The 72,089-nt window shown below is 41.0% G+C and overlaps 1 protein-coding gene and 3 pseudogenes across 2 annotated transcripts; 3 read left to right on the plus strand and 1 right to left on the minus strand.

Annotated features, from left to right (window-relative positions):
- Positions 1 to 12,260: 12,260 nt before the first annotated feature.
- LOC147443186 (uncharacterized) lies at positions 12,261 to 26,254 on the minus strand. The gene is made up of 9 exons (XM_086529803.1): positions 25,640 to 26,254; positions 25,016 to 25,268; positions 24,811 to 24,921; positions 24,483 to 24,722; positions 24,276 to 24,404; positions 13,049 to 13,157; positions 12,866 to 12,946; positions 12,674 to 12,778; positions 12,261 to 12,592 (listed from the first exon to the last, which is right to left on the minus strand). The coding sequence occupies exons 2-9, from the start codon at positions 25,261 to 25,263 to the stop codon at positions 12,362 to 12,364; spliced, it is 1,254 nt and encodes a 417-aa protein (XP_086385929.1). The 5' UTR covers positions 25,264 to 25,268; positions 25,640 to 26,254; the 3' UTR covers positions 12,261 to 12,361.
- On the plus strand, positions 17,892 to 18,423 carry LOC147443187 (uncharacterized; annotated as a pseudogene).
- LOC147443188 (uncharacterized) lies at positions 25,386 to 35,549 on the plus strand (annotated as a pseudogene).
- Positions 35,550 to 60,088: 24,539 nt separating this feature from the next.
- On the plus strand, positions 60,089 to 62,215 carry LOC147443189 (UDP-glucose:p-hydroxymandelonitrile O-glucosyltransferase-like; annotated as a pseudogene). The gene is made up of 2 exons (XR_015190238.1): positions 60,089 to 60,763; positions 61,084 to 62,215. The product of XR_015190238.1 is annotated as a UDP-glucose:p-hydroxymandelonitrile O-glucosyltransferase-like (transcript).
- Positions 62,216 to 72,089: the final 9,874 nt, after the last annotated feature.

Here is a 72,089-nt window from a genome sequence, read left to right on the forward strand (position 1 = left end):
CATGCAACTAAGAATCTTTGTAGTCTTGTAGCCAAGGTGTATGTCTCTTTCATACTTTGAATAGAATCCACTTTGACAAGGATTGGTCTTCTACCAGATGGTTCACATAAGTGTCTCACAATTAAAACTTCTCTTACCCCAAACATAGACCTTTGGCCTGAGAGTGTAAGGTCTGAAAGCCTAAATAATACCCTATAATAGTCAATAATATGGTTAGCCACAAAATGCCTGCACCTCCTCCTGTCTTTGGCCTCATCTTTTTCACCATCTTCACACCCTTTTGTTGACACATCCTCAATAAAAGGCATGGTAATCTAAGGAATAAAATCTCACAACACTTTGTTCATTCCATTCATCATGTGAGGAACTAAATTAGTTGCCCCTATGGTAATGTGCACATTCTTACCAATCCCAATGGTGTACACATGGTTGTCAAGTCCCTAATTTTCGTAGCCAATTGAAATTGATCATAGCAAGTATACAAGTGTCCCATGGAAAAGATAGATCTAGGCTGCAAAAGCTTCAAAAAACTCATCAACCATTGGGATTTTCCATTCATTTTTTATGGTTACCTTGTTCACTGGCTATATATCCTATATAAACCTCAATGTGCCATTTTTATTTAGAACCATAAACCACCTGTTAGAATAGGGGGCACAAGACGGTTTCAAATATCCCATCATAATATTTTCATTAAGCATATCAACCAACTTAGGAAGATGAGCTTTTGGAATAGGGATACTCCATAAATTCCAAGGCAACTGTGGAACAATGAATATCACCATTGGAGCTACCATACTAGGATCCACACACCCAATCTCACCTAGCTAGAAAGCAAAATCTTTTCCATGTTTCTTCAACATTCCAAAAAAAATCTATTTCTTCTTGATTTAGGAAATTTGCAGAACCTACCTTCAATTCTTGTAGATTTTCTTCAATAGATGAATGCCCAATTTTATCTGGATCTTGGAGAGTAGGCTATCAAGAAGCCTACTCTCTTTTGGCAATTGAATAGTGACATGTCTGATTTTCTTGGCCACTATTTTGTATTTAGTTTTCAACCTATACTTCTTTTGCATATACTCCTTCTTTGAATTACAAAAGAAAATCATAAGTGTCAAGACAATTTACCTTAATCAACCTGAACTCAATCATTGGATTGTATAGCTACATCCAATTCCCCCATCGTGTCTACAAATGCATATTCTTCAAAAACATCTGAAACTACTTCACTTGGATCTAATACTTCACATTCTTGAAACATACCTTGGGCATTGCAAACATATTGCTTCACCCATTTGCACAAATCCTTAAATTTTCTATAAAGACCAAACCCTCTGAAGTAAAGCCTAACAATCCTAAAGAAAAAGTATCTCTGTAAACATCCACTAGCAGAGAGAGCTTCTCCTCCAAAGCATCATCATAGTTTTTCTTTACATTGGCACTTGGAAAAAATTCAAGAAAACCCTGTACTCTAAATTCTTCTATCAACTTTGTCAATGGATGATCTCTTAGGGTGTCTCTGTTCGTGGTATGATCAGCATAAACAGTAAAAAATGAACCACTTTCTTATCATCATAGCTTAGGGATGTTTGGGACAAGCAAGAATCAAGCGTGTAAGAGCACATTTGACACAATACCCAAATATCTCACATGTTTTGCCCGATGAGGACAATCCCTTGGCCAATGGTTGCCTTCACACTTGTAGCAGCATGGTCCTATTTGTTGCGTAGCTGGTGGTGCACTCGATGGTTGTTCCTTCTTGGTGAGAATGGTCTTTCTTGATTGGCTATGAACATCAAAGTGTTCTTGTCCATGGAATAATGATTTTGTGTGTTGTTGCACATATGCTGCTAGTTGAGTGTGGTTGACTACCACTCTACCATCATTCAAAATAGGTGGTTGCTACCCTAGCTCCCACCACAAGTGAATCCACAACAAAACGGAGTTTTTAGGATCCAATTTTGATCAAATAATCAAAGAAGTGATCAAGAGGATGAAATAAATCTATCAACAGACCCAGAACTTATAACAACCTGTAGCATCAACAAATGTACCACATCTATTTAAGTGGTGCGTGATTAAGCAAAAGTATACCAATCACAAGATGAATGAGTGTTTTTACAAGAGGAATTACGTAAGGAAAAGACCATATGGACCATTGGAGGTGCAACTTTTGCCACCACCGCCGAGGTACCAAACAGGCCCAAATAACACCCACAAGTGGGAGACAAGTCTCAACTAGTGTTGGGACAACAACCTCATTTACCCCACAAGAAACAAGCCATTGTTTAATACATGTAGCCTGTAGAAACACTTGCAAGTCAAAAATTTGATGCCACCAACTTCTTATTATGAGAAATCAGTGAGGCTTACAAAAGAGAACTTGAGAGTATTGCGTATGTCGATGAAGGTTATCATTCTTGGGTAAGTACAGAAGATCAAGATGCAGAGCCATCATAAATTGTGCAACAACAAAGAATCATTACATGATGAATAAAAAAACACTCATGTCATTAGGAGATTTCGGAGGTCTTTTGGAGGGCCTTTTGGAAGAGAGAGGAAAATAAGCTCCTCCAATGAGAGAAGAGCCTACGTTACGTAGAAAAATAGATTGATATTAACAAAAATATAAAAAGTGTCCCTCTCCTCATTTAATAATCTAGTGGTCCTTGAAGACGATCACTCTCTTTCATTTAATGCGAGCACCTTTTTCAGAAGGTAGATGCGGTGCATTTGATACGGCTTACGTCATCACTAGAATTCAAAAAGTTACAAAACTATCAACTAGTGGAAGATTTTGAAACTTTTGATACTGTCAATGCGTCCGGAACGTCCCAATATCCTAGAAATGAATGTCCAATTGCCTAGCTCCGACATCCAAAGAGGCAAAGAATGTCAAAAACCCCTAAAAGAACATTTTACTAACAGCGCGCGAGGGGGCATTCCAAAGTTTTGGAATGCCTCATCGCGCGCCGTTAGTAAAAAGGCCCTTTTTTCTTCTTTTAGAGAGCTTTTTGAGAGGAAAATGTCAAAAAATCTCTAAAAAGGCCTCCATCTATCACATAGGTTTTTTCTTCATCATCTTAGCCTTAGAGATCATAATTTCGGGTCTATAAGAGTGAGCACGCACACCCATTATTCTACAAAGTGCATTTTGATCACACACACACACACACACACAGACAAATATAACATACACACAAACACACAGAGACACACACAGACAGACAGACACACACACTCACAAACACACAGACACACAAATATAACATACACACACACACACACACACACAAAGAGCCTCTCTCTCTCTCTCTCTCTCTCTCTCTCTCTCTCTCTCTCTCTCTCTCTCTCTCTCTCTCTATACTATAGGCGCGCGTAGAGAGGCACAACCGGTGTGCATGTCTCTATGCATGCCTTTAGTACTGTGCATCCACCAGTGTATGTGTTTATGTGTGTATGTGTGAGTGTTATAGAGAGAGGAGGTAAGGCGGGGGAAAGAGAGAGAGAGAGAGAGAGAGTCTTTCTGTTACCTTATACTAACGGCGCGAGGAGGTGTTTTTTGAGGTCAAAACATAATCCACGCGCGCCGTTAGTAATGGGAGTCTCTCACTCTCTCTCTCTCTTTAAATATGCTAAGCTATAGAAAGGAGAGAGAGAGAGAGAGAGAGAGAGAGAGAGAGAGAGAGAGAGAGCATGGTGCAAAAGTGCAATAGAGAAACATAGGTAGGCTTTCTTGAAAGATAATTGTCCAAAAATCACTAAAAGGAGCTTTGTACTAACGGCGCGCAGAGGGGCATTCTAGCATTTTAGAATGCCTCCTCTCGCGCCTTAAGTAAAAAGCCCATTTTTTGGGGTTTTTTGACATTTTTTGCCTCTCCAGATGTCGAAATGAGACAAGTAGACATTCGTTTTTAGGGTTTTTTGGCGTTTCGGACACATTGGTGGTGTCAAAAGCCTCAAAATCTATCACTATTTGAAAGTTTGTGACTTTTTAACTTTCAGTGATGACGTAAGCTGCCTTGAATGCACCGCACCTGCCTCCTGAAAAAGACGCTCACATTAAAAAAAAAAGTGACCGTTTTCACGGACGATTGGGAATATAAATCTACTTTTTAAAGTGTCTGGCTGTCCTTTTGGATGTACTCACAAGGTGCAAGTACATTTTAAAAAAAGTTTTTAGAGAGAGAAATACAATTTCTTACAAGGCCCTCCAAATGACCTCCGAAATTTTCTAATGTCATAGAAAATCAGGATTATAAACTTAGAGGATATCCTCCTAGTACAAGACAATCACAAGAAAATATGAAAAACCTGCTTCAACAAAGAAAAACTCTAAGAAGCAAAGCAAGGTAAGAACTAAGGACACAACTAAAATGTCACTGTAGCATGACCAAAATTGAGGACAAGTAAGAATATCAAAAATTGAAGCAAACCTTGAAAGAGATTTGGAAGACTGAAATGAAGAGTGAAGATGGCTCGGACAAGAGCAATTTCAATACACCCTCTCGCTACAAAAAATACAAGATCCAAGATAGAAAGATCGTGGTTCAACAACCAGCGCAAGAACTTAAAAGAACCAGGGATATCTTACGATGGACCTGGGAAGACCAAGCGCATAGACTTATTTGAATCAAGTGTTACCGAGGCCAACATATATTGCCACCAACCTCACGAAAGAGGAAGAGCAGCTATTGATAGCTACACTCAAGGATTATAGAGATATTTTTTCATGGTCATACAAGCAACTTAAGGGTGTAGATCCAAGCATTTGTCAACATGCAATACCACTTAAGAGTGATGCAAAGCCTCACACACAATGTCCTTGTACATATAGTGAAACTTTTTCATAAAATATCAAAGAGGAGATAGATAAGCTTAAGGAAGCTAAGTTTATCTATGATATTGAGCACACAAATTGGGTGACACCAATTGTGGTAGTTCCTAAGAAAAACAACAAATTGCGTGTATGTGTGAATCTCAAACAGGTAAACGTCGTTACTGTTAGAGACAACTATCTCCTGTCAAATATTGACCATGCGATTGAGTGAGTTGCAAGCAAGAAAGCTTGTACAGCTTTGTTGATAGCTTTTCAGGATACAACCAGCTTGCTATTAAGCCAAAGGATCAACATAAGACAACCTTTGCTAGGAAATGGTACATCTTTGCTTATTGAGTAATGCCTCTTGGCTCGACAATGCACCTACCACATTCCAAAATCTGATGAGTCTTGCATTTAAAGAGTATCTAAGACAATACTTAAAACTTTATATGGATGACTTATGCATGTATTCTCGCCTAAGAACTAAGCACATAGAGCACTTGAAGAAGATCTTTGCGAAACATAGAACCTATCACAACTGCTTGAACCCAAAGAAATGTGTCTTCATGTGAAGACAAAGTAAAATTCTAGGGCACATTGTGTCCAGGAAAAAAATTTCCAACGATCTTGAGAAGATTGAAGTGATTGTAGCTCTACTAAGACCAACTAAAGATAGGGAGATACAAGCCTTCATGGGCCATTGCACATATTATAGAAGACTCATCTATATGTATACAATCATTGCCAAGCCTCTCTGCTCTCTTATCACAAAATTTAAGTGGACTGACAAATCTGAAGAAGAATTCCAATTATTGAAGCAGAGATTGAATTTTGGTCCAATTCTGCAACTTCTAGGCTGATTTACTAATTATCCCACTTAATTTTTTACTAATTTAAGTAGAAAAGTTAAGCAATAGTAGTTAGTAAAACTAATTCTCTATGTTATATGATATATTTATCACAAGGCTCTAACACTATAATCTAGCTCTAAAAATTATCTCACAACTTTTAAGGTGATTTACTAATTATCTTACTTAATTTTATGCTAAAATTATAGAGTTTAAGCAATAGTAAATAGCAAAATAAACTATGTAGTTAATATATATTCATCCAAGTTTTAATAGAGTAATATAGCTCTAAAAATTATCTCATCAACTTCTAAGTTAATTTAGTAATTGTCTTACTTAATTTTCTACTAAAATAAAAGATTCTAACCAATAATAATTAGCAAAATACTTATTTAATTAATATATATTTATCACAAGTTTTTAATAGTATAATATTGCATTAAAAATATTTCATCAAAGTTTAAGATATATTTCTAAATTTCCCATTAGTTATAAGCTGAACAATAGATAATTTCGACTTTAATAAATACCAAAATTATGTAGAAAATATTGATATAACTTCTATAGCTTCCTAACAGTGTGTAGAATCTTTGTAAATTAATGCATATTTATCTAAGATGATTTGGTATATTTCACTTAATTAAGGTCAAAATTACACAATTTCAATCCTTATATAGGTTAACTAATTTGATTATTGTTCATAATTAGAGATTTAGTATTCAATAGTTTAATATCATATAAGGAGATAATTATCAATATATACGGCCTTCAACCCTCAATGGCATAGAGAGAACCCTATGGCCTTGGGTCACTAAAATAAAACTACACATAGAATCTTTAGAAGGGCAGACAAGGTGTGGATACAAAGGACACCCTATGGCCATAATGCCATAGGGTCTCACATCAAAATAGAGGAAATCATATGGCCCCAGGGCACAATATGGCCATAAGGCCATAGGGTGTCACTTCATACTAGAGGCCATAGGATCTCATCTCATACTAGAGGGTAACCTATGGCCCTAGGGCACCCTATGGCCATAGGGTTTCACCTCATACTAAAGAGTAACATATGTCCCTAAGTCACCCTATGACCATAAGTCCATAGGGTGGTCTCACATCGTACTATAGGGTGACCAATGTCCCATCTGGCCATAGAGTTCCAATGTACAATCTCAAGGGTCATAGGGTTCCCTGTGTTCCTATTGAAGATCCTATGGCCCTAGGGCCATAGGATCACATGGTGCTCTATGTCCAAAAGGAACAATAGGGCCACAAGATCTCTAAAAGGAACAATATGGTTTCCTAGGGCCATATGACCACAAGTTTCCCTATGTCCCATCTGGAGATCTTGTGGCCCGAGGGTCATAGGGTGGCAATGTCAAAGGGTGCGCTATGTTCCATCCAGAGACCTTGTGGCCCAAGGGTGATAGGGTAGGAATGTACAATCACAAGGGCCATAGGGTTCCCTATGTTCCTTTTGGAGATCCTATGGCATTAGATCCATAGGATCTCCAAAAGGAACATAAGGAACCTAGGGCCATAGGATCAAAGGGTGCTATATGTCCCATCTTCAGAACTTGTGGCCCAAGGGCCATAGGTTAGGATTGTACAATCTCAAGGGCCATAGGGTTCTCTATGTTACTTCTAAAGATCCTATGGCCCTAGGGCCATAAGATCTCCAAAAGGAACATATGGCCCTACTGCCATAGGATCACAGGGTTTAGAGTGTCCCATCTACAGATCTTGTGGCCCAAGGGCCATAGGGTAAGAATGTACAATTCCAAGGTCCATAGGGTTTTGTATGTTCCTTTTAGAGATCCTATGGCCCTAGGGCCATAACATCTCCAAAAGGAACATAAGGAACCTAGAGCCATAGGATCAAAGGGTGCTCCATGTCCAATATAGAGACCTTGTGGCCTAAGGGCCATAGGGTGGGAATGTACAATCTCAAGGGCCATAGGATTCCATCTGTTCCTTTTGTAGATCCTATGGCACTAGGGCCATAGGATCTCCAAAAGAAACATAAGGAACCTAGGGCCATAGGATCAAAGGGTGCCATATGTCCCATCTACAGACCTTGTGGCCCAAGGGCCATAGGGTAGGTATAGGAATGTACAATCTTAAGGGCCATAGGGTTCCATATGTTTCTTTTGAAGATCCTATGGCCCTAGGCTCATAGGATCTCCAAAAGGAACATATGGCCCTAGGCCATAGGATCACAGGGTCCCTTGTGTATCATCTAGAGAGCTTATGGCCCAAGGGCCATAGCGTGGCACTGTACAATCTCAAAGGCCATAGAATTCTCTATGTTCCTTATGGGGATCGTACGGCACTAAGGCCATAGGATCTCCAAAAGGAACATAAGGAACCTAGGGCCATAGGAGCAAAGAATGCCCTATGTCCCATCTACAGACCTTGTAGCCCAAGGGCCATAGGGTGGGTATGTACAATCTCAAGGGCCATATGGTTCCCTATGTTTCTTTTGGAGATCCAATGGCCCTAGGGCCATAGGATCACCAAAACGAACATAAGGAACCTAGGGCTCTAGGATCAAATAATGCCCTATGTCCCATCTAGAGACCTTGTGGCCCAAGGGCCATAGGGTGGGAATATACAATCTCAAGGGCCATATGGTTCCCTATGTTCCTTTTGGAGATCCAATGGCCCTAGGGCCATAGGATCTCCAAAACAAACATAAGAAATCTATGGCCATAGGATCAAAGGGTGCCTTATGTCCCATCTAGAGACCTTGTGGCCCAAGGGCCATAGGGATGTAAGGTAAAATCTAAAGGGCCATATTGGTCCCTATGTTCCTTTTCGAGATCTTATGGCCCTAGGGCCATAGGATCACAGGGTGCCTTGTGTCCCATCTAGAGAGCTTATGGCCCAAGTGCCATAGGGTGACACTGTACAATCTCAACCACCATATGGTTTTCTATGTTTCTTATGGGGATCCTATAGCCCTAGGGTGATAGGATCTCCAAAAGGAACGTAAGGAACTTAGGTCCATAAGATCAAAGAATGCCCTATGTCCCATCTATAGACCTTGTGTCCCAAGGGCCATAGGATGGGAATGTACAATCTCAAGGGACATATGGTTCCCTATGTTCCTTTTGGAGATCCAATGGCCCTAGGCCCATAGGATCTCCAAAACAAACATAAGGAACCTATGGCCAGAGGATCAAAGGGTGCCTTACGTCCCATCTAGAGACCTTGTGGCCCAAGGGCCATAGGGGGGAAAGATACAATCTCAAGGGCGATATTGTTCTCTATGTTGCTTTTCGAGATCTTCTGGACCTAGGGCCATGGGATCAGAGGGTCTCTTGTGTCCCATCTAAAGAGATTATGGCATAGGGTGACACTGTACAATCTCAAGGGCCATATGGATCTCTATGTTATTTATGGGGATCCTATGGCCCTAGGGCCATAGGATCTCCAAAAGAACCTAGGTCCATAGGATCAAAGAATGCCCTATGTCCCACCTACAGACCTTGTGTCCCAAGGACCATAGGGTGAAAATGTACAATCTCAAGGGCCATATGGTTCCCTATGTTCCTTTTGGCGATCCAATGGCCCTAGGTTCCCAAGGGCCATAGGGTGGGAATGTACAATCTCAACGGCCTCTATGTTCCTTATGGGGATCCTATGGCCCTAGGGCCCACTACTACATTTGCCCCCCTATAGCGACGGCTACAGCGACGAATATTTGTCGCATTAGTGAGGAAAAAAGGCATCGTTGTAGCCGTCGCTACTGTACGTTGCGTAAACGAGGCATTTAACGAGGGCTATAGCGACGAGTTACCGTTGCATAAGCAACAGAAATAAGACGTTTACTTTTTGTCACATAAGCGGCGCGTGGCATAAGCGACGAGTGTCAAAATGCATTGTATAAGCGGCTCGTGGCATATGCGGCGAGATGCTTAAGCGACGAGTTGTTTTTTTTTTAAAAAAAAGACCGCATCAGCGATGCTTTGAACACGCAACGACTATATGACGTGCAGAGTTTCATAAGTGATCTCTCTCCGCTCCCTCTCTCTTTCTCTCACACACACAGTACATACAACAATCTAACTCTAATGCTCTCTCTCTCTCCCTCTCTCTCTCTCTATAGCTCTTCTACACACACATACAAACTCTAGCTCTCGAGTGGAACACACACACAGACAAACTCTAGCTCTCGAGTGGAACACACACACCCACAAACTCTAACTCTCTCTCGCACACCAGTGTTCTTGCAATTGTGATTGCTCTAGTTGCTCATACATTTGTTGGCATTTCGCATAGTAGTGCGGACGTTGATTGGACCGGTGCGTACGTAAGCGATATAAATTTACAATTTCGGCTTCAAGATGAATTATGGTAAATAGCTCTCTCTCTTTCTTTTTGCTAATTTTTTAAGTTAGAACTTTAAATTAAATAAAAAATAGACGATCATGTTTGTTTATTAAAATTATATATTAAAATAAAATAGCAGGCCCTCAAGCCAATATTAAATCTCAATCCCATGATTTCTGTCATGTAGCAAACGTTTCTATAAGTTCTAAATCGGCTCCCTTTGTTCAGTTAAGAAAAACGTTCTTGATGTATAACAGAAATAATTCTTGCGAACTTCTAAAATGATCCATTGGCCAGCCGCTTCAGAATCTCATGAGCCATATAGCTTGCCAAGATGCCTCGTTGGCACGTGGACAAGCTATGTGGACTCACGAGATCTCAAACAACTCGCAAATGGGCCATTTTCAAAGTTCAAACAAGCTGTATAACTTGTTCACATGCCTCATTGGCACGTGGGCTCCATGCGTTAAAGCTCGCTGATCGACTACTTTGGATAAAATTATATATTAAAATAAAATAGCAGGCCCTCAAGCCAATATTAAATCTCAATCCCATGATTTCTGTCATGTAGCAGACGTTTCTATAAGTTCTAAATCGGCTCCCTTTGTTCAGTTAAGAAAAATGTTCTTGATGTATAACAGAAATAATTCTTGCGAACTTCTAAAATGATCCATTGGCCAGCCGCTTTAGAATCTCATGAGCCATATAGCTTTCCAAGACGCCTCGTTGGCACGTGGACAAGCTATGTGGACTCACGAGATCTCAAAAGGCTCGCAAATGGGCCATTTTCAAAGTTCAAACAAGCTGTATAACTTGTTCACATGCCTCATTGGCACGTGGGCTCCATGCGTTAAAGTCCATGATAAAAAAAACGCTTGCGGACTACTTTGGATGGCAGACTACTTTGGAAACGGCTCATTGGCGAACCATTTAAGATTCTGTGAACCCACATAGATTTTTCGCGTGCCAAAGAGGCATGTGGCCGGGCAAGCTATAGGAATCACCGAGAGCTCAAATAGCTGACCAATGTATTGTTTCTGAGCGTTTTTTGCTCGAGGACTTTGAGAATGATCCATTTATCAACGAGTTGTTTGATCTCTTAGCGAGCCGTATAGCTTTCCCATATGCCTCATTGGTACATGGACATTCCATGTGGGCTCACAAGAGCTCCAACGACTCGCCGATGGACCGTTTCTAGAGTCCACAAAAAAAAAAAAAAACTTGTCCCTATTTCATACAACTCGGGACATGTGGGTTTAACATGAAAATAAAGAAAACTTGGTACATGTCGGTACTTGGTACATGTTGATACTTGGTACTTGGTACATGTCGGTACTTGGTACTTGGTCCTTGCTTTAATTTGGTTGTAGGTTCCATAATGAAACATCGTACTTTCAATTGGTACATGGTCCATGGTATTAATTGGTCAATGTAACTTTGTGGTACTGTAATAAATTAACATGAAAACAATAAAACCTCTTTAGTGTTAGATTTGGTATAAGGTACTTGGTACTTGGTACTTGATTTGGTACAAGATATGTAGAATCTGACACTTAGCGTAAAATCTGCTACCTTTACAAAAAATATGAAAATCAAAAGCTTGTTAACACTAGAGCCTGACATAGAAACCAAGAAAACTTGTTAGTGTTAGATTTGGCAGTTGATTTAGAGTTTGGTATGAGGTTCCATAATGAAACTTGATAGTTGTCATTGGTGCAAGGTACATGGTACATGGTACGTAACTTAAAACTTGGAGCGTATGATGCTTGGTACTTTGAAACGTCATAGTTCAAATCTTCATCTTAAAAAAAACATTGGAAGCCTTTTTAACAATGTGTAAACCGATCGGGCGAAAAGCCACAGGCGGTGACCCAAACCAGGACAACAACAACTGAACAAAAAGACTAACGTCCCTAGCGATATTTCTTTTATATTATTAAAGACTTGCACAAGAGTGCTATAAGATCATAATGCCTTAATTTTGAGAAGTAGAGCAACTAACAGAAAACTTAGGACTAGGTTTCACATGCCACATCATCATTTTGTAGCACAATGACCATGATTTCAATCCATCTTTTTTTTATATATATATATAAAGACAAATAAATAACATTGAGATGGTTACTTAGGTTAATTATCTTATCGACAAATAATTAATTGTTTGACAATAGACAAATTCAATGATGCAACAAACACATGTCAGTATATATCATTAGTAAGTTTATGTACATGTGTCCAAAATGTGTGGTGATCAATCCTCACATATACAAAACAAATCTCATCATCACATACAATGTGGCAATGCACACTGAAAAATACATATATAACGATCCCAAATATGCAAAAGAAATCTCTATGCAGGATCACTATGTGATCCATCACTACTAGAAGACTCACTATCATCGGTCTCATGATCGCTAGTGCCACCACCACTGGTCCGAACCATGGGACTACGACTGTCCCCATCTCTGCGATCGTCACCATCATGGCCAGTGATTGGGCCGCTGCTCCTCTCAGCCTCTCGACGTTGCCCCTCGGCCTCCTGTCGATCCACCTCTGTCATATCAGCCTCCCCATGCTGCTCCTGTATTAGTTAGTGAAATAAAAAAAGAATATATTACAGTTACCATGAAAAAAAACTACAAAGAAAAACAAAGATACGTACAAGTGGATCTGGAGTGTCAGTAAGTGTCTGACACAAAGCACAATAGCTGCAGTATGTGGCGTACTCTATCTCCTGTGCCGTCGGTGCACGACCATAGTCTTTCTTCTCCATTAAGACACAACCAAAGACTTATTAATTTTGCATTCAATAATACTACCTTTAAAAGTTAAAATGTGAATGGTCTATACTCACAAATGTGGCCACAAATCCATCCCGTCCTATCCGCTCTAGTCTAGATGTGTGACGTAAAGCTACTCTCTTTCTTGTTGCCTCCTAAGCAAATTTGAATAAACAAAATAACATAGATTAGAGAAAGTTAGAATCAATCTAGGAAAGTTCATATTAATTCTAATATATATTACCAAAGGCACACACCTTTTGTTGGGGAAAATTAATGCGTAGGCGCCTCTCCTTGCGGAAGAATTGCCATGTCTCCATGCAAATGGTTGCCTTTCTCTTGTTTGACGGCACCATACAATAGCGCCTGTTTATTTTTTAAATTACAATAAGCATCAGAATATACCATATAACTACTAGACTTCATTGTTTTGTTACTTTTATTGAATTTTTTATTTTGGTCATTTGATAAATGTCTCATGTTTTTATGGTAATTGAAATCCAAATTCGGATCAATCAGAGGGTACACCACCACCTCCTACTAGTGGTAGCCGGGGTACACAGAGTTTCGATATTGCACATGAACCCGTTTACGATGATTTCTACTATGAGGAGCCTATTATATGCTGGTGTGCTCGTTGTTGTGGCACGTATCGCAGGCCATGACGGGAGTGCTTTTCACATCAGATGACTTATGGTACTTTTGAGCGAGCATCACCACCTGAGGAGAGACATCGACCTATGGTATATTTCTGATCTCCCTTTGTTTGATATTGGAGTTTTAAAAATCAAAGAGTAAAATATATAATGTAACTAGATTATATATGTAGGTATATTCACTTGATGGCGAGGATGACTTTACTACCAGTGGTGCACATGTCTCTCGCACACGGCACGGACAGGTCATTTGTCAGCTGCAGCTCGAGGTTTCTCTACATCCTCTACCTCCTCCATTGGAGGCTGAGATGGGTGGAGATCATCCACTGCCTACTCATTTACAGGATCTAGTACAGAGCTACGATCGTAGACGATACGGAGGCTGGCAAGGAGGACCACTTCCTTCAGATGGAGTGGTTTTTGGCTTTTGGAGAAATCGCTACATGATTGCTCCATCCACCATCAGTGGAGCGGGATGAGGCGTCTTTATTGCACAGGATGTGCTGTGCCCCCTCATTCAAAGGTCACCCTTATGTCTTTTTGTGGACCTATATATAGATGGGGTCCATGGAATCAGCTCACTCGCTACATCCAGAGCATGACTACTTATGGATTATGTCTCAATGCAGCCTCTCTTTCTGCTAGAGGGATTACACATGCAGAAGGCCAAAGACTCTATGTTGATGGAAGACCTTACTCTCAAGGAAACATAGCAGGTTTAATCAATAGTAGTCAAGGGAGAAGTGCAAGAACCAATTGCACATTTGTGGAGTGTGAGAATAGTCATGAACCAAGACACATGACTAGGGATGTACCAAGATATATAGTTGTCCATGCTATTAAATCATTACGTGTTGGTGATGAATTGTTGGTCAATTATGGATGGCGTAGACCTCCACGAGCACCCTTAACAGATGAGGGTTAAGAGCTCATTGTATACAATTCCTAATGTTATTTTGAACTCTTGTACCCTAATTCTACACTTTAATTTTCATTACGTTTCATACTGTCGCTAATTTATTTTGATATTATTTTTTGTTGTTTCCAAATGTTATTGAATTCCATGCACATCTCTCTCTCTCTCCTTTTATATATAAGCATGCTATTGATACAATCCTATTTACCTTCAAATATGCAGATTCCAGATTATGACATCGATAACGTCACAAATCAACATTCACATGACGTATCTCAAATGTCAATAGAGTGCATGAGGATCCTACGCAGGAGTGATCCTAATACGTATGCAAGACTAAAGGAACAATATTCTAAGGACTTTAATGGACGTGATGGTATCTTTTATAATGACGATGGCATGGCTGATTTTATTGAGGATTGGCATCAAAATGATAGTGCGAGCGATATTCCTAAAAACGAGAAGTATCATCGAGAAGAAGCTCTAAAGCATATCTATGAAGGAAGCCAACTGACACGGCTAAGTGCAAGCTTACTTATTCTTAATCTTCAAAAACGTTTTGGATGGAGTAATGTATCCGTTTCAGCACTATTGAAGTATGTATACATATAACATATTTGTTTTCTACACTCTAAACATTGGTGCTTGTTATTGATCATATTTTTAATCAACTTGCAGGCTAGTCTCTCAAAAGTTCTTGCCGACAAGCAATTCCCTTCCTGCATCACACGATAAGGTGAAGAAGATGATAAGTAGTCTTGGACTTGACTATTCTTCTATACATACATGTCCCAACGATTGTATTTTATATAGACATCAGTACCAGGACAATGTGACATGCCCAAAATGTCAAACGCCTCGTTATAAAGATGAGAAAGGTAAGGTCCCTAGAAAGGTATTGAGACATTTTCCCTTGGCCCCGCGTATAAAACATATGTTTCAAAGTCCTGAATTAGCTAAGCTTATGACATAGGGAGCGGAGCACAAGAGCAAAGATGGAGTAATGCGAATTCCGCAGGATAGTCCTGCATTTGAGCATATTTATTCGTTATGGCCAGATTTTGCAAAAGAATCACGCAATTTAAAGATGGGTGTAGCATTAGATGGTGTGAATCCATTTTCTATAAAATCAAGTAAATGGTCTACATGGCCGGTGGTAGTTATTAACTATAATCTACCCCCATATCTTAGTATTAAGAAAGAGCATTTAATGCTCTCACTCTTAATCCCAGGAAAGCGACAAGTTAAAGACCTGAATCTTCAAGATTTGTGGAGAGGGATTGATGTCGTGGATATGTCAAGAAGCATTGGTGAAAGGCAGTTCATTGTTCATGGGATTTTAGCATGGACTATCCACGACTTTCGAGGATATGGTTTTTGCTCAGGTAAATGGTTTAGATATATACATTTTCTCATATGTCTTTTGTATATTTATTGTGCTAATAATATTTGTTATGTTTTTCATGCAGAAATATGTACCAAGGGCTATAAAGCTTGTCCTGTGTGTGGTGATTGGTTGAGATCAACTTATAGCAAAAACCTCAACAAAAATATATATCTTCGACACAGACGATTTTTACCTGAAGAGCATCATCTACGAAATAGAAGGCAAGCCATACATTTCAACGGGAAGGTAGAAGAAGGGAAATGTCCGATACCAAACACACCAAAGGATTGGTATCTAAAGTGGACTGTTGGACCCACTATCGCTCCAGAGTCGGAGATCATAAGCGGTGATGATGATGACGCTGTGAAGGTGCGAGCTAGAGGAAAACGTTCTCTAGCTCAAAGTCCTTCGATATGGTACACTTTGGAATATTGGAAGGATTTGAAGATATGTCATCTTCTTGATCCTATGCATATATTTAAGAACGTTGGTCATTTGTTATGACAACACCTTGTTGGCTTGAAAGACACAGTGGCAGCAAGAAATGACTTAAAGGATCGAAACTCAAAGCCTAATCTATGGCCACTTTCTGATGAAACTGGACGTGACACAACCTATGAGTCTGCCCCATGGGTACTCAGCGCAAAAGAGGTACAGACTATCAACAAGAGGATTCAATTGATTTGTACGCCTGTAGGATATGGAGCATCTTGTCGAAACATGTTCACTTTAGATGACAAGAGCTTGTCCGGTTTAAAAACACATGATTGGCACAATTTTGTGAAGGTAATTTTTTATCAATCTTCGTAAGTATTTATTTTCTTGCAAGTTTTTTTGATTGGATTAATCATGTATACAGCATGTTCTATCCCTTGTTATTGATGAATGTACTATTCAAGGAGTCCGAGACGTAATATATCGCTTTGGATCGCTTTCAAGGTATTTATCGCTCATTAAATTTTAGTATAAAATTTTAGTTGATAAGTTCTTAATTCAAATATAACTTTAATTTCTTCTTTCTTTTATTGATAGATGGATTACATCTAAAGAAATTGACAAAGGGTTAATTCCACAAAAGAAGCGTGAATGTATAGAGCTTCTTTGTTTAATGGAGAAGGAACTTCCAACCTCCTTTTTTGATATCCAAGTTCATCTGCTAATCCATCTAGTGGACGAGATAGAGCTTCCTGGTGTTGTTTCTACTCGATGGATGTTTTGGGCCGAGAGATTTATGGCAGTACTGAAAGGTTATGTATGTCAAAAATCAAGACTAGAGGGTTCTATGGTGGAAGGATGGATGCTTGAAGAATGCATGTATTACGTTTGTGAATATCTTGAGCAAACCGATTTTGAAGCTCCATGCGTATGGACAAATGCGTCTTCTTCTACCATGTCAGACGAGGTATTGTCTGGTAAGGGAGTCCCTTTTCGACTTAAGATCCAAGATAGTTTGGATATTTCTACTTTCATTGTCTATAATAGCGAATGCATGCAACAATTTGTTGAGGAGTATGAGGAGAAACTTGCAAACCAACGAGTTGGCAGACGTTAAAACAGGAGATCCAGATGTCAAACCAACGTAAATAACATCGAAGACGTACCTACTTTCATGGATTGGTTATACACCCGTATGCAACGGGCGGATAGAGATCATGAGACAATCTCAAGGGAACAGAGAGAGTTTGTGATCGGATGTGAAAGAAAGGTAACTTTTGGGTTTTGAAAACTTTAAACTAAACAAGCAATATTCCTTTTTTTCTTATATCATTTATACATTGATCTAGGCTCGAATGTATACAAACATGTGGGCTTATGGTCAACATCTTCGAATAAAAGCTATTGATGACTTACATCTAACTCAAGATTCTTCCGTTGTTGCCTCTTTCAAGCAATTATTACGTGCAAGTTCAAGAGACACAAATCTTGTTGATAGTGAACTGGGTTATGTGGGAACCATAGTCGACATTTATGAAATATCGTATCGGATCTTCAAACAGGTGAATGAAATTCCTCTTCATACAACAATGACATGTAGATTTCTTGAAGTTATACATAATTCTAAAGTTTTGATTCGTGCATTTTGACAGGTGATTCTGAAGGTGGATTGGTTTCCTGCCGAGTATAAAGGCAATAGTGCCACAATGAGAAGAGAACCATCTAAATTTTGGTATGTCGACTCCTGAAAGTTAATGCGTGCAACAAGAGAGCCTTACATTCTTACAACTCATGTTGAGCAAGCATTCTTTTACAAGAACCCAGATTCTCATCCATGGTGGCAAGTTGTGCATGTCCAACCTAGAGGGCGTCAGTTGTTTGATAGCGTTGACCCTGAGGAAGCAAATCAGGATGAATTGGTAACATCTTCGAATCTAGACACATCCATATTAGAGACGTGTAGAATTTACCTTGCCGATCATGATGACATTGTAGATGATGATGAGAACGACAACTATCCGTACTCTGAAACTACAGACACCGAAGAGGAAGAAATAGTGGATGTCGAGCACATGGAGGAAATGAACGTCAACACAAATTTAACGGCAGAGGAGTTTGAAGAAGTAAACAAAGATAATGAAGATGAGATTTTATTGACGGTTAATCTCAGAGATGACGATGAGGACTATTAGCCGTGCATATCAACTCACAAATCAACCTATATTGGGTAAGATTTAATCTCACAGTAATTCATTTTGTTAAGTAATGATTTTTATTCTTTTGAAATCTTACTAATAAGGGTGGGTGGTGGGGAGTCTCGTGGTGATAGCCTCATATGGCTAGTGTCAGGGTTCGAATCCCTTCAGACTCGTTTTTCTTTTTGTAGCTATGTACAAGGTAATCAAAACACGCCGCTGCTCAAGATACGAGGACGATGCCACCGACAGCGAAGCCCATCTGAAAAGCATAGCATTTTGCATGACAGATTAGCCCTGGCATTTTTGCACTGCAGATTAGTCCCGACAGCAGCAGAAGACAGATCAGCCCTAGCATTAGCAGATTCCACAGCAAGATAGCAGATCAGCCCTAGCGTTTTTGCATCAACATAACCATCCAACATTTTGTAGATCTACCGCGACGAAACCCAGATCTAGACCAACATTTTTAGTTTTCAGCAATCAGACTCCGCCGTAGAATCATCGAACCTCGCAGACCTCACCTTCCCGCAGTAGTTCCTCACCGCATGGTTAGATCCACGAGCGTTTGCAGTTTCAACCCAAAAAACATAGATTTCAGCATCTGCGTTTTCAACGCATTGTCGTCATCGACATAGAGTCAAAATTAAGTGGATAAAGATTCACAGATTTCAGCCATAGCGTTTTTCAGATTCCTATCCGTCTCGTTGTCGTCCTGATCTTCGTCGACATTGTCGACAAGTCCATAGCATATGATTGTTTACGCTTTTCTCAAGATGACTGCTCCAAACTGTGCTCAAGGTTCCTTTTAGTTTTTATGGAAGGGAGAGCCTTCCATTCTTAATCGAAAGTGCTATGATCACAAACAAAGTGAATGGACATTGTGCGTGCAAGTGTAGAGACTGAGAGATACAGAGAGAAGAGAAATACGACACCAGAGACGTTGTAAAACCCTCCTCCGAAGGCCCCACTCTCGTCGACGAGAGTGGTCTACTATTGATTGCACAAAGTGGTACAATGCGGATGCAATGGACTGATGCAACTTGGGACTATTCCGGTGACGACGACGGTGATGACGACAGTGACTTTAGGGCTGAAATTTGTGGTCTTCTATCTGCTGAATTTCGGGACTGTTTCGGTGGCTGAAAATGACTACTTTGGCTGCGTTTTCGAGGGCTGAAAATGGAGATCTTCTCCAACCAACTAGGGCTGATTTGGGGCTGTTAAAAATGCTGATCTGCTACGTTTTTATACTGCTGAATTTGTGTTTTTCTACTGCTTGTATAGCTTCCCTTCTTGAGTGTGGCTTGTATAGCTTCCCTCCGTAAGGGTGATCACCCAAGGTAGAGACCTCTCGTCGGCCAAGGGCCCTCGAGGTCGCGTCTCACGAAGTCAACTCAGAGGACGAGTGACTGTGGAGGGTCTTGGAACCCGCCTATGCATAGAACCCGTAACACTCTCCCCGCCTACGAGAGAGCACGATGTCCTCATCAAGTATATTCGATTTGAGCAAAATTGTAGCCTTGTCCCTACTGTCTGCTTTAACCGAGCAGGCTGCCCACTCCCCTGTAGACATGGATGTCATGTACATAGCATGTAAACTATGCCATAAAGCATGAGTTGTAGTCTCCCTCAAGACCTGCCAGTAAACAGACTCAACCAGATGCAAACGAATCGTAGACATTGCTAACTCATCAAGATCCTGCCAATCATCATCACGCATAGACTTGGGCTTTGCCGATAAACCACGCAAGGGTTTATCCTGCCCCAAATCCACCAACAACAAGCATATGCTCGTTCCAAGCAACAAAATTTGCACCATCAAACTCTGTCAGACCATAACGCTGGAAGTCAAATGAAAAATCAGCCATAATGCTCGCAAAAGAGAAACCAACAATGACTAGCAAATGTCAACCAAATCAGCCCTAAACTGGCTCGAATCGCATCAACAAAAGTCTGCAAATATGGCTCAAAACCTGATGCAAAATTGCACCAATAACCGTGCAAAGCCTTGCACAAAATCACAAGTGAATATGACTCAATCGCGCATAAATATCTGACAAAATTTTGGCAGAGTCTCCTTTGTAACTGGAGCAAAGTCTCAATAGTAAACCTCAAAGAGACAATAATATATGCCACAATGGCCAATCCGGGAATAAACTCGACCGGAAACACCTTACAAAGTCATACATATGAGCATACCCACTCTTGCCAGAGTACCACTCAACGGCACCTCAAATGACATACATGTGAGTGATGATTGCTGCCAAAATACCTTCCAATCGATGACCAAATGTCTGCTAGATAACTTTAGCAACATTTCGCAAAACCTTGCAAGATCTGTCGCTATGCGCAATGCGAAATACGGCACACAAGGGCATACACAAGTGACTCCAAACTCCAACCAAATGATGGTTGAAAATCACCTATCAAGGTGGGAGTAAACTCAACCACTAAACTATCAAAGAGCAACTTGCGAATACGTAGAAGCTATGGTGAGAACCTGAATAAAATCCAACAGAGTTTCTTCTATAAATTGAGCCAAATTCAAATAATCTCAGCCATAAACAAATACACAAATCCATATATGGCATACATAAAACGCCAAGACCATGGCAACATAGCTCACTCTCACATGAGTGGCTCTCTGGACAAATGCATATCCAAAAACCTGTGTACACCTATGAATCTGCTGGTTGCTGCAGAAAATACTCCGTGTGTGTGAGATATACCAAAAACAGTGTTTTTGGGACCCGAAAGGGCACAAACAAACCTGCTGCTGTACCTGTTCTAATTCAAAGCAGAATTTCAGCAAGTAGACATCGCCATCGCTTCCGGAGAGTACCAAAACCCTGACCTAGACTCCTGGATCATGTAGATTTGATTCTCTATGACGTAGCTACGCAAAAAACTGTGTTTTAGAGCCCGAAAATGACAAAAAATGAGTTGCACATAGTCTTGAACCTGCTCCTCCTTCACTCTGTGTGATGCAATGTCCTCTCAATGCAAGCTCCAATGCAAGAGCTCTGCCACAATAGCATCCAAGCACTCGAATTTCAAGCTCTCCTCCTCCGAGCACTTCTCTATTGAGCTCCACTGAGCTCAAAGCTCCTCTCACCAAGGAAGCCGCAACCGCCTCCTCGACCAAGCTTGACCACACCAAGCTCCTAAGCTCCAAAGACAATCCGCCTCAAGATTCTCCCCATTGGAATTCCTCCCTTTGCATCACCCTTGACTGTAACCTCCATGAAGTGCCAACCGTACCAGTAGCATAACCGTCATCAGTGTGCCCCCACTACTTACTTGGGGACCCCACGCCCGTAGGCCTGCTAGTAATTTCATCCAAAATGGTCTGGCATACAGCCTGCTGCCCGGTGTCGAATAACCCCCATTCGGGCCAGTACCGGTTAAGGTATAATAGCATGTGCCTAATCACTCACACAGCACAGCTCCCCGAATGAAAGGTGGGCTGGTGCTGAGCGGAGCCCGCCCTCTTGCAATGCGTAGTCGTGTTGCATTCGCAATCAGTGGCTCGCCCGTCTCTTCGAGGGGAAACACATCGGCCATACATAACCTGCCCCAGCATTGCTGTTCTTCTCGTACCTGCATATCTCACCCTGCACCTTAGTTGTTTGTTGGCCCTCCAACTCAGCCCAATACCTCCTAGTTGTGGTACATCCCCGATTATGCGATCTAGTCCTTGGCTGCCTGGTATGATGTCGAGTCCACCTGACTCGCTCCGCATCCTCTTGCAACCTCGCTTGTCACGGTGGGATCCAACGGCCATGTGTGGCCTGCATTTGTGCCAGCACTCATCTTGCTACATTCCGTCTGTCAGAACCAGCAAACGGCTCTAACCCTTCGGGCTTAATCCCACATCGGCCAAGTATATTCCAGCGTGCTGTCAGCTCAGTACCTCCGCGCATTCGGTTCATTCCGTAAACAAATTCATCCCTGCATGGGTAACCTTCTCCCGGGTCCCATATGCATATCTTCACCTCCAGTAGGTCACTATCCACAACCCCAAGCAGCCCTGCTTGCCACACATGACTTGGGCAGTCGCATTTTTTAACACCCATCACCGAACCACACAGCGAACTGTAACCACGCGGCGATTAATCCCACTGGGTTTGCCTCATCTATCTTATGGCTCGCGTACACTAGTCTGTAAGGCCCCTTCAGGGACATTCCCAATCGGGTCTCCATGACCTCCTTCGTGACCCAATGACCTTGAACCACTGTCAATTCATAACCCTAGTCACACCTTGCTGACCACCTTTTCCGGGTAATCCCACAATCATCCTTCCGATGTGTGCTCCAAGCCAGTAGGCTTGTTGCTGACCTTCCTGTTTTCCCGACCGCCATCTGGTCCAAGCTATTCACAGCCATACTGTGAACACCATTTGCTGAGGGGTTCGGCCTCATGCACACACCCCAACTTAGCGGTATACCGTAGGTTATACGCATATCAGGAGACCCTGCCTGGCTCACATCCTTTATCTTCACTTCACAATCAAGCATCACGACCACAGTTTCACATTCCAGGTTCGCCACATCTCCTCTCAATTCTTCGCATACGAATGGCTTATTGCCATGGATTTCCACAATCCCCTTCTCGGGCAATTCGAAGGTAGCAACCTGTAGGTCGCTGCGTGTTGCATTCTCTAGCTCTCCCCTCTTGTGTGGGGGATAGGAGACCGTAGGGTTCACTTAGAGCAGAAGCTCAGCAACCATCGACAGAAGAAGCTCAGCAACCTAGCGTTTTTGGAGACCCATCACCTAGCGTTTTTGACAGTTTTTAGCATGGCGTTTTTCAGCAATGAAAGACCATCAGATTGATCCCCTAAAGAGTAGCACATTCACCCCCAGGAAACCTCATTTTTCAGCCCTAAACGTGCAGATTTTTAGCGTCAAAGACCTACAGAACAATCCCAAAATCAGCATTTTTGGACATAGTCATAGATTTCAGCCCATAGCGTTTTTGGATAGCAGATACGAGATTGCAGATTTCAGCCTTTAGGATGGTGTCGTCATCCCCTTCGTCATTGCCGACATAGCCTAGACTTGCATCAGTTCCATGCATTCAGCTTGATCCAGATGGTGCTCTCCTACGCGATTGCAGCTATGAAGTTACACCTGCCTCCATTGGGTTACTAGTGTGGGAGCTTTTGATGGACCAGAAAAACCAAGTCGATCTTGTTCTGACGGAGGTCGTGATGCCCTGTTTATTAGGCATAGGTCTATTGGGGTGAATTATGAACCATGGGGCCCTCAAGCACATTCCGGTTATCATGATGTCCTCTCATGACTCCATGAATTCCATTTTCAAATGCTTGTCAAAGGGAGCTGTGGACTTTCTTGTGAAACAAGTGAGGAAAAATGAACTGAAGAAGCACTTGCAGCATCTTTGGAGGAGGTGCCATAGTTCAAGGACGTGAGCATTGGGAAGATAAAGATTTTGATTTAAGAGGAGTGGCTGCTGCAATGAATGCACCTTTTCTAGACCTTGTGCCATCAACACACGAAAATTCTAGGATAGCTGGAAGCGTTGAGGATGCTCATTTGGCTGGACACCATGTACATTTGATTTGTCTCATATGGTCCCAAGCGGCGAGCATGATAGAAGAGAGGAAAAATCATGCACCCCAACAGTGCATGGTGCACCCTTGCGAGAGTTGCCTACAACCTGCCTCTACTATACGCTACACCTACGCAGAGAGCATCTCTGAACGATTTCCACCTTGACAGATCGAGAGTCAAGAGACGAGAGAGAGAGAGAGAGAGAGAGAGAGAGAGAGAGAGAGAGAGAGAGAGAGAGAGAGAGAGAGAGAGAGAGAGAGAGAGAGAGAGAGAGAGAGAGAGAGATGTTAAAAATATTTCTTTCTTTCTACTTACCGTGCTGCATTGCGTCGATGACCCATGAGTTTGCACATTTGCTTGACCATCCATATGAGACTCCATCCTGTCCCATACTCCGTCTCTAGTGTGTTGAGAACATATTTCTTGTCATCCTCATGCTGATCTCTACAGTGCAAAACAAAGCCGATTAGTAATTCAACTAACAAACTAAATTTTATATTTTTTATGTTAATTAATACTTACTCCCATGGTATATGAACTTGCTTTAGATAAGACGAGCAGAGGTCTTCCATCCGACGTTTGAGGGCGATGCCGGCTCCGAGCTGGAGGATAGCCCCATCAGGCAAGATGTCGCATGTGACACCCAAGATGCCAATGCACGTGCGCATTGGTGGAGGTGGAGGCACTGATGGGGGAGCTGGCGGCTGAGGCGGTGTCTCACGAGTCGATCGGCTTGGTGGCGTGCTACTCTGCCGGTGATGCCTACATGCAGAATAAACATACGACAGATTAGATGAGAGTTCTTAAAAACTACTTGATATTTAATTCATAATCACCATAATAGATATACCTCCGAGACTGACGGCCACTAGCTTGTGAATCAGGTGTCAACTGAGTACTAGGAGGTACATTAGGAGTAAGCCGCTGACTCTCATGATGTGATGTACCTGGAATAGGAGTCCTAAGCAAACAAAGACATCAAGGGAATACATATATTAAGATTTCTATATTAAAAAAAAGAATGACATTACTACTTTATCAATCGAGAAGATTACCGATGTGCTATGGTCTGGTCTGCATGAGAGGAAGTCTCCACTCCTGCATGTGGCTGGGAGGATGTACCCTCTCCAGGACGTACGGGAAAACTGAATCCCCCAAGAAACTCGATGGAGCTGTCTAAACTGGCGTCATCCATCTCCATATAATCTGACATAGCCTCCGTCAAAGCCTCTCCTGATAGTCCAGTGGTACGTAGCAAAGTCTTGATGAACGTCAACTTCACTCTATGACCCTGGTCACTCATCGTATCTATATATTTAAAACAAACCATATGTCAAACTAACACAAACATCGTATCTGCATGTAACATCAATGCAAGTAAAAATATTAATAGATCAAAAATCTACAAATGAGGTCGAAGCAGCCATGAATGGAGTGGACTACAACAAAATAGATCAAACAAAAATGCTACAGATGCTTCAAAAGGTTATGAATCAAATGCAAGAGCAGGTAGAAAAACTAAAAGAGAAACACGCTCAGTAACAAATTCAATGCAAGAGTAAGCTACATGAGAGATTTGATGGTTTGTGGTCGAATGCATCACGAGATTATAACCATATGGCAAATGTGGAAAAAATGAAGTAGACCTGGATGTATTCTTGGAAAGGACTCAACCTCACCTATATGTTGTTGTTGGCAGCGCTTTCGCTTTCGCTTTTGCTGCCTACTCTCACATGGTATCAGACGTTGAGGTTCTTCTCCCAAGCCGACGATCCCCTGCTGATTGCTTCCATAACGAAAAACTCCCTCAAAACTGAGATCGCTCCCCCTTGGTGTCTGTGTTTTCTACAAACAACAGCGTTTTCACCTCTCAGGCTGCGTTTTTTGTGCTATGGAGCCAGATCAGCCATCGCTACTCCCTTCTCTCTCAACCCTGAAGGGATTACCCCAGCCATCGCTACTCCCTTCTCTCTCACCCCTGAAGGGATTACCCTAGATCAGCCGTTGATAAAGCACTTGCAGCAACATTTTCAGCATTAGACATAGTACCAGATCAACCCCTTGAAGCATTGCAGAGAACCCCCATTTTCAGCCATAAAAACACAGCAAAACAGTCATTTTCAGCCACCCGAAACAGCCCAAAGATTTGCTGAATTTCAGTAGTTAGAAGACCACAGATTTCAGCCCTAAATTCGTCATCGTCATCACCGTCGTCGTCATCGGTAGGTCCCAGGTTGCATCAGTCCATTTCATACGCATTGTACAACTTTGTGCAATTAAAAATTAGACCACTCTCGCCGACGAGAGTGGGGCCTTCGGAGGAGGGTTTTACAACGTCTCTGGTGTCATTGACAAAGCTGTTGCCCCCGCATCTGCCGTGCTGAAAGTCTTTAATTCCATGCATGACCTCAAGCACTCTCTCTTATGTGATCCCTAGCATGATCTCATCGGCTACATTAGTCTCATCTCCCGCCTTGAGGAGGCTATCTGCTTTCTGTCTCAAATTTGTAGCTTCATGGAGGTCCACTACTATAGATGGAGGCTGTGTAGAATCTTTTACCTCTATGGATGTATTACATGAGGAGCCAGAAGCTTCATGGGACTCCCCCTTCCTGAGCTAGGTGGAACAAATCGTTCTTTCTTTGGTACCCAAACTAGCTCGGGAGCGGGTGTGTAGCATTTTTTTCTTTCCACGATCATTGATTCGTTTTGGAGCTACGGGATTGGGCTCACTTGGGTCAGGTGATAGGTAAGAGCACAATCTACGTTTTGGCACCCAGATTTGATCATTTCCTTGATAGTAGCCTTGGGCTTCCAATAGTCGTTTAGGGATCCATCGCAACATTTTCTTACTTTTCTTGGAGCGAGTGGTACGTTTCTTACAAGGCTTCTGTTTTTTAGCACTATCTATGGTCACTAAAGAAGCTTTAGGGACCCACTTGTATGTTTTCTTCGTTACATTAGGATGAGTCTTGTCGGAAGCGATATGCATTGCTTGTAGCATATTTAAGGGTACAGGCATTTCATCCCCCTCAGGTGTTACCCAGGTCGTCCCCCTATTTCCCCAAGTGTCTATGGTTGCTGCTAGGTGGACCCGAAATTTAATGATTTTTTAGATTATAATGAGGTCCTTCAAGATGCACCCATGAAAAGAATTTCATCTCATCTCAAGCTTCTGCAAGCGTGTCTGTCCAGCGGAGATTGGGCTAAGCTTGATGGAGGACTTCACTCCATGTACCTAGACAGGCTGGAGGGTGAATTTGAGAGAATCCTTTCTGTTGATAGCTTGCTAGTCCCTCCTCTTTGTACTGAAGTGTTAAGGTAATCTGATTCTAGGAGCGACAGAAAGCGTCAATCACAGAATTTGAAGAGCTTGCACCTAATCATGCAAAAGCTGGTCTCCAATGGAAGGACCCATAGAAGTATGGAAATTTTCATTGAAACTCGCGTGCGAGTTTTTAGAGAGAGTATGAAGGCTCTACCACTTAATTTTCTGCAAATTAAGTCTGGCTCAAAGGTTGATTGGAAAAGCTTAGGAATGTACATTGGCCCATGGACACAACATATGGAGGTAGTTGTTAAGTCAATCTGTGAACCAGAGTATCAGCTTTGTAGTCAGGTTTTTGAAAAGCTTGCCTTTGAAGATTGGGAAGGCAGCTTTGGCAAAATTGTCGTGTCTGGAGGTTTAGTGGAGCTTTTACATTTTGGGGAAGTAGCAGTAAACAGTCCAGATGAACCACAGAAACTCTTCAAGATTCTTGACATGTTTGAAGCCATGACTAACTTGAGACCATTGTTTGGAAGGCTCTTTGGGGGCCCAGGATGCAAGGATGTTCAACAGAGGATGAAAGGTTTACTGAAGTTGATAGTGCAAGGTGCTCATGACATTTTTTTGGAGCTAAAGCAGCAAATAGAGAATCAGAGAGGCTCAAAGGCACCCATTGATGGCAGTCTGCCAAAGGTTTTGAGCTTTGTGATAGGATATGTCAAGAACTTGGTTGGAGATTTCTATGGACCGATCATGACCAAGGTGCTTATAATATATAGAAGTTGGAAAGATAATGTTCAGGACAAGACAAGCACATAAAATCTGCTTTCTAAAGCGGTCCTAAGTGTGATGAATGCACTTGTGCTAAATGTCAATGAATGGGCAAAGTCTTTCAAGGAGGACCCAGTCTTGTATCATCTCTTCCTTTGCAATAACTTCTGGTACCTTGCTATGAATTGCCAAGCATCAGAGTTCAAGGTTCTTCTGGGTGAGTCTTGGCTTAAAGAGCAACAGCAGCAAGCTGAGATTAATATCTCTATGTATATGAAGGAGGGCTGGGCAAAGATAATTCATCATCTGAATATACCAGGGTTACGACCTTGACAGGTAGCCGGGCCGCGGCTCGAGACCTCCTCAAGACCAAGCTCAAGGCATTCAATGCAGCATTTGAGGAGCTTTATCAGATGCATGTGAAGTGGATTCTTGTGGATGCAGAGCTGCGAGAAAGTATCGGTATAAAGGTGGTGAAATTAGTAGTCCCAGCTTACAGAACTTACCTTCCCAACCCTAGGGTACATTCCCTAGGATTGTACATTCCCACCCTATGGCCCTAGGGTACAATCTCAAGGGCCTCTATGTTCCTTATGGGGATCCTATGGCCCTAGGTCCATAGGATCTCCAAAAGGGACATAAGGAACCTAGGTGCATAGGATGAAAGAATGCCCTATGTCCCATCTACAGACCTTGTGGCCCAAGGGCCATAGGGTGGGAATGTACAATCTCAAAGGACATATGGTTCCCTATGTTCCTTTTGGAGATCCAATGGCCCTAGGGCCATAGGATCTCCAAAACAAACATAAGGAACCTATGGCCAAGGGATCAAAGGCTGCATTATGTCGCGCCTAGACACCTTGTGGCCCAAGGGACATAGGGGGGAAAGGTACAAGCTCAAGGGTCATATTCTTCCCTATCTTCGTTTTCGAGATCTTATGGCCCTAGGGCCATAGGATCACAGGGTGCCTTGTGTCCCATCTAGAGAGCTTATGGCCCAAGGCCCATAGGGTGGCACTGTACAATCTCAAAGGACATAGGGTTCTCTATGTTCCTTATGGGGATCCTATGGAACTAGGGCCATAGGATCTTCAAAAGGAACATAAGAAACCTAGGGCCATAAGATCAAAGAATGCCCTATGTCGCATCTAGAGACCTTGTGGCCCAAGGGCCATAGGGTGGGAATGTACAATCTTAAAGGCCTAATGGTTCCCTATGTTACTTTTGGAGATAGAATGGCCCTAGGGCCATCGGATCTCCCAAACAAACATGAGGAACCTATGGCTAGAGGATCAAAGGGTGCCTTATGTCCCATATAGAGACCTTGTGGCCCAAGGGCCATAGGGGGGAAGGGTACAATCTCAAGGGCCATATTGTTCCCTATGTTCCTTTTCGAGATCTTATGGCCCTAACGCCATAGGATCACAGGGTTCCTTGTGTCCCATCTAGAGAGCTTATGGCCCAAGGGCCATAGCGTGGCATTGTACAATCTCATAGGCCATAGGGTTCTCTATGTTCCTTGTGGGGATCCTATGGCCCTAGGGCCATAGGATCTTGAAAAGGAACATAACGAACCTAGGGCCATAGGATCAAAGAATGCCCTATGTCCCATGTACAGACCTTGTGGCCCAAGGGGCATAGGGTGGGAATGTACAATCTCAAGGGCCATATGGTTCCCTATGTTCCTTTTGGAGATCCAATCGCCCTAGAGCCATAGGATCCCCAAAGGAACAAAAGGAACCTATGGGCATAGGATCAAAGAATGCCCTATGTCCCATCTAGAGACCTTGTGGCCCAATGTCCATAGGGTGGGAATATACAATCTCAAGGGTCATATGGTTCCCTATGTTCCTTTTGGAGATCCAATCGCCGTAGGGCCATAGGATCAAAGAATGCCCTATGTCCCATCTAGAGACCTTGTGGCCCAAGGGCCATAGGGTGGGAATGTACAATCTCAAGGGCCATATGGTTTTCTATCTTCCTTATGGGGATCCTATGGCCCTAGGGCCATAGGATCTTCAAAAGGAAAAGAAGGAACCTATGGCCATAGGATGAAAGGGTGCCTTATGTCCCACATAGGGGGGAAAGGTAAAATCTCAAGGGCCATATTTTTCCCTATGTTCCTTTTGGCGATCTTATGGCCCTAGTGCCATAGGATCACAGGGTTCCTTCTGTCCAGTCTAGAGAGCTTATCGCCCAAGGGCCATAGGGTGGCACTGTACAATCTCAAAGGCCATAGGGTTCTATATGTTCCTTATGGGGATCCTATGGCACTAGGTCCATAGGATCTCCAAAAGAAACATAAGGAACCTAGGGCCATAGGATCAAATAATGCCCTATGTCCCATCTATAGACCTTGTGGCCGAAGGGCCATATGGTTCCTTATGTTACTTTTGGAGATCCAATCGCTCGAGGGCCATAGGATCTCCAAAATAAATATAAGGAACCTATGTCCATAGGATCAAAGGGTGCCTTATGTCCCATCTAGAGACCTTGTGGCCCAAGGGCGATAGGGGGGAAATGTACAATCTCAAGCGCCATATTGTTCCCTATGTTCCTTTTCGAGATCTTTTGGCCCTAGGTCCATAGGATCACATGCTGCCTTGTGTCCCATCTAGAGAGCTTATGTCCCAAGGGCCATAGGGTGGCACTGTACAATCTCAAAGTCCTAAGGGTTATCTATGTTCCTTATGGGGATCCTATGGCACTAGGGATGTAGGATCTCCAAAAGGAACGTAAGGAACCTAGGGCCGTAGGATCAAAAAATGCCCTATGTCCCATCTAGAGACCTAGTGGCCCAATGGCATAGGGTGGGAATGTACAATCTCAAGGGCCATATGGTTCCCTATGTTCCTTTTGGAGATCCAATGGCCCTAGGGCCATAGGATATCCAAAACAAACATAAGGAACCTATGGCCAGAGGATCAAAGGGTGCCTTATGTCCCATCTACAGACCTTGTGGCCCAAGGGCCATAGGGGGGAAATGTACAATCTCAAGAGCTATATTGTTCCCTATGTTCCTTTTCGAGATCTTATGGCCCTATGGCCATAGGATCACAGGGTGCCTTGTGTCCAATATAGAGAGATTATGGCCCAAGGGCCATAGGGTGACATTGTACAATCTCAAAGGCCATAGGGTTCTCTATGTTCCTTGTGGGGATCCTATGGCCCTAGGGCCATAGGATCTCCAAAAGGAACATAAGGAACCTAGGGCCATAGGATCAAAGAATGCCCTATTTCCCATCCAGAGACCTTGTGGCCCAAGGGCCATAGGGTGGGAATGTACAATCTCAAGGGCAATATGTTTCCCTATGTTCCTTTTGGAAATCCAATGGCTCTACAGCCATAGGATCACAGGGTGCCCTATGTCCCATCTAGAGATCTTATGGGCTAAGGGCCATAGGGGGGAAATGTACAATCTCAAGAGCTATATTGTTCCCTATGTTCCTTTTCGAGATCTTATGGCCCTAGGGCCATAGGATCACAAGGTTCCTTGTGTCCAATATAGAGAGCTTATGGCCCAAGGGCCATAGGGTGGCCTTGTACAATCTCAAAGGCCATAGGGTTCTCTATGTTCCTTCTGGGATCCTATGGCCCTAGGGCCATAGGATCTTCAAAAGGAACATAAGGAAAGTAGGGCCATAGGATCAAAGCATGCCCTATTTCCCATCTAGAGACCTTGTGGCCCAAGGGCCGTAGGGTGGGAATGTACAATCTCAAGGGCCATATGTTTCCCTATGTTCCTTTTGGAAATCCAATGGCTCTACTGCCATAGGATCATAGGGTGCCCTATGTCCCATCTAGAGATCTTATGGGCTAAGGGCCATAGGGTGGAGATGTACAATCTCAAAGGCCATAGGGTTCCCTGTGTTTCTTATGGGAATCCTATGGAACTAGGGCCATAGGATATCCAAAAGGAACATAAAGAGCGTAGGGCCATAGGATCAAAGTGTGTCTTATGTCCCATCTGGAGACCTTGTGGCCCAAGGGCCATAGGGTGGGAAGGTACAATCTCAAGGGACATATTGTTCCTTATGTTCCTTTTCGAGATCCTATGGCACTAGATCCATAGGATCTCCAAAAGGAACATAAGGAACCTAGATCCATAGGATCAAAGGATACTATATGTCCCATCTTGAGACCTTGTGGCCCAAGACCATAGGTTAGGAATAAACAATATCAAGGGCCATAGGTTTCCCTATGTTCCTTCTGAAGATCCTATGGCCCTACTACCATAGGATCACAGGGTGCCCTATGTCCCATCTAGAGATCTATAGGGCCATAAAGTTCCCTATGTTCCGTTTGGAGATCCTATGGCCCTAGGGCCGTAAGGGCTGCCATGTTTCCCGTCAATGTGTACCATGGGGTTCCCTATGTTTGTTATGTCCACCCTTGGGCCCTGGGATGCCCTCAAGTATGATGTGAGACCCTATGGACTTAGGGTCACAGGGTGCCCTATGTTCCTTTTGAAGACCTTGTGGCCTTTGGAGATCCTATGGCCCTAGGGCCATAGGATCACAAGGTCATATGTCCCATCTGGAGACCTTGTGGCCTAAGGGCCATAGGGTGGCAATGTACAATGTTTAGAGATCAAGCATGGCTAGATAATGTGAGGTAGTTTTCTATTTGACCAGTAGCATTCAATATAGAGACTCTACTTGGGCACCTAGGCCATCCATGTAGCACTAGAGCCATTTATAACAAAGTAATGTTATGCTGTTAAGTTTACATAAACTTGTCTCAATCATATTCAAATCGAACATAAATACAAATAATGTTATATTGTTATGTTTTCAGAGATATGGCTCAATCCTATTCAAAGAAAAGAATGCCAAAGTCAGTTGATGCAATAGGCTTCACTCCAAGCCCATGGTATCTAGATTTTCACTTACCAAGTGGTAAATCTGATGAGAGAGTCCACTTGTTCTTTAGAGATAAAGAACAATCTCCCTTCAAAGATTGTGGAATTGTCAAGGAGATAAATAAAGATTGCTCAGATATTGACATGTCCCCATGTCTTGGTGTGAAAGTACAAAACGGTGATTGTTACTTGCTAGAGCCCATGGCCTTTGCTTGAGAGTTGATGAAAGATAGCAGTGATGGAGAGACAATGATAAAGGCATGGTGGATAGAAATCAGAGAAGATACTCCCAGCGAGAATCTCATGGACATGTTTACTGAAGGCTTCAAGAAAGTTATTTAGTATTTAGCCAGCTTGAAGGCACAGAATAGTAAGAAGTGAAAAAATGAAGGTACAAGTCAAGTTAATCAGAAGAAGACTTTAAAGGAGAGTGAGACGCCCTCAATCAGAAATAGCACCGAAAATGTGGAGCAAGAAATTATTTCACTTGTACCTCTAGAGGCTCCACGTAGGGATGAAGCTAGCTTAAGTGAACCTCTTTTAATAACTCCTTCAATAGCAGTAATTGCAGATTCAGCCTGAGTGAAGGTGCTAGCCTCAATTGTTCAGCCGGAAGAAAAAGATCTTGATAAGGATGTTAAGAAGACTTTCAAGAGTGGGCTAGATGGGTACATTGGAATAGAGCACTACTTCAAGTTTGGGGTGCAGTTTACACAACTCATCTCTGTTGACCAATGCAATCTTGCACCTGATCACTTCAAATGTAGGCCATTGTCAGGTGTGTATGTAAAGTTCCTTTTGAGACAATTTGCAAAGCATTCTAGACCAGTCTCCAATGCATCTGACCTTATGCCATATGATCCCATAAAAAAGGAGTCTCTAAAGGCTAATGAAGTACATGCAGACATGCTGGCAACATACCACTACTGGATTCTTTCTAGTCAACACTCCATAATAGTAGCTAGAGAATTTTTGCGCAACAAGAGCACAAAGTATGCTTCAAGGATAGAGTTCTACAAATACAGAACTGCAAGGATTGTTGTAGATGCCCCTAAAGAGATTGCAGTGCGAATCTCCAAAATGGAGAACATAGAGACACAGACAACAATGAAAACCCAACCTTATGTGGAGGTCTTGAAGCATGGGCGTGGACAGTGGCTAGCATATTCTTGTCCAAAAAAACCAAAGGCACGTGTTCCCCATAGTCATGAGAGTCGAAAAGATTGGGATGTAAGTTCTATTTCTTGTTTCTAATTTTCTTAATGTGCAATTGTATATAAAACCTTATTACTTTTTGTTTCTTGTAGGCCTTTGTGATTGTCGCAAACATCACATTTAACCATAGCTCATTTGCGAATAGAGAAGCCCACATGGTCATGTATCCAGAAGACATCTATGAGGAGTGGATAAACATCCTAGAGAACCATCAAGCCTCATTTGCACGTGGACGCCAACCAAGTATAACTACTTTTAGATGCTTACGAGGCTTAGAAGATAACGATGTTAAGCTATTACAACAGGAGCTCAAAGAAGAAAAGATTTGCTTGGTGAAGCAACCACATCAACCGGACATGATCGACCTCTCTGCACGTGCAACAAACATAAAACAAACGAAGGTGTTTTTGGCTGAGATGTTCAAGTTATTCAAAGAGCTTGATTGAGTAGAAGCCATTACTTCATGGGAGGAATGTAGGTCTCATTATAACATTACAGATGAGATCTACAAATCTCTCTTTATCAGTTGCACCCAATGGCTACATCTTAGGCTTCAAAAAACAAAGGAGACCCCAGCAATTCCAGAAGTTACCAAGGGATATGTGCAATGGATCATTGCACAAAATAATGGTTCATCTAGATTACAACTCAGCTTTCCATGGACCATAAAGTGCGTGGGGAAGAATCTAGAAGGCATTGAGTTTCTCCAAGGTGAGAATAATTCTACAGTGCGTGTTGGTGTAATGTATCATCATCTATAGACAGAACACACAAGGGCACTATATCTAGTGGTTGGAGTGCTGCTCAATTTGGAAAGGTTATTGATGGAGTTTGTAGGATAGCACATCAACCATCAGAATTTGTTATTGTTGGTCTAGTCAAATACCAACATGCTGCTTCTCTTGAGAAGGCAATCTCTGAAAAAGCAAAATGGTATGAGTTGTATGCTTTGCCTCTTGGCTCTTTAATAGCATCAGGGACCGTCCAACCCACTGCTCTTCGTGAAGTAATTTTTGGAGTTTGGGCTTTCTTTAGTCAAGAAGAGCAATTCGCCAATCACTCTAGTCTCAAGGAGTCTCTCTTTCAACCAATGTCTACTCTAGGCATTGACAACAATGAAGAGGTTGATGCTATGACTACCGCCAAAGCTTTTTTTGTTCGGCGCGCCATCAAGTGTATTTGTCTCAAAGAGGATGATAAGGTAGTGGACATATTTTCACTTGGTTACGGGACCAAAGAGGCACTTCTACAACAACGAAAGGTGATCTCAGTTGCTTGTACCAATGAGCAAATGACTGAGCTAGAAGCTCTTTGCCATTCTACAATAGATGAAGATGATGAGCTTAAAAGGTGGGCAGGTTTGGTCTCTACTCCACAAAATGATAATGGCAAGGACTCAGAGAATGAAGAAATCGATGAGCCATTAGATGTTGAGGCTGATGTTATTCTAGATCTTCTACAGGAAACAAGTTAAGCTAGCCAAAATTTCAATTCTTTCATGATCTTTAGAACATTGGTATTTGGTTTGGTGTTTTTCTTTGACTTTGTAATCTTGAACGTTGATTTTGAAATCTTAAACATTGGTCTGATTTTATTTCACAAAACAATTGTGTATGCTTATGATTTAGAGTATTTTCTAATGAGATGATTTGAATTGAAGTGTGCAAATATTTCATGAACAAATGGTGCCAAAGAGCAAAGAGCACCTTTTAACCATGTGCGCATAAGATATGTATGGTTGGTAATTAAAGTATCTTCAAAATAGATGAATCAAACAAAATATGAAGATGTGAAAGTTTTCTAAATCTTTCTATCAAAGTTTTGAGTAGCATGTGAGTTTGCTGTGCAAAATGTTTAGTTTTCATATTTAAAGATTTCTTTTTATTTTGTAACTTGAGTTTATTTTCGATGTTAAGGAAAATGTACATTGTCATAAGGCCAAAAGTTGATTTATAAACACAAGAAAATTTTCACTTTATGGTATCAACACCCTATGACCGTAAGCCACAGGCTGGATCAAATATATTTACACTTGAACAGATGATTGAGCAATATTTTGTAATGTTCTATCATTATGTACTTTGTGATAAATCTTATGTTTTCAAATAGATTTACACTTGAAAAGATCATGGAACAAGGGTTTGTATTGTTTTGGCATTATGTACTAATGCATCCATACTAGAACCCTACGGCCTTAGGGCCATAGGGCTCCTTTTTAATGTAAGGATGTAAAAGGATGATATTATGACCATGGGGCCAAAAAATACAAGTAGAGAGCCATTATGTCATCTTTGTATGTAGCACACACAGATCTTGTATCTAGTACGCAGCACAACTAGACCACCTTATGGCCTTAGGGACATAGGGTTCCTTATTGACGTATAAGTGCAAAATTGATGAGCATATTGTTCTTATATGCAAAATAGAGCACTTAAAATTTAGGTTTATAAGCCCTTGATAAAATTGTATCAATTTAGGTTTATGGAAATTGTATGTAGCATTTATAGAATTTAGAGAAACCCATGAATATAATGTTTAGGGTCATAGGGAAGTGTGACCATTGGGTGCAAAGTATATGGTTCCCATGACACCCTATGGCCTCAAGACCATAGGGTTATGACTCTATGAAACAATAAAATATCCTAAATAGGAGTGTCAAATATTTTATGTTATAGCTTAACTAAGAGGCTTATACTTTTTCCAAAGTTGTCAAAAAAGAGATCCAAAGTGTCTTGTTAGTGACCTTAAGGGTAATAAATGTAGACCACACTTTGTAAGTAGCTTGTAGAAAAACAAAAAACAAATTATGGCCTTAGGATCATAGGGATCATACACCACAAAAAGTAAGGTGAAAATCCCTGGCTCTTGTTTGTAGTACATAAAGCAATATGACCACCCTATGGCCTTAAGGTCCATAGGGTTTCTTGTAATCATAAACAGCACCCTATGGCCATAGGGCCATAGGGATCCTTGTTAACATTAAGATCAAATATGGCCCTATGGTGCTAGTACATAGGCAAAAAGGAGACGAGTCTATGGTCTTTAGCTTCAAAATATAGCACCTTATGGTCATAGAATTTCTACATAACACCTAAGCAACCTTATGTATACCTAATGGCCTAAGATCCATTAAGTGTACTTTGTAGGTAGTACATAATGCTCTTGTAGGCCACTTTGGTGACCTTAGGCTGTTAATACAAATATGCAATATAATGATCCTATGGTTCAATGTCTCAAAATAGAACACCTTTTGGACATGAGGTACATGTATGTAGTACATAGTACTTTTGTAGGGTCATAGAGATCTTCACTAACAAAGAGAGGACCGTATGGCCCTAGGACCTAAGGGTGGCTTTTTAGAGGTGAGTCAATAGTTTTTGGTATAAATTTGAGCACCGTATGGTCATAAATTTGATCACCGTATTGCTTAGAGTTTTTTTGAATCGTTAAAAAGGGGATCCAAAGTGTATTGCTAGTGAGCTTTTGATTATAAGGTGATAATTGTGGACCACACTTTGTAAGTAGCTTGTAGAAGAACATATAGCAAATTATGGCATCATGATCATAGGGTCATACACCACAAAAACCAAGTGGAAATCCCTAAGCTCTTGTTTGCAGTACATAAAGCAACATGACCACCCTATGGCCGTGGGGCCATAGGATTCCTTGTAGAAAAACTATGTCCTCATGATCACAGGGGTCATACACCACAAAAACCAAGTGTAAATCCCTAAGCTCTTGTTTGCAATACATAAAGCAACATGACCACCCTATGGCCTTGGGGCAATAGGGTTCCTTGTAGACAAATTATGGCCTCATGATCACAGGGGTCATACACCACAAAAACCAAGTGGAAATCCCTAAGGTCTTGTTTGCAGTACATAAAGCAACATGACCACCCTATGGCCTTGGGGCCATAGGGTTCCTTGTAGACATAAATAGCACCATATGGCCTTAGAACCATAAGGATCATTTTCAACATGAAGATCATCCATGGACCTATGATGTTTGTACAAAGAAGCTATACATAGTACATAGGCTACCTTATTTACACGTAATGGCTTAAGAGCCGTTAGGTGACCATGTAGGTAGTACATAATGCACTTTTATGTCAATTTGGTGGCCATAGGAATTGTATTGAGCATAGAAATCACCTTGTGGACCTAGGGTCATAGGTGCCAATACAAATGTGTAATGTAATGATCATATGGTCCCAATGACCCAAAATAGAACACCTGATGGACGTGAGGTACATGTATGTAGTACAAAATACTTGTGTAGATCCATAGAATTCTTCACTAACAAAGAGAGGTTGGTATAGCACAAGGACTAAAGATACCTCCATAGAGGTACAAAAAATATAAGTCTATAGTCCCAATGTGTGAAATGGAGCACTTTATATTCATGAAAATATAAATTGTCAATATAGAGGGCACCATATGATTCTAGGGCCATAAGATTCTTGAACAACATATAGAGCACCCTATGGCCCTAGGGCCATAGGGTGGTAGTATAGAGCAATTAAGTGAACTTTGCATATAGTATATAAAGCATTGTAATTTAATTCTCATGTATATGTCATTTGGATACTCAATGTTTTTTCTAAGTGCTTGATTATAGGAATTCATCACATTTGTAAGTATTTTCAAAGCTAAAAGTAGGTGTTGTTTAAACTTTCAGGTCATCAACAAGATATTGCAATTGAGGATGTTTCATGTGAGGTCATCGGTACAGAAGATGTTCAAGCCATTGAAACTGTTGAAAAAGAGCCTCTCAATCCCCATTTAAACCAAAATATCCATAAAGATGATGACAAAGAGATCCAAGCTTCCGAAGGTCAACCAACAACAATTCTCCCATGATATCGAGATTGTTTTTTCTCTTTGATTTTGTAAATATTGACCAACAATATTGTTTTGTTTTAAAAACTATTTTTCACGCTTGTGAGTTTTAATGTTTTCAAATTAGATGAATTAAATTTAAGTGTGTAAATATCATGTCATGAACATATGGTGGCAAAGAGCACCCATTATCTATGTGACCATTAGAGTGTATACTTGTGAGCTTGAGTATTTTCAAAATAAATGAATTTAATTTGTGTGGAAAATTTATACATAGACATGAGGTTACAAAGGTCATCCTTTAGCTTTGTGATCAAATGATGTATGATGTAAAACTTTAAAGCTATGTGGTTATTGATATATTATGTAATGCTTTTAAGCTATGTGATGCTATGAGGTTTATTGTCACACATATGACATTGTACCACTTAAGGCTAGGGGTCTTGTCAAAGCATCCTATGATCTTAGGGTCAGAGGTTTTTCATTGTTGAAGACAAATTTCATGGTCGTAACATCATATCATTCTTTGTATACATGCAACCTTATGGCCCTAAGGCCATAGGGTGGCAATTGTTTGCATCCTCTAAAATATTTTAAAAATCTATGACTAGTGACCTCATGGTCAAAGGTTCTAATTGTAGGCCACACTTTGTAAGTAGTAGCTTGTAAAAGAGCATATAACAAATTACGGTCTTATGATCAAAAGGTTCATACACCATAAAAACCAAGGTAAAAATCCCTCCGCTCTTGTATATGTAGTAGTGAAGCAACATGACCACCCTATGGCCTTAGGACCATAGGGTTCCTTGTTATCATAAATACCACCCTATAGCCTTAGGGCCATAGGCTACCTTGTAATCCAAAGATGATCCCATATCCCTAATGTGCTAGTACATAGGTAAAAAGAAGATGAATCTATTGTCCTTAGCTTCAAAAGAGAGCACCTTATGGTCATTGAAGCTCTACATAAGTACCTTATGTACACCTAGTCCCATAAATTTCACTATGTGTACTATATAGGTAATGCTCTCGTTGGCCACATTAGTGATCATAGGTTTCTTAGTTAGCAAAGAAAGCACCTTGTGGCCCTAGGGCCATAGGGTGCCAATATAGATGTGCAATATATTGTTCCAATGGTTCGAATGACTCAAAATAGACCACCTTATGGACAAATGGCCATAAGGTTCCTCACTAACATATGGCTCCACACAAATATAGAGAGGAATGCATGGCCATAGGGATAGAGGATGTCATTGTAGAGGTGCAAAAAGATGAGCCTATAGTCATTATGTATAACTCAACACCTTATGTCCATATAGCTATAAACTTTTCATATAGAAGTCACCCTACGGTCCTAGGGCGATAGGGTGCTAGTATGGAGCCATTAAATAAACATATCATGTAGTATATACAACATTGCAATATAATTATGAGATATTTAATATGTAGTTTGGATACTTAATGTTTTTTTAATCCATCAAGATTGTAGGTATTTTCAAAGCTAAAAGTGGGTGTTGTTTAAACTTGCAGCTCTTCAATAAGACTTTACAGTTAACAATGTCTCTTGTAAGGTCATTGATACAAAGGATGCTCCAGCTATTGAGCCTATTGAAGAAGAATCTATCAATCCTCATTTGAACCAACAAGCTTGTAAAGAAGATGACAAAGAGATACAAGTTTTTGAAGGTCAACCATCGCAGTTGTTGGATAGAAATTCCAGCGATACAATGGAAGTAGACGATGATGCAAGCTCCAAAGCATATACAAGGATAGAAGAAGACTCTGTCAATAACATTTTAGTAGCTCAAGATTTGAGCATTAGAGTGCATGGTGATCCAAATCTTTCATCCAATGATGGACCAACGCTGACTATAATACTGAGCTTGTGTGGATTGCTTTTGAGGCGTTGTTGGCAAAAGTCCAAAAAAATGAAGAGCTTGAAGTTTACACATGAGTATATTGTTTTGTGACCAGGATGCATTGAGTTTTTAAAGAGTCTCCTAAGCATCTCCAATGTTGGCATATGGTCAACAGCCAATGATACACACGTTATGCAAATCATCAAGATTTTAGAGAAGGAAGATGGAGAACAATTTCCATTCTTTATGATTTGGGGGCAAAGCCAATGTCAACAATGTGTAGAGTCAAGAATCACTCGCCCCGACAATCCTGGAGTAGAGGCATTTTTCAAACCTTTAGTTATTGCATCAGCAAAGTTTGGGATTGATTTAAAAATATTGCTTCTTATAGATGATGCACCATTGAAAGGATGCATTAATTGTAAGGTCTCTGACCCAATCACAAGAGCACCCTTGTACCACGAAATGAATACAATGGAATAAGTTACTATTTTTAGCAGTTTTCAAGATTCTGTCAGTGCCATGATGTTTAGAATGTTATAAAGCTTCAAAATGTGAATTAAAATAATTTTTGTGAAAAATTTCCAAAAATAGTAAGTTTTTGGTCACCCGACCGTCCAGTTTTGATCGTCTCGAAAAACTGCACCCGTACCCCAAATTTGAAAAAAATGCATTTTCGGACCCGGGAGGGCTGCTAAATATGGCAGGTACTTGGGCCAGTACGCCCTAGTTAGAGCTTTGTATGGCAATTTACAGTATCAAAATCCGATTCGTATGACCCGTTTTAGCCTAGAACCAAATTTCCTAAAAATTGTCCGGGGAGGCACCGGGGGCCCGGGACTGTGTGGTAACAGGTCCCAGGCCACTCCAGATCAGCTTTAGCAGCTAGGGGGTGCCCTCTTGCTTTGTGGGAGTCTTGCGAAAGCTGCCAAGCCTGCAACTCAGTCTCAGAACCAGTTAACCAAGCCAACCTAACACTTGGTGGGCAGAGAACTGGACTTGCCATGCTTAACTGGAGAAGCTCCCATATGCATTTAGCAACCCAGATCGATTTTCAGCCTGTAGGAGCCTATTTAAAGACCTGCATACACACACACCACACTTATGATCACACACACACACACACACACACAGTGTATAAACACACACCCACACACATTGGGAAGGTGCTGCCGAATCACACACCTATTGAAGAAGAAGCTAGGAGGGAGGTGCTGTCTAATTTTCATCTCAAAAATCTCGATTAGATCAGAAAATTGAGAAGATTACCAGCTCTTAATCACGGTAACGACAGTTTAATTAATGCCATCTATAAATCTTTTTCTCTACCATATAAATTCCTTGTCTATTATGCTTATTCCTAGTCGAAAATCTCTATGACTACTCTCTAAATTCTCCTTATTCGTACTCTATTATGTAATCATCATTCCATAGCTGAATTATCAGTCATTCTTCACTCTCGATTAATGATTAGAGCATAATTATCAGAATCTTCTTTCTCTAGATAGCATAGTAATTAATCGGTAAGCTAGTATTTGTGCAGATTGAAGAGAATCACTATTGTAATCACTCATTAACATTGTAGCTTAATTGAATTCATTTATCTTATGTATTAAGACGTAATTAAGGAGAAATTAATCCGTCAATAAGTCTCTAAGAATTGGTTTTTCCTCACACATATGCATAGGGTAAATCTGCATCATCTAATTGCTAGGAAATAGTTTAATCATACTTAATCCAATTCTCTGGTAATTCCAATAGTGAAATCCTAATTATTCTTGATCATGTAAGCCGAATAGTTATCTTAGATCCGGTTCCCATAGGATTATGTGCCATCCTTAATGATTGCTTTATGAAAGAAATCTAGACTCTCATATAGGAGGGATTAATTGATGTCACTAATCTACCCATTGGACTGTTATGATGCTTGTGAACCTTAGCTCTTTCTCCAAGCTAATCATTTAAAGTAGTGAGAAATGGCCCCAGTTAAGAGGACGCGCTTCGGTGGTGCCCATGATCGCGAAGCAGGAACGAGCAATGTCAACGGAAAGGGGAAGGCTCCCATGGACGAGAAAATACCGGCCATCTCACGGGCCATCGATGAAGAAGTGGAAGAGGTAGATCATATTTTTATTCAAGTTGTTTAAATTAACATTGCATACGCTAGTTAGGAATGCTCATATCCCCAAACATGTTGGAGAAATCCGACGAAAACCTCGGCATTGAAATCATTATACATTAAGTTCTAAAGTAGGAAAGAAATGATTGATGGGTATGCTGTTTGCAAGAGGAAAGAATGTTTGCTAGGGAAAATTCAGCTCGACATGTTCATTTTATTTTCAATGTTGAATCAGTCCTGACCCCCCTACTGATCACAGGGGGCAGAGTTCCTCGTTAGGGCTCTTGAATCCACGTCTTGCTTTCTATGCGGTGGATACCCACGACTTGCTTTCTATGCGGTGGGAACCCACGTCTTGCTTTCTATGCGGTGGGAGTGTCCATGACGTGCTTTTTATGCGGTGGACATACCTAGTTGTATGGGCAGCTAGGCGACAACGGGAGGAGTGAACTCTCGCTGGAGGGGGGATGTTGTACCTCCAGGACATTGGAATTTTTATGAATAAGTTTGAGTATAATTTTTACTAGAATTCTGTCTTGGTGTTGTTTGCAATACTGGTTGAAGGGCTGTTTTAACGAACCATGTGATTCGGAATTAAACAAGGAATATCTATGTTGAACAACCTTGTGGTAGTAATTAGGTCACACGAGGAAGTGTGAGTGTGGGGGTGGAAAGTGGGGGCTTGGCTTGGGTTGCCAATGCCTACGAGATGGGTGGTCTCAATTGGTCGGGAACTCTCTGTCCCCATTGTGCTTACTCGATATTGGTATTACTCATTGCCCCTAGAGCAGCGAATCCTCGAGAGTACGTGCCTCTGAAACATGGGGAAAAAGGCACTCGGGGGTTTCTCTCCTCTTGGAAGGTGGGTCTTAGGATCGCTAGATAGTTAAGTACGCTTCCCCTGCGAGGTGGAGCTAGATCTCGTTACTAGTAGGTTCGAACTCGACTCACTTTGTGATGAGAGATCGTTCGCTAGTTGAACCCTGAACCATTTTGTTTGCTTCCGCTATAGATCTAGTGGCCACCAGATTTACCATCAGATCTATTGTTTGATACGACGGGGTGGGGACCTCACATTAATCCTGCATTAAATTGTATATTTCCACCATCATTTAACATTGATGAGGAGGATAATATTCTCCTTGGAGAGCTGCTACCATATACCAAATCTCTTCATCATGTCAACGACATTCGTACAATTACAAGATCTTCTTTGTATAGACAAGCTCCCATAGTGCAAGGTCACGAGCTTTACAGTCATGTACAAAAGGTTATTTCAGAGTGGGAGGAGCGCAATTTGGTTTGTCTACAAAAAACCTACTCTACAAGCAAGCTACAAGAAGCTCCTCGCGTTCTTGATGATGAGAATGGTGCCTCATCTAGCAGTACTGGAATGTCCACTAGAAGTCAAGATAAGAAAAGGCTGACACTTGATCAAGAAAAAATGAGGATATTGAAGAATATCAAATCTATATCAACCTTGAAAGGAGTTGAGTTAATTATGCTTGCTCAGAAATTGGGGTACAAAGAGCTTGTGATCAAAGCACATGAAGCCAAGAATTATATCAAACAACTCAAAAGTCAATATTGTATTAAATAGGTTCACATTTGTAGAGATGATGGAACAAAATGTTGTAATGTTATGGCATTTACAAATGATCTTTGTGTATAGAAAAACCTTTGTAAGAGTGCTTATGTTTTCAACTTACATGAAGATGTGAAAGTGTTCTAAATTTTTCTATTAGAGTTATGAGTAGCACATGAGCTTGATGTGCCAAATGTTTAGTTTTTTTATTTAGAAAGATTTTATAGTCTTTTATTTTGTAATTTGAGGTCATTGAGCTATTAAGAACAATGTACATGGTCATAAGGCCAAAAGTTGATTTGTAACCATAGGAAAATTTGCACTTTATTGTATTAACACCCTATGACCCTAAGGCCATAAGCTGGGTCAAATAGATTTACACTTGAAGAGAGGATGGAACAAGGTTTTGTAATGCACTGTCATTATGTACTTTGTGAGCAAGCTTATGTTTTTAAATAGATTTACACATAAAAAGATGATGAAACAAAGTTTTGTATTATTTTTGCACTATGTACTAATGGCTCTATACTAAATCCATATGGCCTTAGGGCCATAGAGTTCCCTTTTAATGTAAGGATTCACAAATGTGAGATTATGACCATGGGGCCACAAGATGCTAATAGAGAGCCATTCGGTCATCTTTGTATGTAGCATATACAAATCCTGTATCTAGTACACAAGGCAACTAGACCACCCTATGGCCTTAGTGCCATGTGGCTCCTTGTTGACATAAAGGTGTAAAAAGATGAGCATATTGTCCTTAGATACAAAATTGAGCACATACACTTTAAGTTTATAAGCCCTCAGTAAGAGAGGACATCATATGAACTTGGCCATAGGATCTTTTACTAACATAGAGAGCATCTTTTGACCTTAGGACCACAAGGTTCTAGTACAAATTCATTAGTGCATAATGCTTTTGTATGTAATTTTACCTAAAGCAACCTAACCATCATATGGCCCTAAGGCCATAGAGTTCATTATTAACATAAAGGTGCAAAAACATGAGCATATGGTCCTTGCTTAAGGCTACTTGACCACCCTATGGCCTTAAGGCCATATGGTTGTCTATTAGCTTAAGGGTTCAACAAGATAAGATTATGACCTTGTGGCCACAAAATTCCAATAGAGAGCCATTAGGTCATCTATGTATGTAGTACATAAGGATCTTGTATGCAATTACAGAAGGAAATTTGTGACCACCATAGGGTTCAAGCCCTCAATAATAGAGAGCATCTATCTTGAAACCATAAGCACTCTCACAAGAGATTCCAAAGAGCATCCTATGACCCTAGGACTAAAGGGTTATAGTACATATCCATTAGTACATAATGCTTATGTATGTATTAGATAAGGCAGCCTAACCACTCTATGACCCTAAGGCCATAGGGTTCTCTATTAACATGAAGGTGCCAAAAGATGAGCATATGGTCCTTACCTAAGAAAACTTGACCACCCTACGGTCTTAGGGCCATAGGGTTCCTTGTCAACTTAAGCGTGCAACAAGATGTATGGAACAAGCTTTTGTAATATTTTGGCATCTACAAATTATCTTTGGAATCTCTTGTGAGAGTGCTTATGGTTTCAAGATACAAGAGGATTTAAAAAATTTAAAGTCTTTTTTACCATTTGATATTTTTTTATACGTTTACTAAATGTAGCTACATGAAGCCAAATTGTAAGAACCTTGCTATTTGTTTTTATGCAAAGCACCGTATGGTCTCAATGCAATAGGGCACCACCTCTATCTTCTACAAGACCTTTACCAATTGTAACTATAAGAAGCCACATGATTTTCACTCCATGACATTTGCACCCTATGAACATAAGGCCATAAGGTGGTACAATTGATTCCACAAATCACTTACTGTGTGTGGCTTGGATTTAGCACCCTATGATCCTAAGTTCAAGGAGTTTACTTCCAAGTCACAAAGTAAAAAGCAAAAGCCTCTATATTGAGAACTGCAAAGAAAAACATAAGCCTATTTGTTCACACTTAGGCTCAATTTAATGATAGCTAAAAAAGAAGGCCTATTTTTTTTAGGGAAAAGAAAACCTTTTTGATAATCTTCTAAAGTGTTTATCATTTTAAATTACCACTCCACAATTTTAATGTCAAAAGAATCCAAGGGATTTGCATCATATGCTATTAAACCCCTATGACCTTGAGGCTATAAGACAAACAAGGTGCTTTTTCTAAAATGTACCACAAAAGTTGTCATGTAACATATTGGGTGCCATGTGTAGAATGTGCTCATTGTTTTATAATCACAATTTGATTATTGACTATATGATCATACATGTTAAAATGATATTATATTTTTTGAAGGATTCCAAATCTGAAGAAAAAGAGTTTAAACATAACTTGATCTTTGTTGTACTCATCATGCATCATAAATATCATCCACCAAAACTTTTGGTGTTGTATATATTTTCAATCTTTTTATTTAATGAGAACATTCATGTTATAGCTTGAAAAGTAACAAAGATTTGAATTTGTGAGGTGCATCTTATTATGAGGATACTTTTCTTATTTAAATAGCATTGTAAGTTAATGGTTTAATATTTATGGCATATTGCTATGGTTTCTTTCTTAGTAATGTTTTTTTTGGGAGTGATATAAACTACCAATTATTGTTTATGAATGTTATTGCTACAAAAATGGTGTTTGTTTAACACCATTTGTTTAACACCCTCAGACTTGGAGATACCATACTCTTTGTACTTAGTACTTTGTTTGATATAAGATCAAGATCATCAATTTTATGAAAAGAGTGGAGTACTACAAAAAGGTGTTTGTTTAACACCCTCTATCTTGAAGACACCATACTCTTTGTACTTAGTGCTTTGTTTTACATGAGACCAGCACCTGTCGGTAATCTTTGTGTCTACAATTCATATGATTTGGCATAATCGATGTACAAAATTTTATGGTAGTCACAACAAATGGTGTTTTTAAACATGTCTTTTCCTAGAGACAACAACTCTAAGATCTTCCATTAAAGTCTTAAAACATGTATTAAGGAGTAGATATAGCATATTTGTATAGAATCTTAATCTCATGACCACAAAATTATATGGAAAGTTCTTATATTGTATTTCTATGTAAAGAAAAAATTGTACTTAAAACTATAAAGTTATATTTATGTAAGTGTCTCATATAACAACTTACGGTCACAAAAGAGATATAGTGCTTTCAGTAGGATGTTATGATCTTAGGACCATAGGATACTTTAATATTACTATTTAGGTTTTCTAATTGCTAAATATTAGTTATGGTTCTATGTACAATATTAAAATGTAATTAAAACTTGATAGTGTTGCAAAGTTAAGACATTTTATTTCTATAAGTGTCTCATGTTACATTGTATATAGGACACAAAATGTATCAAATGGCACTATAAGTGCCATATGTGGCATCTTATGGTCTTAGGGCCATAGGGTACTCTATAGTATTGTTAAGCTTTTTCAATTGCTAAATGTTAGTTATGGTGTAATTGGTATTTGATAGTGATGCAAAGTAAAGACTTAGTACTTTGCTATACAAGCAAATTAAGGTCATTGATATTATAAGAACATTTGATATTGGTGCAATAAACCTATATAGCTTAGTAGCCATCTTATTGGGTGTTGTTGGATACCTCTTCTTTTAAGATGCCATCTCTAAAAGCCTTGATTAAAGTTTTAAAAGCATTTATTGATTGCAAATCCTTTTGCTATAACTTACATTAGTGGTTTTATTATAGATTATTAAGTAGGAAAATAAAAATAATAGGTAGAATATTGACATCACATCTAGACTAACAACAAATTGAGCCTTAAAAGAGTTAAATAACACAATCTTGACATCCCAATTAGCATTTGGGAAACGGGATTTTTCCAAATTATCTAAAATGGTGTTATTTTAAGCTCTTGTGGTCTGTAACCAGCTGAAACTTTCATCCGAGAAGATAATGTCTCCATAACTTCAGCGCATGTATAACCGCTAAAAGTTCCAAATCGTGAGTAGGATAATTCTTCTCATGATCCCTCAGCTTTCGCGAAGTATACGCCACTGGTCTTCCTTCTTGAGTAAGAACTCCGCCTAGAGCAAATTTGCTAGCATCGGTCGCTACTTCAAATTCCTTTCTGAAATCTGGAAGTTTTAAAATAGGAGCTGAGACCAAAAGTTCTTTTAGCTTAGCAAAGCTAGACTCATGCTCGGTCTTCCATTCGATCCTCATTCCTTTCTTCAGGAGTTCCATCAAAGGTGCAACAATACATGCATAGTCCTTGGCAAAAATCCTTTACCATCCCGTTATCCCAAGAAATTCTCTTACTTCACTAATGGTGGATGGTTGAGGCCAATCAACGATATCCTTGACTTTATCTGGGTCCACTGAAATTCCTTCAGCCGATATGACAAATCCAAGATAATTGACCTTTGGTGAGCAAAATGTACACTTGCTCTCTTTAGTGTAAAGTTGGTGTTCTCGAAGAAGATCAAGTACTTTGCGAATATTTTCTTCATGATCTGCCTCGTTCTTAGAATAGATCAAAATGTCATCAAAGAAAACCAAGACAAAATCATCGAGATAAGGTCTGAAAATATCCTGCATAAGTCGATTGAAGCTTGCACGAGCATTTGTTAGACCAAAAGACATTACTGTGAATTCGTAGTGTCCATACCTAGTGTTGAAAGCTGTATTTGGAATATCTGATTCCTTGATCCTGATTTGGTAATATCCTGACCTTAGATCAATCTTTGTAAACATTTTGGCGCCGTGGAGCCTGTCCAAGAGTTCGTCAATCCTTGAAATTGGATACTTGTTCTTGACAGTTACCTGGTTCAGTCCACGGTAATCTATGCATAGCCTTAAGGTTCCATCCTTCTTCTTCTGAAAAAGAACTGGTGCACCCCAAGGAGAAGTACTGGGTCGAATGAATCCTTGCTCAATGAGTTGCCTAAGTTGTTCCTTGAGTTTGATGGCCTCTGGAAGTGACATTTTATAAGGTCTTTTTGAGATAGGTTCACATCCAGGGATAGTCTCAATCTCGTGATCTACCTCTCTATGTGGCAGAAGATTCGTAAGATCATCATGGAATACATCATCATACTCCCTCAACCAGTTTGGTTGAAGTGTGGTATTTGATTGGTTCACCTTGTTGAGCTTTACTGCATAAATTTGATGCCCCTTTCTTAGTCCCTTCAAAAGTCTGTTGGCCTTAACTAGAGTAGCCCTAGGTCTCCCATTTTCACCCTAGATTAAGACTTGGTTACCCAAGTTATTTGTAAAGGTAAAGCTCCCTTGTGCACAATGGATTTGGGCCTTATTTTGCTTTAACCTGTCCATCCCTAGTATCCCATCAAAGAATCCTAAGGGTAGGGTTCAAAATTGGGCAGAGGTTGGGTGTCCCCTTAAATCAAAATTGATTTTTCCTACAGAATGTTGAGATACTACTTCCTTGCCGTTTGCTAGCTCTACAACTAGCTTTCTTGTTGGATACTTATCTAGCTTTAGCTTCCTCATGCATCTGGGTGAAAGAAATGAAAGAGAACTACCACAATCTATAAGGAAGTTAACTTGTTCACCTCTGAGAGACCCTGGTGTATGAATGACTACGTATTGATCGCAACCATTGAGGTTTTCAACTGCAGCATGCAAGGTTGCTCTCTCCACTGCTTCATCGCCCACAATTGTTTGTACCACTGCGGCATTCACTCTGGCGGTAGCTCCACGTCCTCGCCCTCTGTTCATCCTTCCACGTCTCCATTAGGTTGGCCACGCCCATGGGCATTCAAGGGTATGGCATTAGCACTGGTTGCTTGAGTGTTCCGCAACCATAGCATCGAACATCAGGAAACTCCATGTTTGTGGTGGTAGCCACAATAGGGCGCTGGTCATATGCTTGGTTGGTTGGTATGTTATTCCAAAAATTTGTCATCGCCCTCTTTGCACAATGATTCCTCCTATTCTGATTAACTTTTTGTACTTCAAGAGCTAAAGGTTTGGCCCTCAGTAAGGCATCCTGGAGAGTTGTCGGCCTGAGAGCTTCCAACCGAGTATTCAAAGACCCTTGGCAAAACCTCACTACCTGCTGCTCCAATGTCATCCTAGGAGAATATCTCCGAAGAGTGACGAACTTTGAATATAATATTCTTCGATAGATGAAGTCAACTTCCGTAGTGAAAAGAATTTTTTCATCTTCAAGGTTTTATAGGCGGGCGGTAAGTAGCATCCCATTATTGCAGCTTTGATGTCTTCCCAGGATTGGGAAGATCCCTTGATATCCAAGTCCCTCCAATGTTGCTTCCACCATATCTTGGCATCGCCAGACAAGTGGAACATCGCAAGCATGGTCTGATTCACGGGTTGGGTTCCCGCAGCTTCAAAGTAATCGTCCATTGCTTCCATCCACACTTCCGCATCTCTCTCCACATTTGCCCCCTTGCCCTTAAAGATCGGAGGTTGGGCTTGTTTGAGGAGGAGATTCTTCTCTTGTGCTACCGAGTAGAGAGCAGCAGGCGATGCCTACATGGGTTATACGAGATTCTTGATACCCTTACTTGGATTTCAAAATAGACACGAGATTCAGAAACAAAAAGAACTTTATTGATGAAAATTTATTACAATCGAACCCCTCAAGGTTTAGGATATCTGATGATCAATTTATTACATGGATTTTTTTTTGGATTGCGTATAAGATACGCCTAGGAGATGGTGTTCACATGATACTCTACTTTGTTCGTGAAGTAGTTTCTATACTCATCCTTGAGAGGATAATAAATTATGGTGTGAAGACGGGATTCTTCTTTTGGTACTCCAAAAGATCTAACTTTGTTTTGCTGGGATTACATTGGTGACCTTCTCCAAAAGCCACTCGTTGAGGGTTTGATTGGTGTCGTTAGCGACAGTCAGGTCCAATCGTGTAGGTAGCAAGTAGAATATCTCCACCACCCTCAACTCTTCTCCCCAACGTATCTTCTTCAAATCGGTAGCCACGCATCCTAGCTTCCAAGCGTTGATGTAGTAAACCCCTCCTGCAAGTGTCCAATCAAGTCCCCATCCTCTATCGATGCGAGTGGAGTGTGGCGTATGAGCCTTCATCAGTATCTCCATGACAACTCGCCTGAAATGGTAAACTCGGGATCGTCGAGTTTGTTCGTAAATAAGCTCAAACACTTGGAACTTCCGATATTCTAGCACGGGGTCTCCCTGCAGCACCAATGCAAGGAATTCAGATCAGCTACCTATATACTTTTATTTCTTTTTAAATATTCAAACAATACGACTTTATTTCCCAGTCTAACCTAAGCTTAGCTCTGATACCAGGCGTGAGGTCCCCACCCCTGTCGTCTCAAACGACGAATCTAATGGTAAATGTGGTGGCCACTAGATCTATAGCGGAAGCAAACAAAGTGGTTCAGGGTTCATCTAGCGGACGATCTCTCATCACAAAGTGAATCGGGTTCGAGCCTGCTAGCAATGAGATCTAGGTCCACCTCGCAGGGGAAGCGTGATTAACCTATCTAGCGATCCTAAGACCCACCTTCCAAGAGGAGAGAAATCCCGAAACACTTGAGACTTCGCCGCTCTAGGGGCAGTGAGTAATACTAGAGTCGATTTAAACACTATGTGAACAGAGAGTTCCCGACCAATCGGGACCACCCTTCTCATAGGCATTGGCAACCTGAGCCAAGCCCCCACTTTCCACCCCCACACTCACCCTTCCTCGTGTGTCCTAATTACTACCACAATGGTTGTTCAACATAAAAATTTCCTTGATTAGATTCCGATTCACAATGTTCGTTAAGACAGCCCTTCAACCAGTATTGCAAAGCGGCACCAAGATAGAAACTCTAGTAAAAATTCTACTTAAACTTATTCATTAAAATTCCAATGTTCTAGAGGTACAACATCCCCCCTCCAGTGAGAGTTTACTCCTCCCATTGTCGCCTAGCTTCCCATACAACTAGGTATGTCCACCGCATAGAAAGCATGACATGCACATTCCCACCGCATAGAAAGCAAGACATGGGTTTCCACTGCATAGAAAGCAAGACGTGGGTAAAGGCCCTAAGCTAGTAGCTCTAGCTATTGCGAAATCATCGCGAGCCGCCCCCTGCGATCAGTAGGGGGATCAGGACTAGTTCAACATTGGAAATAGAATGAACATGTCGAGCTAAATTTTCCCTAGCAGACATTCTTTCCTATTGCAAAGAGTATATCCATCAATCATTTCTTTCCTACTTTAGACTTTAATATACAAATGAATTCAAATGGCGAGGTTTCCTTCGGATTTCTCCAACATGTTCAGGGGTATGTTCATTCCTAGCTAATCGTATGCAATGTTAATTAAAAAAATAAAATTGTGACCTACCTCTTCCATTTCTTCATCAATGGCCCGTGAGATGGCCGGCACTTGGTCGTCCATAGGAGATTTTTCTTTTCCATTCACATTGCTCGTTCCCGCCTCGCGGTCATGGGCATCACCGAAGCGAGTTCTCTTTACCGAGGCCATTTTATACTCACTACTTAAATGATAAACTTGGAGAAAAGAGATAATGTCCGAGAGTATCATAACAATCAAGATGACAAATTAAAATCACTAAACAATCCTTCTTATACGAGAGGGTTAGGTTTTCCTTCAAGACATAGTAATTTTTATGGATAATACTTTACTTGTCCTATGGGAACTGGCTCTAAAGTTAATCACTTGGCTTAGATGATTAAGAATGTTAGGATTTTACTAATTAAAGTACAAGAGAGATTAGTTAAGCCAGCTCAATCACTTTCCTAATGCAATTAGAAGGATGCAGAATTACCACATGCATAGGTGAGAGAAAATTCTCTTTTTAGTGGCTTAATGAAGGATTAATTTTTTCATAATCACATCTTAATGTATGAAAAAATTGAATCTAACTTAGTTACACCAATATTGTGTGGTAAAAGAATGAATTTCATCAAATCTACATCATTACCACCTTGACAGTTAATTATTATGCTGCCTAGAGAGAGAATTCTCTTCTAATCATGTATTAATCATTGATTAAGAATGATGAACGGCTGCATAATTATCTATTGGATGGTGATTATGTAATGTAATATAGATATGGAGAATTAGAGAGCAGCTATTGGGAATTATAGCTAGGAGTAAGCATATTAGATGAGGAACTAAGAGAATGGTGAAGAGGATTACAGAAGAGCATAAATTAAATCATGATTACCGTGATTAGGGGCTGAAATCCTCTCAATTTTCTGATCCAATGGAGTTCTCAAGACGAGAATCCGGTAGCACTTCCCTCCTTTGCTTCTCCTCCAAAAACTGTGTGTGCGGCAACACCTTCCCAAGGTGTGTGTGTAGGTGTGTGTGTGTGTGTGTACTGAGTGGGTCTGTGAGCATGTGTGTGTGTGTGTGTGTGTGTGTGTGTGTGTGTGTGTGTGTGTGTGTGTGTGTGTGTGTGTGAGCACACTCTTAAATAGGCTCCTTCAAGCTGAAAATCGACCAGCCTTGCTAATTGCATCTGAATGAGCACTCGGTTAATGCATGGCAAGTCTAGTTTCCTGCCTACCAAGTCTCCAGTTAGCTAGTCTAACTGGCTCTCACACTCACTCTCAAGCTTGGAAACTCTCCTACAACTCCCACAAGGCAAGAGGGCGCCCCCCTAGTTGCTAAATCTGGCTCAGAGTGGCCTAGAACTTGCTCCCACACAGCCTCGAGCCCCGGTGCCTCCCCGCACAACTTTAGGAAAAATTGGTTTTAGGATAAAACGGCCCATACGAGTCGGAATTTAATGCCGTAAATTGCTATACTACGCTCTAACTAAGGTATACTGGTCCGAGTAGTTACCATATTTAGCAGTCCTTGGGGTTCAAAAATGCATTTTTTTCAAATTCGGGGTACGGGTGCAGATTTTCGAGACGGTCAAAACTAGACGGGTCGGGTGACCAAAAACTTATTATTTTTGAAAATTTTTCACAAAAATTATTTTAATTCACATTTCGAAGCTTTGAAACATTCTAAACATCATGGCACTGACAGAATTCAGAAAACTGCTAAAAATAGTAACTTTTTCCATTATGTTTATTTCATGGTACAAGGGTGCTCTTTTTGGTCGGGGTCAGAGACCTTACAAGATTTCCTAGTGGGTAGGGGCTGGAATTGACTCTCAAGTTGCTTTAGTAGAGCAATACTCTTTCCTAACAGTATCTTGGGTTTCTTTAAACTACTAGTCTCGATCAATGCAGCCTTCCTTTTCTGTCCAGTGATGGCTAGTTGATTACCTTAGTCTTCTTCATTTGAAGATAACTCCACATAGGCCTAGGACTCCAAGCCCGCTTTACCTGGGGAAAGGCCTCTGGAGCAGTAGCCCAGTACAAAAACTGCCAAACATACCAAGCTTTGAATACGCTCTGTGACTTCAGCTTGGCAGTCTTCTATAAGACATTGTGAGATAAACGATGGCATAGATTGATTTTGGATTTATCAGCTATCCTTTTTTCCAATACCATTGCAAAAACATTCTTAGACACATATGCCGGGTTGTTTTTCAAGCCAAGAGCTTCTGCAATAAATCTGTAGGCTGAGGGAACATCCAATGCGGCTACTGGAATACCTTGCCCACCAGCCTTCCTTTTCTTCTTGGCGGCCTCATCTTCTTTAAGAGCATGACTGATCTTCTCTGTAGACAGATGTTGTGATAGGATTTTTCTCATTAGGTAATCTGATGGCATAAGCAACAGCTTTAGGTGTCACTGTTATTTTGATTCCGTTGACAATAGCACTACCTTCATCAACATCAAAAAAATCAAGGACCTATTCAATTTTCTGCATCAAAGTCAAACCTTGTAGCCTATACCACCACATGCAATCCCCATAGTTGGAGTAGTGATTCTTCCTGCTCATTAAACACATATGAGTGTATCTTGATGTGTGGAAAGAGTGGTAGGGAGGCCTAAATAGAAGCAATGACTGATGTAGTCTCACCCATTATGTGTTGCATCTTCGCTAACACTTTCTTGGGACCCATACCCTCCGATGATATGAAGCTATAGAGGAAGAAGACTTACTTGTGTATGCTAACCTGAAGTGAGGTGTATCAGGTACTGTTGGATAGGGACCAACAGAAGTTGTCGACGAGAAGGTTTTAGGTTGGAGCGAAGAGTTCTTAGAGCTTGGCGATGGTGAGTGCATGACAACAGGTAGTCATTGTGCAAGAGACTTGTGAGGAAGAGTTCCCACACGCCTCACTGTTATACGTGTACATGCCATAAAAGCTCCGCTACTTACCATTCCTAGAGTTATGTGCACCAATGGCAATGTGGAACACATGCATTAGCCATGTTGTTCCATAATCGCCTTAATGATTACCACATTTATTCTAGTTGGCCCTTTTTCCCATTAAAACTGTGTGTTGAGAGAGAGAGAGAGAGAGAGAGAGAGAGAGATCCTCCTTTTGGTCTACCTTGATCTAGCAATGCTACCAAGCTTGATTATAGAGATTAGATAAGTTAGCATGGTGTGAAGAGATGAAAGCTAAGAGAAGTCAATGTAATAATAAAGCTTTTTTATAAATGAAATGGGTTCTCGAATTGGTTTCAATGATAGGAATACAATTGGATTCAATGTCTCTGCTCCACTCTCTTACTTGCTTCTATCCTTGTATGAATGTATGGATGTATGTATACATATACATATCTATATATACACATAGTATACACACACACATCTATCTCTCTCTCTCTCTCTCTCTCTCTCTCTCTATATATATATATATATATATATATATATATATATATATGCTTGAAGAGAAGATTTGTCACATAGGTCTTGAGGCATCTTGATATGTTCCCATTATGTTTATATGTACACATAGCACGCACGCGCACACACACACACATATATGCTTGAAGGAAAGATTTCTCACATAGGTTTTGAGCATCTTGCTATTGTTGCAATACAATAACTATGATATTCAAAGTTTCTATGCTTCCATCGTCCCCCCCCCCCCAAACGCTCTAGTTGAAGTGACGATCCGAGGTGGACATTTAAAAAGGAGAAGCGAACTCCTTTTCTCATTTTTTTTGAAAAGAAAAGTATAGATGACTATGATTGGTCTCTCTCTCACACACACACTCACAAACACACACACACACACACACACACACACACACACACACACACAGGTGTTCATAAAAGGAGAATTTAAATGTTATAGGAACGTCCAATGAGATCTCAAAGATCTATCTGATGGTACACACACACACACACACACACACACACACGTGTTGATAAAAGGAGAATTTGAAATGTTGTAGGAACATCCAATGAGATCTCAAAGATCTATTTGATGGTAGAGAGAGAGAGAGAGAGAGAGAGAGAGAGAAAAGATGAAACAAAAATAACTTTATTCTTACCCATGTTGTGAGATATATTTTTTGGGATTGTTCCGATGGCATTAAAATTTTTCTTCTTCTTTATCTTCTCTCTCTCTCTCTCTCTCTCTCTCTCTCTCTCTCTCTCTCCTCCTCCTCCTCCTTTCCCTTAGAGATATTCACTTTTGTTGAAAACTTGTCTTGTAACTTTAAAACTCACTTTAGATTGTTCCTACACATGAACATTTTGTTCCGTCTTCCTCTCTCCTCTCTCCTGTTGCGTCATTTGTTGGACTTTGCATTTCAACACATTAAATATGGCACTAAAAAATTGTCCTCTCCCCCCCCCCCCCCCCCCCCCTCTCTCTCTCTCTTGTTGGTTTTAGATTGGCACCCTTGCCTACCAAAATTTAAGGATTTATAGATTTTCAAGCATGGCCCACATGTTAACTCTTAAAAAGAAAAATAACAAATATTCAAGAATAGGTAAAAGTTCCATCAACTGGAAAATCTCTCTACCCATTTGGGGTGTTCTCTCTCGTTGATTTTAGATTCGCACCCTTGCCTACCAAAATTTAAGGAATTTATAGATTTTTAAGCATGGCCTATATGTTAACTCTTAAAATAAAAGAACAAAATATCCAAGAATTGGTAAAAGGTCCATCAACCGGGAAATCTCTCTACCGATTTGGGGTGTTAATGTGAGGGTTGGTCTTTGTCGAGCATTTATTCCATTTTCTATGGGTGAAAAATAGCTATCCTTTTAAAAATACACTAATGAGATCTCAAAGATCTATCTGATGGTAGAGAGAGAGAGAGAGAGAGAGAGAGAGAGAGAGAAGATGAAACAAAAATAACTTTATTCTTACCCATGTTGTGAGATATATTTTTTGGGATTGTTTCGATGACATTAAAAAATTTCTTCTTCTTTATCTCTCTCTCTCTCTCTCTCTCTCTCTCTCTCTCTCTCCCTCTCCCCGCTCCTCCTCCTCTCCCCCCATAGATATTCACTTTTATTGAAGACTTGTCTTGTAACTTTAAAAGTCACTTTAGATTGTTCCTACACACGAACATTTCGTTCTGTCTTCCTTTCTCCTCCTGAGTCATTTGTTGGACTTTACATTTCAACACATTAAATACGACACTAAAAATTGTCCTCTCCCCCCCCCCCTCTCTCTCTCTCTCTCTCTCTCTCTCTCTTGTTGGTTTTAGATTGGCACCCTTGCCTACCAAAATTTAAGGATTTATAGATTTTCAAGCATGGCCCACATGTTAAATCTTAAAAAGAAAAATAACAAATATCCAAGAATAGGTAAAAGTTCCATCAACTGGAAAATCTCTCTACCCATTTGGGGTGTTCTCTCTCGTTGATTTTAGATTTGCACCCTTGCCTGCCAAAATTTAAGGAATTTATAGATTTTTAAGCATGGCCCATATGTTAACTCTTAAAAATAAATGAACAAAATATCCAAGAATTGGTAAAAGGTCCATCAACTGGGAAATCTCTCTACCGATTTGGGGTGTTAATGTGAGGGTTGGTCTTTGTCGGGTATTTAATCCATTTTCTACGGGTGAAAAACTTTAGCTATTCTTTTAAAAATACACTAATGCCAAAAAATAATATCTTGAAAATTTGAAAAGTACGTGAGCTCAACGGTAAAATGGTAAAATCTTTCTTTCTCTCTCTCCCCTTCATAAATGTACATGTGTATGCACACATGCAATGTAATGGTCTCTCTCTCCTTCATAAATGTACATGTGTATGCACACATGCAATGTGATGATCTCTCTCTCTCTCTCTCTCTCTCTCTCTCTCTCTCTCTCTCTCTCTCTCATGGTCAATAATCTGGATAATAATCCCTACATTTGCATGTCATGTATGTCCTCAAAGCGAGACAGCCCCAAGTCGACATTAGGCGAGCTTTTTTCTTTTTCTCAAGCTCTTTAATGAAATAAATGCTTCAAAAATTTTCTAAAACATATCAATATTGATCTTGAAAAAAGCCCCTTGAAAAGATAAAGCTAAATATATTTTTAAAAATTACATTTCCATTAAAAAAAATAATAATAATTCTTATGTATTTGCTATGTCTTCAAAAAGTAAATTCGCATTAAGTAACAAAACCTCCACTAAAGTTATCCTCTTTTTGTTATTGTGCAATCAAACTTCAACATTTATTTTATGTAGAATGGAAAGTCTTTTGACTTTACATTTGAAAAGGCTTGTCAGTTCTTACATTTGCAAAGGCTGTCATTTCTTCCGGTCTTACCCTTTATTTTTGCATTTTAAATTAGATGTTCTGTAAGGTGTTTTCTGAAATGAACCAGGGAGTGACACGTGGACGCTCTCTCTTTCCTTGAAAATTTTAAGCTACATTATAAAGAGTATAGATGGCCAGTCGCATTGATATAACCACACTGAAAGAGATTGACATTGAATCTAGGATACATCACACCTAGCTAAACCAATGCTATAATGCCGTGCTTGTTTGCCTCTTGTAGGCTTGGGATGGATAGGCTATTTTGAGGGGGATAGCAATACAAGCTCTATAGGCCTTCACATCAAGAAGTGTGGGTAAAGGGTTGCCGCAAACCCTACACGCTACTTTTTTGGGGCAAGTATTTTACAGATGTAATCCTATTGTTGCAGGTAATGGTTATTCACTCAATATTTTTAAGTAGCAATATATTTTGGGAATTTGAAGGGTACTTCAGAAATTTTCACAATTAGAGGAGTATTTTGACAATTTTTCCTAAGTTTTACTATAGTCTCGTCTTCTTGGTGGTAGGGCTCGTGATTTATCACTTGTTAAAAATGCATAATTTTTTATTGGCTAAGCACATAGAAGATATTCATTGCAAAGAGGTTTTCTCTCCTTCGTGCTTCTCTCAAGCTACGTCTGTGCACTTACCCCAGGCTCGATCTCATAGTTTGATCATCAATATTGAGTCTCTCTCTCTCTCTCTCTCTCTCTCTCTCTCTCTCTCTCCATATTGCAGGCCTCGTGCTTTTATCACTTTTTTTCTCTTGTTTTTCTACAATAGAAAATTCAACCTAAAGGGGATATTAGAAATCAATTTATTTTTATCTTGTAAGGGTGAATTCCCACCATCAAATATCCCATAGATTTAGCAATCAACCACCCAACTTTATTCGTCTACCACAGATTTAGCAATCACTCATAATCTACGCATTGATTGATCATCCCGATCTATATAGAAGCTACTTAGCCTCACACCCAACATGTTCATTCTTCCATTTGAGCAGAACTATTCCTTTGAAACTAAGTTGTTCCTTTGTATTAGTTTCATTGTTACTAGCAGTTCAATTATCTCTATTTATTTCGCATCATTCTCTCTCTCTATCTTTGTTACTATGTTAATTAAGTTTTCCAGTGCTCGTATATATTAAAGTCTTCACACCCGGGGGCTTCATTCTTCTTCTTTCTCACGCTAGCGGCGCTTATCCTGTTGAGAAATGGAGCAGCTTCTGCAATCTTCACAGGGCCGGCACGTCGTTTTCTTCACCCACAATGAGCAAAGCCATATCACTCCCATGCTCGTATTGGCTCGACTCTTAGTGAGCAGGGGGCTGCAAGTCACCTGCGCCCGCGCCCTTCCGGCCACAGCCTATGCATCCTACATTTCCACCAACAACAGCAACAATACCCTCTCCTGCACTCCTGAGCCAAAATTCCAGGTGGAGTCCGTCGAGGAGTCCCCGCAGCATTCCTGCGCCTCTTGCAACGCCTGCACCCGCCCTCGTCGCTCCTCATCGCTGACCTTATGTATTATGCCTGGTCGCACGAAGTCGCAAATCGCGTTCGTGCCACCCTGTTCCTATTTGGCCCCTTCTCAGTCACCTACCTGCTTGTTGCCTGCCACTTGCCAGAGATTCTGCAAAGGGGTCTTTTGCCTTAGCAGCCAGGTAATTAATGCTAACATGCATTCAAAAGAAGTTTTGAACAAATTCTCGGTGATCAATTAATGCTAACATGCATTCAAAAGAAGTTTTGAACAAATTCTCGGTGATCTCCTGTCCCCAATCGTAACTAGTTAGGTATGCGGTGCCTCTCGAACAGAAGCTCATGATGTTATTCGTTGTATGAAAAACACTGGAGAAGACTCTGTTTTCCTACATTAGAAAGTTTCTAAATCTTCCTGTGATTATGTGTACATGTAAATCACATTGTCTTGTGTCGTATGGATAAGCTGTACTGCTCTACATTCTTTGAACGTCTCTTGCAGGCATGCAAGACGAGGTCATTGACTTCATCCCAGGTTTGATGAAGGGCTTCCGCGTCGCTGACATCCCCCTGGACTTCCTTCGACGTATTCCTGCGGAGCTGGAGGGACTTAATTTCCTCCAGCACAGCAAAGCCTGCGCTGGTATAGTGCTGTATAATACCTCCTATGCACTGGAAGTGGAAGCGGAGGCTCTAGATGCACTCGTCGCGCTCGGGCTACAGATCTACCCAGTGGCCCCCATGCTAAACATGGATCCGTGCAACATCACCACCGTACTCTACCGTGAAGATGACAAGTGCTTGAGCTGGCTTGATAGGCAGCCCCTTGGCTCTGTTGTGTATGTATCATTTGGGAGTATTGTCTCTCTAACAAGGGAGGAAGTCCTAGAACTGGCATTGGGCTTGGAGGCATGCGGGCAGCCATTCTTGTGGGTCATCCGCTGCATCGAAGGTGTATCCGATGTCATGTCGGTGCTGCCGCCTGGCTTCGTAGAGCGCATCAACACCAAGGGCCTAATTGTGGTATGGGCGCCACAGGTGGCTGTACTCTCGCATCCATCTGTTGGGTGTTTCATCTTTCACAGTGGCCTTACCTCCCTGCTAGAGGCCATTTGGGCAGGGGTACCCATGATAGGGGATCTCTACAAGATTTCCGAACAGAACACGGTGTTCCGAGTGATGACAGAGGGGTGGAGGGTGGCATTGCCAATAATCCATGAATCACGACCACATTCTCCTCTGAGAAATTGCATTGAAACAGCAATCAAAGAGGTGTTGCGGGATGGCGGAGCTGCCATCAGACTACGAATTGCACCACTCAGAGCTGCCCTGAAGGAAGCAGTAGGACCAAGTGGCATTTCACGGCAGTACCTTGAGCAGCTTGTGGATGTCCTGCTTTCACTAGCTCATGAATAAGAAGAAGTGTCCTCATCAGATTTTCTTGGATGCCGGTTGGGAACACTCCTCCATTCCCTTACCAAAACAAATTACCAAAATACTTATAATTTCTACGATGTTATAATTTCTTTTCTCATGTGTGTGTGCGTCTGAAAAAGATGACATCGATTATCTCAATCTCCTCTAGAGTAGCACATCTTGAATCAAGACTCATGGGATAGATTTTTGAGGTTAAATTAGTATGTCTCATCTCTCTCTTTCCTACTAGCTATCTATCCAGTATGTCCTCTTTGACATTTTATCAAATCTCTCAAACATGCGCATGCGCGCGCACGCACACACACACGTCTGTGTGTATATTATGTGTGTGTAATAGTAGGTTATGTGGGATTTCCCTCTAGAGAATTAGGTTTTAAGTTGAAGGCCCACCGAATAAATCTTTGACATCTCATGGATTGCTACTAGGACATTGTAAAATTCACTTTTCGTGAGTGCCGGTATGTGGATCAGTAAGAAGAGAAAACCAGCGTAACCTTTCTAGCACTATCGAGTGTGATAGAGTGGGTATCCAAGTTTTCTTCTTTTTTTCTCTGAATCTCATGTGTGGTCTATAGGCCAATAAGAAGAGAACCTTCGAATAACCGATCTATCACCCAAGTATTTTGAGATCTTGGGCTTGAGCTCAAGACTATTTGACAAATCTTTAAGATCTCTAAGGATGGTTGACACGACGTTATAATTTCTCTTCTCATGCATATGTGTGTGTGTGTGTGTGTGTGTGTGTGTGTGTGTGTGTGTGTGTGTGTGTGTGTGTGTGTGTGAGAGAGAGAGAGAGAGAGAGAGAGAGAGAGAGAGATGATTGAGCCCAAGATGCTCTCAACATTGGGAGGGTTTGTGTGTAGAATGCAGTTAAATTTGTGCTTGGTTGTATAGCCACAAGTTTAAACTGTGACTTTGGTAGCTTTTCTTGGCGTCCAAGCATCTTCTTGCATGCAAACACACACACACACACACACAAAGAGAGAGAGAGAGAGAGAGAGAGAGAGAGAGAGTGAATTCTACAGAGAAATCCTCTCAAAGAGTGTGCATTCTACACACAAACCCTCCCAATGTTAGAATGTAGAGAATGTGGACACTCAAGAATTGCAAGAACGACAAAAACGCTCAAAGAACATCATCATTCGTATAATCAAGGAGGAAAGCATGGAAACACCCCAATCTCTTGCGGTTGCTATTGAAGAGTTTTCTGCTACACACTTTGGCATGTCAGGAATCATGGCTTATGGTGCACATCGAGTTGAAAAACAAGGAGTCCCTCGCTCAGAAGAAAGACCTATTGTATGTACAAATGGCTGATGAAGTAAAGAGAAAGATCAGCCTTGAAAATAGTTGGATATACCTCAAAGGAATGGATTGTAATGTATATGAGGATCGCACTCTTATGCAACAAAATGTACGTCACAAAGCATATGAGGAAAGAAGCAAGAAGGTTAAGGTGTCATCTCAAGACGAAAAGCCACTTGAGGAGGATGCAAGTCCACCCAACAAATAGGAACACATGATCTATGAGACCAACTCACGCTTGCGAATAAGCTTTTGAAATTGTAACAGGTATCCATGGAATGCGGGAATTGGCATTGATGAGCTTACCAATGATTTCGATGTGATTCTTCTTGTCGAAACATGGGAGCATGATGCGCAATGAATTCTTGGATTTGACAAATACGATGTGCATTCTTTGATGTGGGCCAAAAATTCAAAGCAACGAAGAGGCCAAGGAGGCGTAGCATGTATGACCAAAAAAGGTTTGAAAGATGTTTCCATTGTCAAAGAAGATAAGTATAGACGCTACTTATGGTTGAAAATTTGTCATAATAATCAATATCTAATTCTCCTAAATGATTTTCTCATATTAAACTGATCATTTAACGTGGGGAAGTGCCAGGGGAGAAAAAGCTAGAATATTGGTTAAGCTAGCACACCGGCCACAGTAGGGATCCAAAGGAGGGAAAATAGGGATCCAAAGGGGGGGCCATCTGCAAAAGAGCCATGTGCAACAATGGGTTGAAAAGACCCTAAGGTTCAGTCCATTAAGACTTCCAAAATGCTAAGGTTACAAAATTCAAAGGTTGTACGTGTCCAAAGGGTTAAAGCTTAGGGAGAATTGGATGATTTGTGTACTCTCCAAAGTCAACACACATCCCTACACATGAGGGGGCGAGCCCTAAAGGTAGGGGATGAGAGAGAAAGTCACACACACACACACAGGCTCGCTTTACACAAAGGGAATTAGGGACACATGTCAGCTCCCTAGCCCAGATGTCCACAAGGTGTGCCCAATTCCTACTGGATGGCCTTGGAGGTGGACCAATGAGAATTAAGCTAGAGTAAATCTAGTTTAATTAATTTAAAAACATTTAATAAAAGAAACCAATGAGAATTAAGTCTCCTAGAAGTCTATTGGGTAGTCTCACAAGGGGTCCGATGAGCATTCAGGAGCCCAATGGCTTGCCTAATTCCTATTGGCCAGGAGGAAAAGGGGTCCAATGAGAGTTTAGTTTAATGATTAAATTACCTAAAGTTCTCACAAAAGGGGAAACGGGGACACATGTCAGAAGGCTATCACTTATGCTGCTTAATAATCATTGGCTTGACTTGGGGAGAGCCAAGGAGGGCTCAACAAGAGCAAATAGGAAGAGGGCTCGCCCAAGAGAGAGAGGGGGCTGATTTTTGCAAGGCATTATCACACACACACTCACACAATCTCATGTGTGAAGAAAGAGAAGACTATCTCTTCCCAAGCTTTAATGGAGAGCTCATCACCTACTCCAAGCTTGTGAGATAGAAGCCTACATCAACACACTCTTGGCATGTGGATGCAAATCCAACCAAGAGCCAAGATTCAATGCATGCTCATCTCCTCTACCAAGCTAATTACTAAGCTAAGCTATGCTAATATGAGTGATTATGTGAGGAGATGTACATCTTTCTCGTAAGATACTCCTTCTTCCTCTCAATCTACTCTCATACCCTGCTAGCTCTCACCATCTTCGAAGGTGTGTGAGGTCTTGGGTCTGAGAACAGGGATAATTAAAGTTGTGTTTGTTAAGTGTTTTTCTTAGTGCATGAAGCTTTCATCTTCATTGCACTAGCTAGTCTTGAAGGAACACAAAGAATTGTATTGTACAATGTCTCTCTTGATGGGAGAAACCATAATACGAAGCCTTTTGGAGGGGGGACCGGCTCCATGCAAATCTGGTCCTCAACTGTTGTCAATAGCTTAATTTCTCTCTCTTTTGAAAGTATTGTTGATGCTATCTAACTAGGTGTTATGCTTGTTGTTGCTCTCTCCACCCAAGCACTCTTGTAATTCTCATTAGGAATCTATTCTAATGAAATGCCCACTATGTTTATGCTAATTTCCGCTACACATAAGTTTTTAGACCATTAAATGTTACATTGGTATTAGAGCACAAGGTTTATCTTTTCTTGCTCAAGAAGGGAGGTTGTCAAGCTAGCTACAAATGGTTGGTATTATTAATTGCCTATGAGTAAGTAGAATAGGGATTTTTCAGCCTTGCAGTGCGCCTGCCTTCGTGCAGTTAACGGGGCATCACCGTCGAGAGCTATGGTCTTAATAGTGGAGTCCTACGGGGCTTGCCTACGGCTTTTAACCACTATTGAGCTATTAGAAGCTTGACAGGAGCCGGTGCTGTTTTGGTGTCGAAAGACTCTCTCTTCTATTCCTTGCAATTAATGGTATTCAAGCCGCGGGTACAGTAGCTTGAGTGCTTTTTCTAAAGGGGTAAAGAGGAGTAGCAACTAGGTCTTGAAGTGCCAAAGTACACCTAAAAAGTTTACACCTAAAGGTTGTTAGAATGGCTGATAATAGTAAAGAGAGTGAAATTAATGTTGATAACTTTGATTTTGCTCATGAGCAAGCTACTAATGATGCTTCAATGCTTGTTAACTATCTTGTTACTAGGCTTCAACAAGCCATGGGCAATCCATCTCTCCAAAGTGAAGTGCAACAGCAGCTCCGTGCTCACGGGATTCTCCAAGCTCATCACCATGACGAGAGAACACCTAGGAAGCCTCCTTGTGAAACTACCAAAAGAGGTCTCTCTCCGATTCGGGAAGAAGAAGAGAATCCATATGAAGGGCTCAAGAATTTACTTCTTGATGATGTATCTCCTTCCCAAAGGAGAACTCAAGAGCCTCCAACGAAGGAACGAGAAAGAAGCGAGTCTCCCGCCACCTCCGCGGAGATGGCTCCACGAAGACGGTGGGCTAAACGCTCTCCATCACCACCAAAGCGGAGAAGACCATCACACTCTTCTCCACGCCATAATTCAAAGAGGGATGATAAAAAGAAAGAGAAGAAAAAGGTGAGAAAGAGGACACCCTCTTCTCCATCTTCTTCATCCTCTTTCTCTTATGAAAGTGATGGTGAAGAAAATGAAGATCAGGACAAGAAAAAGGCGAGAAAGAGGTCACCCTCTTCTCCACCTTCTTCAAATTCTTCACCTTCTGAAGAAAGTGATGGTGCAACCTTTGAACCATCAAAAGAAGAGGCCATAGGAAATCCTATGCCGCATGGAAGAGGTTGTCCAAATTGAAGAAATTCAAAGAGGGAGGGAAGAGCATCTCTTTCCTTACCTATGATGGTACCTTTGGTGCTACGGACAAAGTCTTGGCCTTTATCCAGCAATTTGATGCGGCGTTTGCAGATGAGGGCTTTACGGTGTCCTCCAAGCTACGCCATGTATCTATGCACTTTCAAAAGTCCGCCAGACAATGGTGGTCTTTTAATGGAATTTGCCTATTCAATTTGAGAGTAGCGGAATTTAATGAGAATACTTTCAAGAAATGATTTTGTGAGCATAGCGGGTAGACATAATTGAAGATAGCAACATAATCATAGCAATTAGTTAACTTGGCATAGAAAATACTTTTGCAAGAGAGAGAATTTAGAGAACATGACAACAGTTGAGGACCGGATTTATGTGGAGCCGGTCCCCCCTCCAATAGGCATTTGTATTATGATTTCTCCCATAAAGAGAGACTTGTTACAATACATTCTTTGTGTTCCTTGTGACCTAGGTGAAGCAATGAAGATGGAAAGCTTCATGCATCACCATCATAGCATAACCTAAACTTGAAGAAAGCTTTAACTATACCAAGCCTCAGTCCCAAGACCTCAAACACCTTCGAAGGTGGAGAGAGCTAGTAGGGAATGAGGGTAGGGAAGAGGAAGAAGAAACATTTCATACGAGAAAGAGCTAGTTCCTCACTTATCATAACTCTTGAGCTAGCATACATAATAGCATAGTAATGAAGAAGAAGGAGATGACAAGCTCAAGCATTGAAGCATGGCTCTTGGTTGGATTTGCACTCCATAGCCAAGAGCGTTGGTGTAGGCTCTCAACCTCTACTTGCTTGGAGAGGGAGCTCTTGCACTTTGCATAGCACACAATGAGAGTGTTTGTGAGTGTGTGTGGGTGAATATACCCCCTAAGCACCCCCCTAGCTTTCTTGGGTCGACCCCCCCTTGTAGCTCATGCTTGAAGCTCATTGGACCCCTCCAGGCCTAGCCAATCACAAGCAGGAGCCATTACAAGCAACAGGGGTAGCCTTGGGACAAGTGTCCCCCTTTCCCCTTTGAGAGAGAGGACTTGATAAATGAAAAATCAATTAATTAAATATCCTAAATTATCATTGGACCCCTTGGGTGCCCAACCAATAGGCTTCAGGCACACCATGAGGGCAACATGATGAGGAACTTGACAAGTGTCCTTGCTGCCTCTTCAAGCTGGGGCTTCCCTTGTGTGTGTGTGTGTGTGTGTGTGTGTGTGTGTGTGTGTGTGTGTGTGTGTTCTCTCTCATATCCCCCCCTTGTAGGCTTGCCCCCCTCCTTGTAGGGATCTTTTTGACTTTAGGAGCTCAAGCACCTTAGTCATCAAGCATGACAAAGCACTTGGACTAGGGGGGTATTCCCACAAGCATCTCAAGCAAGCATGTCAAGGCACCTCAAGCACCTTAATCAAGCGGCAAGTCAAGCACCTCAAGCATGGAGTAAGTCAAGCACCTCAAGCACCTTAATCAAGAACCTCAAGCAGGACAAACACCTCAAGCACGACAAGCACCTCAAGCAGGTCAAGCACCTCGAGCTTGGGCCGGGTTCCCACCTCAAGTTCAGCCCTAGCTTACCTAAGGTCAAAGGACTTTTTCACACATTATTGGAGGTCTTCAATGAAGCTAACCCTAAGGTCTTATGCTCCATTGGTTAGCCTTGCTCTTGATAGACCATCTCCCATTTGGGCCCCTTTACTATTGGCCCCGTGTTGAGATAGATCTATAAGCACATATCTATATCTTAACACTTGTTCCCGTTTATTCTCCCACATTAAGTGATCAATTTAATATGAGAAAATCATTTGGGTTGGTTAGATGTTAGATTTTATGACATTACCTCTCTCTTGAAATCATAGTCGTCCTCGACTATGAGGTAGAAGAGATAAAGGCTTAGTCATTAGTCAATCGTACTTAGCGGGTAGAGGATCCCTTTTTTACCCTACGACATCTTTCCAAGATGGATGACTAATCCATTTGGTGCTTGGGAGACATAGCTGCCGCAAGCATGTTTGCTCTTTAGTCCATTTCATTCTCCCAAAGTAGAGTGACAAATTCTACTTGGTGTTTGAGAGACGTCGTCATCACAAACATGATTCTAAGCATGCATACTAGTTAAATTTGTGCACAATTAAAAAGAGGACTAATCATATAAGACAAAAACATGAGTCATTTAAAAGAAATTTGTACATTTGCTTACTCTAATGTAGCATTGTAAGCATTGACAAGGTTCATATTATCCTTAAGTTGTACTCCTTGCATCCATTTAGCATCTTCAAAAGGATAATTTTTGAACTTAATAAGATACCGTCGGATTATGTTACCATGTCGTAGTACCTTGTCTTCATGCCGAAGGACATCTTCGGGTTGTAGCACCTCTTCTTGGTTTTCGACTTCGGGAGGGTCTTCAATAATTGGTTCAATTGGTGGCTCTCCTTTGTAGGGCTTAAGTAGGCTTACATGAAAGGCATTGTGTATAAGCCAATGGTTGGGCAACTTGAGTTGATAATCCGTCTCATTGATAGGCTTCAAGATTTGGAAAGGACCATAGTATCTTTTTGCTAGTTTAGCATAATACTTTTGATGGCCCGTAGGATTTTTGCCCGTCGTTTGCCTAAATCGAGCCTTAGGAAACTTGAGTAAGACCCAACCATTTTCTTTGAGCATTAAGGCTCTTCTGTGCTTATCAGCAGCAGCTTTTTGCCTTTGTTGAGAGATGGCTATAGCCTCCCTAATCTTTTGAAAAGATTCTTGTAGGTCACGGCTATACTCATCGGCGGCGAAGATCTTCCCATGTACTTTCAGTAGCAAGGGACTTTTAGGTCTTCCCTCTATGATCTCGAAAGGTGCTTTCCCCGTAGAAGTATGTACAGTATTATTGTAGGCATACTCTACTAGCGGTAAATACTTTTCCCATTGTGAGCGTTGATCTACTTTGGTAACATAAGTTTTGAGTAGATCGAGTATCGTAAGATTGGCTATCTCACTTTGTCCATCCGTTTGTGGGTGATAGGCCGAAGAGAAATTCAATCTTGTTTCTAGATTTTCAAAGAGACCTTTCCAGAAATTACTGGTCATTCTAGGATCTCTATCTGACACGATGGATGTGGGTAATCCATGGTGCTTGAAAATCTGAGATATGAAGAGAGTTGCCATTTGACGTGCCTTAATAGTCTTTTTGACAGGAATAAAATGTGCTTGCTTGCTAAACCTGTCGACTATTGTCCATATTCCTGTATTCCCATGGATAGACTTGGGCAATCCAAAGATGAAATCCATGGATATACTCTCCCATGGTGAATTTGGAATAGGCAATGGCTGGAGTAATCCAGGTTGCTTCCCTCTATCATACTTGGTCTTTTGGCATACTACACATTTTGAAACATACTCTTGTATATCCACTTTCATGGTAGGCCAATAGAAATACGTCTCTACTCCTTGGAGAGTAGGTTGAATACCTCTATGCCCTGCATATGGAGGAGCATGGGATTCATACATAACCTTCTCACGAAGGGAATGGGTAACACATAGCCTATTGTCGTGGAGAAGATAACCATCCTGCAAGGTGAATGGTTCCTCTTTCTTCCCCAAAGCAAGGACTGACATTATGTCTCTAAAGTCAGGGTCGGTAGCATACTCATCTATCATAAAGGATAGATCATTGTGAGTAGCTATAGACACCGCATTAACTTTTGGTCGTCGTGAAAGTGCATCGGCAACTTGATTGTGCTTACCAGCTATGTGAGCAATATGGAAATTAAATTGCGAAAGAAAATTTGCCCACCTTATTTGTTTGTCGGAAAGCTTGGTTTGCGTCATGAAATACTTGAGACTTTGGTGGTCGGTTCGTAGGATAAATGGAGTCCCCAATAGGTAGTGCTTCCATGTGTCTAGGGCATGTAGAACAACTAAAAGCTCTTTCTCATAAATGCCCAAGACTCGTTCATCACTATTGAGCCTTCGGCTCTCATATGCTATGGCATGCCCTTCTTGAAGCAAAACCGCTCCAAGGCAATCACCACAAGCATCACATTGGACCTCAAATGTCTTTGAGAGATCCGGAAGCACGAGGAATGGTTGGGAAGTAAGCTTCTCTTTGAGTTTTTCAAAAGCATTTTGCTCCTTAGCAGTCCATACAAACTTAACGTTCTTCTTTGTTAAGTCATGTAGTGGTCCTGCTACTTGAGAGAATTTTGCTATGAAGCGTCTATAGTATGCACACATACCAATAAAGCTTCTTAGCTCATGTAGATTCCTTGGTTTAGGCCATGATTTTATTACCTCTAACTTTGATGGATCCATACGAATACCATCGTGAGAGATAATATGACCTAGATATTGAATCTCTTGAAGGAAGAATTCACTTTTCTTTTGGTTGAGAAAAAGTTTGTTCTCCCTCAAGGCTTGAAAAATCACTTGGAGATGTTGCTTATGTTCCTCCAAAGACTTGGAGTAGATGATGATATCATCAAAGAACACTCCAGTGAATTTACGATATGGTCTAAAAATTTTCTCCATGAGACGATTGAAAGTAGCTGGTGCATTAGTCAAGACAAAAGGCATGACTAGATATTCATAAAGACCAAATGTTGTGCGAAATGCGGTCTTTAGGATATCTTCATCCACCATCCTTATTTGATGATAGCCACTCTTAAGGTCAATCCTACTGAAGTAGGTAGAGCCTTGTAGCTTATCAAACAGATCTTCTACCCGAGGCACGGGAAATCTGTTTTTGATAGTGATATGGTTTAGTGCTCTATAGTCCACACACATATGGTATGTACCATCTTTCTTTTGCACTAAAAGGACTGGAGAACAAAAGGGAGAGGAACTAGGCCTCACCATCCCTTTGTCTACCAATTCCTGTGCTTGCCTCATAATCTCCTCTTGTTGAGCTTGTGAGACTCGATAAGGAGGTTTGTTAGGCGGTGAGCTTCCTGGAAGGAGCTCAATACGATGTTCATCATCCCCTCGTTTTGGAGGTAGGTCCATAGGGATATCATCGATGAACACATCTTGGAATCCTTTTAGAAAAGTAGACAAGTCTAACTCTTCTTGATTCCTATCATTTTCATTTGATGAAACATTATTAACTTTTAGAGACTCTTTGACATAAATCATGTAGGCAGAAACTGAGCTCTTCATTGATTTATCAAAAGAAAGAGGATTTACAAGTGGAATAGTGCAACCACGCTCACTAGCATCTATATACATGTTCTTTCCCCTGTAGGTGAAGTAAATTCTCCTTTCAGGGAACTTCATGTTGGCAGCCATGCGATCAAACCATGGTGCCCCTAGGATAACATCCTGATGTTGGAGAGGAGAGATGAAGAAGTCTTCTTTGTCGACATAGATTTGTACATGAAGCCTCAACTTCCCAATCAAGGGAGTAACAGAGGCTTGTTGTCCCTTCAAAGCTGCATCGGCTGTTACTATATCTCCCATCTCAAAAGCTTGAATGTCCAACTTGGTGGCCAA

Source organism: Adiantum capillus-veneris, chromosome 14 (genome assembly GCF_014529385.1).
Source record: "Adiantum capillus-veneris isolate H3 chromosome 14, ASM1452938v2, whole genome shotgun sequence".
In the NCBI taxonomy this organism is placed as follows: Eukaryota; Viridiplantae; Streptophyta; class Polypodiopsida; order Polypodiales; family Pteridaceae; genus Adiantum; species Adiantum capillus-veneris.

Bases quoted from the DNA above. Each gene is read 5' to 3' on its own strand.
- LOC147443186 (XM_086529803.1), bottom strand. From the start codon at position 25,263: ATGAGTGACCAGGGTCATAGAGTGAAGTTGACGTTCATCAAGACTTTG. The intron at 24,723-24,810 runs GTATATCTATTA...TTCTGCATGTAG, and splicing joins AGTGGCCGTCAGTCTCGGAG to GCATCACCGGCAGAGTAGCA. The intron at 12,593-12,673 runs GTACGTATCTTT...TAACTAATACAG, and splicing joins CTGACACTCCAGATCCACTT to GAGCAGCATGGGGAGGCTGA.